The 72,089-nt window shown below is 43.6% G+C and overlaps 2 protein-coding genes across 2 annotated transcripts; both read right to left on the bottom strand.

The window, feature by feature from the left end:
- Window positions 1-32,023: 32,023 nt before the first annotated feature.
- On the bottom strand, window positions 32,024-43,184 carry rnd1b (Rho family GTPase 1b). The gene is made up of 5 exons (XM_034086166.2): window positions 42,951-43,184; window positions 42,369-42,456; window positions 35,716-35,825; window positions 35,420-35,554; window positions 32,024-34,901 (listed from the first exon to the last, which is right to left on the bottom strand). The coding sequence occupies exons 1-5, from the start codon at window positions 43,068-43,070 to the stop codon at window positions 34,656-34,658; spliced, it is 699 nt and encodes a 232-aa protein (XP_033942057.1). The 5' UTR covers window positions 43,071-43,184; the 3' UTR covers window positions 32,024-34,655.
- A 4,593-nt stretch (window positions 43,185-47,777) lies between these two features.
- Window positions 47,778-64,995, bottom strand: cacnb3b (calcium channel, voltage-dependent, beta 3b). Its single transcript, XM_034088209.2, has 14 exons — window positions 64,911-64,995; window positions 57,044-57,163; window positions 56,259-56,381; window positions 56,040-56,161; window positions 55,770-55,822; window positions 55,362-55,381; window positions 55,073-55,153; window positions 52,419-52,477; window positions 52,102-52,202; window positions 51,783-51,934; window positions 51,287-51,382; window positions 50,981-51,151; window positions 50,846-50,893; window positions 47,778-50,738 (listed from the first exon to the last, which is right to left on the bottom strand). The coding sequence occupies exons 1-13, from the start codon at window positions 64,953-64,955 to the stop codon at window positions 50,864-50,866; spliced, it is 1,173 nt and encodes a 390-aa protein (XP_033944100.1). The 5' UTR covers window positions 64,956-64,995; the 3' UTR covers window positions 47,778-50,738; window positions 50,846-50,863.
- Between the last annotated feature and the right edge of the window lie 7,094 nt (window positions 64,996-72,089).

Genomic DNA, 72,089 nt, shown 5'->3' with positions numbered 1-72,089 from the left:
GTAATGCAGAGTGATCAGTCCTCACCGTGAACGCCTGGCCACACAGGTAGTATTTAAAGTGCCTGATGGACAGCACTACTGCCAAGAGTTCCCTGCGAGTGACGCAGTATCGTCGCTCTGCTTTGTTGAACGCCCGGCTGAAGTATGCCACCACCCGCTCCCCCTCTGGTGTAGTCTGGGAGAGCACTCCGCCAACACCCACGCCGCTAGCGTCTGTGTCAAGGGTGAATGACAGACTGGGGTTGGCTGGGGCGTGAACCGGGGCCTCACTCAAGGCACGCCGAAGGCTGTAAAACGCTGCTTGACATTGCTGAGTCCAAAGGAAATCACTGTCCTTCTGCAGCAGCTGGAACAGGGGTGCAGCAGTGCAAGCAAAACCCCGTACAAACTTTCTGTAGTACGAGGCCAGGCCCAGGAAACTCTTCAGCTGCTTCTGGTTGCGAGGATTTGGCCAGCCCGCGACCGCCTGCACTTTCTCTTGCAGGGTGCCGATGCCTTCACCCCCCACTTTGTGGCCCAGGAAAGTGACCTCTCTCTGCATGAAATGGCACTTATCTGGGTGTAGCTTCAAACCAGCGGCTCTGATCCTTTCCAGCACCACTCTTAGAGATCCCAGGGCTGCCTCAAACGAGCTGCCATGCACCAGGATGTCGTCCAGGTAAACCAAGCACTGCTGGCGGGGGATAACAGACAGCACCCTGTCCATCAACCGCACAAAGGTGGCAGGGGCATTACAAAGCCCAAAACTGAGGACCTTGAACTGCCATAGCCCCCGGCCGGTGCAGAAAGCCGTTGTTGGTCTGGCCTCTGGGGCAAGAGGAACTTGGTAATACCCACTGCGGAGGTCCAAGGAAGGGAACCACGACGACCCTGAGACCAGGTCCAGGGACTCATCGTTGCGGGGAAGGGGGTATGAATCCTTCTTGGTGACCCCGTTCACCGGCCTGTAGTCTGAGCACAGCCGCCAGCCACCTGTCTTCTTCGGGACCATGACTACAGGTGCTGGGAGGCGAGAGAGCGCCTGAGAGAGTTCGATGATGTCTGCCTGCAGCATGCTCTGCACTGCCTCGTCGCAAGCCTGCTGACGAGCCAGGGGAAGTCGGCACGGGCGACACTTGATTGGACGCGAGTCCCCTGTATCAATCTTATATTCTACCATGACACTGGTAATTCTACCAGTTTTATTATTATTATTATTCAATTGTAAACAAACACTGCTCGAAAATATGTCATTGGTCAGAGAGCTGTGGGCATAATGCTGCCTTTTGCAACATCCTACTTGTGTGAGATAGGCTTTTCTTGCTGCCATCAAAACGAAATACAGATCAAAGCTGAACATTGAGAATGAACTGAGAGTGGCAGTCTCAAAACAACAGCCCCGGTTTGAGAAGATCTGCGAGGGAAAGCAAGCACACACAAGTCATTGATAGGCTATGTGTGGAATAGGAATGGTAAAGTGATGTGATCGTTTGCAACCTGCAGTAGAAATAATAGTTAATTAATATATTTTCCTTAAAGAAATTTGAATTTAAAAATCTACTACTCAGAAGGCCTGCCAGTTTTAATTAGGCCAAATTAATTCACAGTATCTATTACAAGCACTTTTGTTCATGTGTAATCCATAATCAAATATACAATTATAGTTGGATCTTTGTATCTTCTTATTATTAGCAGAGAAAATGTAATGTTTTTACAACAATATACAATTAATCCTACCAATATAGATGGGAACCGGGTTGGGGGGGTCCCGAAAATATTTCCAATTACCCAAGGGGGGCCCGACTGAAAAAGTTTGGGAACCACTGGCCTATAAAGTTATGGATATTAGAAAGTTATTTTCATCGAAGCAGGCGTCACAAGCTGCAGCAGCATCAGCTGCAGCTGACAACAATGTCATCACCAGCAGTGAAGACACGGATGATGTTTCAGGTTTGTGAATCTAATGGTGATATCCAGAGGCACGGGAAGGCATTTTGAGTGGGGGTGCTGAGGTGCTGGACTCCAGTGAACACTATTACGGGCACTATAGAGCACGCACAAAAGTGTGAGCACCAAGGGCGCTACAGTGGAATGTTCTACTGCAACACTCCCCACACGCAAACACACAGTACACCCGCGACTGTTACAATGAAGGCTCGATAATCAGCTCACGGCACATGGGGAGCGGACCTCACCTCTTCTAGGGGGTCCGGGGGGATGCTCCCCCGGGAAGATTTTTTTTAAATATTGAAGTTATAAGCATCAATCTGGTGCACTTTGAGAGCAACATTAAGAGATCTATGGATACATCTCTCAACATCCATATGAAACACAACTGTAATCAGATGTTCTTTTTCTTTATGGATATTTTACAAATCACTCCCCTTTCAAACTGTATTCTTGTTTTACTGCCATATAGTATTTCATAACTGTTTTTCCTTTATTCTGTTGATTTTTTTATAACGATAATGATCATATGAAGGTGTGCCGCGGAAATAATCTTTTGAATAATTTGTGACCAAACTGTTTGAGACCCACTGAGATAACTTAGACTAAAGTTAACTATCTTAATTCTAAAAACTCAGAGAGTCCTTTAGCTCACCTGAGTCTCTCAGGCTGAGAGGAGAGGACTCTCAAGCACAAGCACACTTTTATTTCCATGCATTTCTATTTCTGATTGGTCTGGTTTCTTGCCTCTGTTGCATTCACTGAACACAGGAAATTACAGTCCTGCCGTCCTCTCTAGTGTCATGATGAGGTTCACGTAAAGCATGGTTAATGTATTATATTATTGAGGTAGAATTGTCCGGGGCTACAGAAAAAACATTCGGGGCAGGCCAGGCGAGCACACACACTACATAGATGTAAAATATAATTTTACGAACAATGTGGAATTTATTGGCTACGTATTACACAGATTATGCACAGCGGGAGCAGCATTAACCGTCAAATAATAATTCAGACAGGGGAGCTCCGCACCGCCTGCCTGCCGCTTGGGGGTGCTGCAGCGCCCTCAGCACCCCCTTTCCCACGCCCATGGTGATATCTGCACTCTGGCTGACTGAGTGAAGTGAAAAAGAGTGATGTAACGTTAATGTTATTCTTTCACACACACATACGGGTATTGGGCCGAGCGCGACACCGTACTTCCGGTATTCACCGTTTTACGCGAGGTGCAAGCAGCCGTACACCGTCTAGGTGTTGCTAAGCTTCCTGTACTGAATATCATAGTCTACTGCCTTAATCAATATCTAGTCAACTCTAAAATACCACATATATGCAATGGCATGACAATATTATTGTGACAAGTGGGGTATTCACCTGGTGTTTCCAGAAATTAGACGTAGATGCAGCCAAAATCGACGAAGGCCACTGTCGTTTTTCCATACATCTGCAGGCAGTCTGTAAGGGCAATCCGACAACCCACACAGCTCTAGTTTACGCTGGTAACGACCTAGAGCACACCCCTCAAGTCCAGAGATGTAATCCGAAGACATGCAGCGATTTCTTCGGTCGTTAATTCAGAAAAAAAATCTAGTGCGCTTTGCCTGGCTACGTTAGCTAGCTGTTTATATTAGCACCTCCAGGATATTTGCACCTCCAGGAAAATGGCGTATTTATATATATATATGGCGCGTGTTGCATTGTGGGTAGCTCGTGACGTCACTGTGTGTGAAAGAATAGCTAGTAAACAAGGAGTAACCACACTAAGTATACCCTATGTTAGTATGTATACAGAACATGACTACAAATTATCCTAAGATGTAACGTTAACCCTTCATACCTCTTAAGACACTAAAATAACGTATTCCAATTTTTATTATGTTTTCACGCATGGAATTATAATAATAATAATAATAATGCATTTTATTTATGGGCGCCTTTCAAAGCTCTCAAGGACACCTTACAGAGCACACAGTAATACAAGACTTAAAAAACAGAGACTTAAAAACAACAATCAGTTTAGCAGAGATTAAGAAATGGAATACGCCAGTTTAAAAAGGTGTGTTTTCAGGCTGGATTTGAAGGTTGGGAGTGAGTCCATATTGCGGATGTCTTGTGGGAGAGGGTTCCAGAGACAGGGGGGCAGAGTGGCTGAAGGCTCGTGACCCCATGGTGATCAGGCGGCCAGAAGGTACAGTGAGTTGGAAGGCAGAGGAGGATCGGAGAGTCCGAGAGGGAGTGTAGATGTGAAGGAGCTCAGAGAGATATGGAGGTGCAAGAGTGTGAAGTGCCTTGAGGGTGAGGAGCAACACTTTGAAGTCTATGCGGTGCTTAACGGGGAGCCAATGGAGTTGTTAGAGAACCGGAGTGATATGATTAATGAAAGGAGTTCTGGTGATGATACGGGCAGCTGAGTTTTGGACCTGTTGGAGCTTACGTAGGGATTTCTGAGGAAGACCAGAGAGGATGGAGTTGCAATAATCGATACGGGACGTAACAAGGGCGTGGACGAGGATGGCGGTGCTGTTGGGTGTGAGTGACGGGCGGAGGCGGTTAATATTGCGGAGGTGGAAGTAGGCAGATCGAGTGATGTTGTTGATGTGAGCTTCAAATGATAAGGTGCTGTCAAGGATGACACCCAGACTCTTAACTTGGGGGGAGGGTGAGACTGTGGAATTGTCAATAGTGAGGAAGAATTTGTCAGTTTTAGCCAGAGTGGACTTGGAGCCAACTAGGAGAAACTCGGTTTTATCACTGTTGAGTTTTAAGAAGTTGGATGAGAACCAGGATTTGATTTCCAGTAAGCAGTCGGAAAGGGCAGTGGGGGGGAGAGTGGAAGTGGGTTTGGTGGGAAAATAGAGCTGGGTGTCATCCGCGTAGCAGTGAAATTGGATTGCGTATTTTCTGAAGATATGGCCGAGAGGTAGGAGGTAGATGATAAATAGGAGGGGGCCCAAGACAGAACCCTGAGGAACACCAGTGAAGACTGGATGGGACTGTGATTTGAAGTGTTTGAGTTGGACAAAGTGAGTACGGCCGGAGAGGAAAGATCTAAACCAGGTGTGGGATGTGCCAGTGATACCAATGGAAGATAATCTGTCAAGGAGGATTTGGTGTGAGATGGTGTCAAAGGCTGCAGTCAGGTCAAGGAGGATGAGTATGGATAAGAGCCCAGAGTCAGCTGCTACTAGGAGATCGTTTGTGATTTTAACCATGGCCGTCTCTGTACTGTGTGAGGAGCGGAAGCCAGACTGAAATTCTTCAAAAAGATTATTGTTGTTCAGATGAGTATGGACTTGGGCTGCAACTGTTTTTTCGAGTATCTTGGAGACAAATGGTAAATTTGAGATTGGGCGGAAATTATTCAAGTTGTTGGGGTCCGCACCAGGTTTCTTGAGAATAGGGGTTATTGCACCTGTTTTGAGGGATGAGGGGACGAGACCAGAGGTAAGGGAGGAGTGAATTATGTCGGTAATTAAAGCGGAGAGAGAAGGTAGACATGCTTTAACTAGGTGGGTAGGAACGGGGTCAAGCTGGCAGGTGGATGATTTTGATTTCCGAATGAGATTTGATATTTCAGCGACAGTGGGAAGTTCGAAGCTGGATAGTGGGGAGGAGGGGGGAGCATACGGAGTTGAGTGAAGTGATGTATAGCTAGAGGAGGTCAGTTGCTGGTGAATATTTTTGATTTTGGCATTGAAAAAGGTCATGAAGGTGTTACATTGAGAGGTTGAGTACAGGTGGGGTGCAAGAGAGGCCGCTGGCTGCAGAATGCTGTTGACTGTAGAGAACAGAGTTCTGGTGTTTCCTTCACCTAACCTAATTAATTTGGCATAGTATGCTGATTTAGCAGAGGAAAGAGCATCCTTGTAGGCGAGTATGTGGCTGTTGTACATGTCCTTATGAACTACAAGGCCAGTTTTGGTGTACAGGTGTTCAAGACGACGAACTTTAGCTTTGAGCTGGCGTAGCTCAGGTGTATACCAGGGGGCAGAGCGGGTGAAAGAGACAGACCGGGTTTTCAGAGGTGCATGTATGTTTTAAAAGCTGTGGGTAATATTAACTTGACATTGAAGGTTACAAACTTGTGGTCAGAAATGGGCAAATCGAATGCAGAGCAGTTCAGAGGAGTTACACCAGAGCAGCAGATCAGATCAAGTATATGTCCTTTGGAGTGTGTGGGAAAGTCAATATATTGCTGTAGTCCAAAACTGTCCAGGCATGATGTAAAGTCCTTTGTGAGACTATTGTTGACATTGTCCATGTGAATATTAAAATCACCTAGCACTATTATATTAGGGGAGAGAGAAGATAGGGAAGTAAAAAAAGCAGAGACTTCATTTAAAAAGTCCTTATTGGCCTTGGGTGGATGATAGACAGTGGCAAGAATTGTTGGAATTGGCCCATTGATTTGCAGAGCAATGGACTCAAAGGAAGTATTCACAGGAACTGTCAGTGCAGATACTTTCCACTTCTCGTTGTAAAGTATCGCGAGACCACAGCCCCTGCCAGGGGGACGGGATTTGCTGGTGTAAACAAAACCAGGTGGGATAGTTTGATTAAGCTGTGTAAAGTCATTGGGCTGTTGCCACGTCTCAGTCAGACATATAAAATCAAACTTACGATCTTCCAGTAGATCATGAAGTAGAAGTCCCTTGTTGTTGAGCGAGCGGATGTTGAATAGCCCGATGGCGAGATTATTTCTGTCAGGTTTGACGCCAGCACTAGCACACCTGGCCAGGTGTGCTAGCGAGCTGTGGTCAATAGACCGTCCGGTGGATCTTCTTGCGGGACGAGGATTTGAGGAACAGAAGGATGGAATTGGTTTTGTGTCATCGAAGTTGAAGCTCCGACGGGATCCGCGGTGGATGTATTTCCGACGAGCATGATGAGCGATGTCCAGGTGATGCAATGTCGGTGGGGGCTCTGACAGGTGGAATCGCAGTTGGAAAAGTTTGACTGCTGAGTATTGAAGTATCGGTGTTACTGGATGGACTATGAAGGATATAATCCATGCGAGGATACTCCATACCAGCAGCCTGTTGATCCACATCGTTACCTGGATGGTGAATATGTATATATACCGGCTCTCGTTTCAGTACACATAACAACGGAACCATAGCAACGGAACTGACAGGCAACCCTCTGAATCAGACTCCGATTGGCTGTGACTGCATCCACTCAGTGTCCCATTCAGAAACGTGACTCTTACACTCTTTACGTCACAAACAATGTGGATGAGAATAGATCCATAAAACGATAAGCAATGCGCCAGAATCAAGGTGAGACGGTCCGCATCCTTTAAAACTCTATGCACATTTGTTTCACCAAAATAAGTAAACGACTGTATTTGAGTGAGTTAAGGCATTAGTTTGCTTCATTAAAGGGTGTTAATGAATAAGTGTCCTCCAGTACCTTTTGTCCGCTTTAAGGTATTATTAAGGTAGGGTTAATTAAGAGGCAACAAACCCCCTAAAGGATGTTCGGTCCTGTTACGACCCTGGTCGTTATGGGTATTGTGTGTAGAGATTTCCTTCGAGTCTTTTAGTCCTTCAGAATTATTAGGTAGGTTTAGTAGTAGGCATGGTTAACAAAACTGTGAGTTTGTGTCTTAAGGGGGGGGGGTGGTGTCACGGCTGCTGCTGTCTGCTCGTTAACCTGTCTGGGATTGTTTTCAGCTGTGTATGTTATATGTATATGAGATGTGCCGTTGCCCGGACGCCATTGGATGCCAGTTTCCTGTCCCTCCTCCAGTAGGCGTGACCGAAGATCTGGATTTGAGCAGGTCGGGCCCGACTCACCAATCCCTGCCCACACCTTCCGGGGACTCTTACAAGAGTGTGTGCATCTCAGTTAGACAGGAGAGGTCTGAATCTGTGTCAGACGGCTCTCGGTGCTCTCCTTATGTTCTGTGTAGCTCTGTGCTAGTTCTGCTACAGTGGTTAGTTAGGGTGTGTGCTTAAGTGTGTATTCTGTGATTTGTGACGGCGTCGAACTTGTGCGAGACGCCTCACTATTTTAGCCTTAAGTGCCCATAGTGCGCTATGACTGTGATAATCTGTGGCCTTCGTTTTGTGTAGCGTTATTTTGAACAGATAGCTGGTTTTAAGAGCCTGTATTTTTGGTTATATCATCTTTATTTTTAGTTTATTATTAGAATCAACCTCTTACCAAGAACACCTAGTTTCGTGTTGCTTCCCTTTTACCCTAAGCGAGCTGGGGACGTAACAGTCCACCCCCCCAACAACTCCTGGGCTAAACCCCGGATCTCCTAAAATCCTCAAATCCGCCACTGTGATGGACCCGACTGTTGTGTCGCCTCGCCTCTCCTGCGTCTCCTGCGTCTTGGCCATGTGTCGCACTGGAACACACCGCAAAGACTTCCGCCGAAGGCCAAGTAGCACGTACGAACTGCGCATGCGTGAGTGGCAGTGGCGTCGCCTGGCCTGGGCTCCGAATGTTTTTTCTGTAGCCCCGGACAATTCTCTCTCAATAATAATACATTGACCGTGCTTTACGTGAACTTCATCATGACACAAGAGAGGACGGTAGGACTGTAATTTCCCGTGTTCAGTGAATGCAACAGAGGCATGACACCAGACCAATCAGAGAGTAGCATGGAAATAAACGTGTGCTTGTGTCATTCAAGCTCGGCTCTGTGTGTGTGTGGCAATAGCGCATTTAGTGTGATCGAGAGAGGGAGAGAGAGGGACTGGTGCCAGCAGGGACCATGTTGTTAGCATCTGGTTATCGCGACTGGACTACTGCAACGCTTTGTATGTGGGCATGGATCAGGCATCCATAAAACGCCTGCAGCTAGTACAGAACGCAGCTGCACGTCTCCTGACTGGCCACAAAAGGCGTGACCACATTACCCCCATTCTGGCCTCACTTCACTGGCTTCCAGTTCGGTTCCGAATAGATTTTAAACTCCTTTTATTTGTTTTTAAGGCCCTAAACGGGCTGGCTCCGGCTTATATAGCTGACTTAATCCAGCGATACTCCCCAGCCAGAGCTCTAAGGTCTGCCGACCAAATGCTGCTGGTAGTGCCGAAAACCAGGCTAAAAACTAGCGGGCACCGAGCCTTCGCAGCAGCTGGTCCCAGGCTCTGGAACACTCTGCCCTTACCTGTGAGGTCGGCCCAGACACTAGGGGCTTTTAAATCCTCTCTAAAAACACACTTTTTCTCTCTGGCCTTTTAAAAGTGAGCAGAGCATGACATTTTTCATTTTGTATTTTAACTGTGTCTGCCTTTATATTTGTTGTTTTTAACTTAAATGCTACAAATTGCAATATGTTCCGTATATTTTTTGTTCATGTACAGCACTTTGGCGCGACCGAAAGTTGTTTTAAAATGTGCTTTATAAATAAACTTGATTTGATTTGATTTAGCTAGCTGCACTAACGGACATAAGGAGCTGTTTGTTCCACAACAAGCTGGAGGAGGGTCCTCTCCTCTCAGACTGAGAGACTCAGGTGAGCTAAAGGACTCTCTGAGTGTTTAGATAGTTCACTTTAGTCTTGCATTCACACCCAATAGTCCGCTTCTCTGGTGCGCACCAGACAACAGTTTGTTACATTGTTTCATTTTTCAGAAGGTTCGGTTTGCGTTCACACGGGCAAAACTCAAACGGACTATAAACTTTAAACACAAGTCATGTGCACGGAAATGCTGTTCAACCATTGGTCAGACATTAAGGGGGTAAAACGCAAATCCCGGCAATTTCTACCGGAGCCTCCGCCATGGAGCATCGGCACTTTCTGCAGGTTATTCTCACGGTACGTCCACACAGCAGCTTTTCAAAAATCTTGAAAATCTTGGAGCTGGGTGTGTCTGAAAGCTTGGGGATTGTTTGCGAGCAATGCGACCAACAACCAATCACATGAATCTCCCGCCCCCGACATACAAAGCAAAAAACCCCGGGGATTTTATGCGAGCAATATATATATATATATATATAAACTCCCCAAACAGGTGAAAACCTACCAGTTTCACCCACTGTCTCTGCCACCTCCCTCCATGCCTGGTTCCTCCGGTTTGTATCCCGTTAATAGTTCTGGTCGTAAAGAACCGGGTGATTTGCTACCGTAATTTCTCGTTTGGAATATGAGGAAATAAACTGCGGTCTGGTTCTCCCTGCTTACACGCGGTTTGATTGGCTAGCGCTTCTACTGTCAGATTTGCATAAACGGGATTTGATTGGCTGACGCTTCCAGCTCAGCTTCAAAAGTAGAACATTGCTCAACTTTTGAATCCTGAAAATCCTGGAAATCCTGGAAATCTTCGCTTCGCTCCCCCACAATGCAGTTCGGCGAAAAGCGAGGCAAAGTGACGTCATCCCCATTCAAAGTCAATAGGCAGAGAAGCGTTGCAAGCGTTGGAAGATTCGTTTAAAGCTGCTGTGTGAACGTACCGTCATGCTGCTGTTAATCTGGAGATCAACAGACACTAGCGGCCCGCGCATATGATTATATAATCAGACAACGTCCGTTAAAAAACATTATTATAACACAATGAGAGACGTTCTGCAGTAAGGAGGGACGTTTCACCGACGACAGGTGTTCTTACTTTTATGTAGTTGACGGAGCATTTTTACTTTACACGACACTGTTCAACACATAATTCTGCTTCACTCTTTAAATTAACAACCGCGGATGTCTTGAAAGACTCTCTCGCTAAAGATTTTTGAAGACATCCGCATGCTTGTGACGCGTAAATACTACGCTTCCTATGTTTTGGTGCGGACTGCGTTCACACCAGCAATGAACCGCTCCAGAGTTCGCAAGCAAGCGTTCCGAGACCACCTATTTTAGAAGGCCAGAGTCCGGTTGTTTAATTCACTTCAGAGGTCTCGGACTGCGTTCACACCGACCCAAATGAACCGCACCAAGCGGCTAAATGCACCAGGGTTAGATTCAACCGGACTATAAAAGGCTGGTGTGAATGCGCCGTTATCTCAGTGGGTCTCAAACGGTTTGGTCACAAATTATTCAAAAGATTATTTCCGCGGCACACCTTCATATGATCATTATAGTCTATATGGCAGTAAATCAAAAGGGGAGTGATTTGTAAAATATCCATAAAGAAAAAGAATATCTGTTTACAGTTCTGTTTCATATGGGTGTTGAGAGATGTATCCATAGATCTCTTAATGTTGCTCTCAAAGTGCACCACATTGATGCTTTTAACTTCAATATTTAAAACAAATCTTCCCAGGGGAGCATGCCCCCGGACCCCCCTAGAGGAGGTGAGGTCCGCCCCCACTCAGTACTTTACCCCTGCCTATATGCTGTGAGCTAATTATCGAGCCTTCATTGTAACAGTCGCGGGTGTGCTGTGTGTGCGTGTGGGGAGTGTTGCAGTAGAAAATTCCACTGTAGTGCCGCGGCCGCCACCACTGTGGGCTAAGCCCCGAATGTTTTCAGGTCCAGGCGACGCCCCTGGTGAGTGGCAATAACTCTCCTTACCAGCAGGCGGTGGTAGTGTGTATTCGTCATTCAAAAGAGGCAACAACCTGAAGACAGACTCTGTGATAACCGAGAGAAGAAGAACAGACTGCGTGATATAAACAAACAACAAATAGCGTGTGCGTTCCATTTTCACTCTCCTCCATCGAAAACTATTTAAAGTGGTCATATCATGCTATATTTGAAATATATATTGTAGGGCCATACCTATATAAACCATGTCTGTGAAGTTTTTTTTTCAAAATACCAAGCAGATCACCCATTGTAGCCATGCCTCGCTCAAACCCCTCTTTTGCAGCCCTGTTAGAGAAACGCGGATCTTGGGTCCTTAGCTTGAAAAAAAATAAAGAAGAGGAGGCTGAGCTAATGCCTGATCAGAATTCTACCGGAGATAAAGTTAAGGCGAGACACGGCAGGCAAAAACATAGTTTTTCAAGTACTGGTCAATTTTGAGATTTTGTGCTATTTTGATTCTATAACATGTTTTCTTTCAGGCTTTTGGAAGGAAAACGTACAAAATACACATTTAAGTGTTTATTTTTACTATAGTTTGTCTATTTGCGTCTGTAGATTTCTCCTAAATTCACCAAAAGTTAGCATTCTAACGTAACATAAAGTACCGCGACCGCTGTGTGCACCATGTCATCTGAGATATCGTTGGAAAGCTGTGTCTCTCCTGCACAATCTCATCGGATCCAAATATGGTCATTTCCTTTGTATCAGCCAGGGGCGTCGCCTGGACCTGGAAACATCCGGGGCTTAGCCCACAGTGGCGGCGCTACAGACAAATGTTCTACTGCAAGACTCCCCACACGCACATACACAATTGCGCCATCTGGTGTTACAAACGTGTGCCTGCATTAGCTTTGTTACGGCAATGGATTGTGGGAGATTCTCATAGCACGTGAGGATCTCTTGAGGGTAAGGTGCCTGTATTATCTCGGTGGACAAAATGTATGTTTTTATTTTATAAGGACAATAACGTACTGTTGTGTTTGTTTAGTTTAATGTTAATTGTATAATGCTCACAGTCACAGCAACATGTTTTTGTGTGATTGGTTTTATATGATTTATCAACGTGATCATCAATAGCTAATCTGAGCACCAGAACCCTTTTATGCTGTCCATTGAAATGCAGGAAAGTAATCACCAGCTCTGAGTGATCTGTTGCCGAGGGGACCCTACACCGGAATTACATAAGCAGAGAAAAAGTGCTATTTTGAGGGAACTCACCTCCTCTAGGGTCCCCCAAGGAAGATTTTTTTAAATGATGAAGTTAAAAGCATCAATCTTGTGCACGTTGAGAGCAACATCAAGAGATATTGATACATCTCTCAACACCCATATGTCAACAAAAATCAAAGAATCCGAATCAGAAATGGGTTTATTATTTAAAAACACTTTATTTTCCAATTAAATCATAAACTATGTCAAATTATTAGAAGTTGTTAGTAATCAGATTAAACAGAAAAAAGGGATGGAAGGAGGAAATAATAATCCCTCATCTCTTGTTGAAATTATCTCTTTTGCTGGCCAAACATGCTGGATGGAAAGCAGTGGTGTCTCACTTGCCTTGGCCCTGTATCTGCAGTCCCTAAATCAGTCATGTTACCCATTGACTCTTGTCTGTTCTGGTGCTCCTGTTCATTGTTGTCTCCATTGTCGTTCTTGTCTGTTGTATCTCCTTCTTGTGTGTCCCTTTCTCCTGTTCTCCTTTCTTCATCCTCTACTCTGTTTGGCTCATCTGTGATGACTGTGGGTAAACACAAACAAGTATGTAAGTCAATCAGTTTCCAGCTCTGTGAAATAAATGAATTTCAAGATACACACATGTGTCTTCATTAAAATGAGTTTCACCACACAGTCACAAAATGTAATACTAATCAATTGAAAATAGTTAAATGTACATCTCTTGTAGATATCACTGTTAGAGTAGTTATCTGCCAATAGGACATAATCATTCCTACAAATGCAGTTTGAGTAATTCACTTAATATATTCACATCACACTTTAATATAGTCATTTTCACTTAATACTCTAATATAGTCATCTTTCTGCATTCAACACTAAGGAAAGCTGTATAATTTGACATGATAATGAGGAAAAAAGGCCTCCGACAATGCAGATCATTTTTTGATCATATCAATTTTAAGATGGGGGTCATTGGGTCAAGGCTTAATATTTGGGAGCATAGTGTCCCTTCCCCCTTTCAGGAGCCCCACTGGATTAGCTTTGATTGAAATATTTGTATAAAAAGCTTGTTGGCTGACTCTCCATCTCATAATGTTCACATAGAAACTAGCTGTCAATAGGAAATATCAATCAGAAGAATTATAATTGAATGCAAAAATCTGTCAAAAAAAAAAAAGGTTGCACATTTAAATGCAGGTGTTGTTATGGCAACGTCAGTGGCCAAACAGCCACATTTACGTTCAAACATGCTGTCGACACGTAAAGCAGTGGCAACTATGCCACCATTTCAGCTGACTCTTTCTCAGAAATACTGTCACATAACATCCAGGAATCATATATTTCAGTGCTAGTTTGATGCTAAGCTAAGCTAACTATGAAACACTTTAACTGACAGGACTCCGGATCAACTGTGTACTGTAAGGTAGCTTCTAGCTTCATGTCGAACAGTAAGTCAACCTTTCCCAGAGAGCTTTCTTTGAAATCACCAGGTAACGCTAAAAAATACAACATTTAGATTGTATGACAAAGTGTGTATATAATATATCTTTCTAGCTAAAGCTACTTGCTAACGGTTTAGCTTACCCCCGCGATTCAAAGTAACGTCAACGTAGCTATAATTTATGCTTTGCTTACATGTTCGCATAACTTGTAAGTTTACTGACATTTACATACCTTGTTCACCTGGCTCAGGTGGTGGCTCTGGGGTTGTTGTTTGAGCCACCACTTGAGAGTTGCCATCTTTTTTATTAAAAAAATGTCTCATGTCCATCTTCAGAAACTCCGCGTCCGCGGCTGAAAGTCTAAACACTGTCACAGAGGAGAGGTACGTACCTGTCAGCCAATAAAACACGTTTATTTCCATGCAACTCTCTGATTGTTCTGGTGGTTGCCTCTGTTGCATTCACTGAACACGGGAAATTACAATTCTACCATCCTCTAGGTAAAGTAGGGTTAATGTATTATATTATTGAGGGAGAATTTGTCCGGGGCTAAAGAAAAAACCCAGGCGACGCCCACCAATCGTGGAAGTACAAAGGGGTCTTAAACCAAGAAACGAAATCTCATTGCCTGGTGTCAATTTCTGACAACGTGATTCGTTCAGATGCGTCACGTGGTGTGCTAAAACACTTTCCGCTAGAAATTGAAATCTCAAAATGGCAAAAGAACTGCGAAAAAAAACGTTCACAGAGAAGACGACAACAATTGTCACTTGCACGAAGCAAGCTTATACAAAAAACAAATGACCCCGAACATGAAATACCTTCACGGAGTGTGTCGATGCGCAAGCTGTCATTCAAAGAACAGGAGGGTTTAGCTAGCGCCTCACTGCAATCTGTAAAGGTCGTTTTCTCAAAATGAGTTTTTTCTCCTACTCTGAGTTCGAAATGTCAACTTCAGTAGCACGTAGATACACCAAACCTTCCAGTTATATTCCTATCTGTGAGGAATTGCAGTATCTCCTTCTCCTTTTTTCTGTTTGTTTTGTCTATCTGTTTGTCTGTCTTCCTGGCTGGGCGTGGTTGACCTACTTTCCGTTTTCCGCCAACTCACCTCCGCTCCTGTTTCTCATCATCACTGATTACCACCACTCACCTGCTGCTGCTTAAAACTCCGGTTCGATCATCAGACTTCGCCAGTTCTTCGTATACTCACAGTGGTAAACTCCAGTTCCGGCTGACTAGTATTGCTAGTCTTTTTGTTCACTCTTCCAGTTGGAATTTTTCCTATACTAATCCTGTTCTGTTTTGTGCCTGTTCCAGATACTCCATATTCCATTCCGTCCTGCCTGCCACGTCCAGCCCAACCTCCGTCTCATCCCTGCTCCACGTTCTTCCCACTCTGTTGAGAGTCTACTTTGTCTCCTGCCTGTTTTTTGAGGAACGTAAATAAATATAGTTTTTTTTGACACTACACCTAAGTCTCCGTCCCAAGTGTTCTGCATAGCGGGTTCAAGTTTTGAGTCTCTTTACGAGGAGCGTAACAGAAGAACTGGCCAAGAATGAACCCCGCAGGATCCGGAGCGGATTCTACCCCAATCCTTCATGCCCTGTCTAGTCAGGGCTCCCTCCTGGGTGAACACGAAAAGCTCATCCGAGCGTTGGTGAAGAGTAACCGGTCCATGGCTCATCATGTCTCCGAGTTGGCGTGCCAGATCTCCGCTCTCACTACCTCGACGGTAGCATTTCAGGCTACTCCCAGTCCAGCCCCTTTGCTACCTCCTCGCCAGGATTTTCCTATCACCGATCCTGAGCCATTTCACGGAGATGTGGAGAAATGCAGAGGTTTTTTGTTCCAATGTAACAAGGTTTTTCGCCAGCGTCCTGTTGCATTTGCTGCTGAAGCAACGAGGATTAATTTTGTTTTGGGGTTGCTCCGCGGGAGAGCTTTAACCTGGGCAGAGGCTTTAAACTCTTCGGTGGATTTTGACACTCTACGTTTTGAGGGCTTCTCTGATCGGTTCTCAGCTGTTTTTGATCATCCCAACTCCTCTGGCTCCGCCGAGAATAAGCTGCTTAGCCTGCAACAAGGAAGCCGGACAGTGGCTGATTACTCCATCGAGTTTCACACACTCGCTGCAGAGGCTCGATGGGACGAGGCGGCTCTCAAGGCGGTGTTTTTAAGAGGATTAAGGGACCAGCTTCGGGACGAATTGGCAGCACGAGACGTGCCAGCGGATCTCTCAGAGCTGATCTCCTTAGTGTCTCGTTTGGACGGTCGTCTGCGGGAGCGCCGAGCTGAGCGAACACGGAGGGATTCACCAGCCTCACTCAGTAAGCCCAGTTTTTCTTCCTACTCTGCCTCACTCGGTGTCTAGACCTCCCTCTCTTTCCCCCGTCGTCCAGTGTGCGCACCTCTTCTCAGGAGCAGCCCATGCAACTGGGTCGTGCTAGACTTTCTCTTTAGGAGCGTCAGCGCCGGATAGGTGCAGGCCAATGCCTGTATTGTGGAAAGACTGGGCATAGCATTCCCAACTGCCCAGTACGGCCAAACTGGGAGGCTCGTCAGTAAGATTGGGGGTCCTGACGAGTCCACAGCAAATCATCTCTAACCCCATCCTTGACTCGTTTTCTTATTTCCGCCAAGCTCTGTGTTAGTTCTATGACATTGCCTCTCCAGGCTCTCATTGATTCTGGTGCGGAGGATAGCTTTTTGGACCAGGAGCTAGCTGAACAGCTGGGACTCTGCTTGGAGCCGCTAGAGGAACCGTTAACTGCCTATGCTCTAAATGGACAAATCATCTCCTCAGTCACAGCACAGTCACCCCTTGTGACTTTAATCACCTCCGGAAACCACCGTGAAACTTATCCAGTTTAAGGTAATATCCTCTCCTTCTACTCCTCTGGTTTTGGGTTACCCGTGGCTACGTACTCACAACCCACACATTGATTGGGCAAAGGGAAGGATTATTGAATGGGATCAGCACTGTCTCGCTAACTGCCTGTGTTCTGCCCTACCTTCAACTTCTGTTCCCCAAATCCTGTTGTCTGCCCTGATGCATCTGTAGATTTGACTGGTGTTCCTACTACTTACCACGACCTGCGTTGGGTCTTCAGCAAAGAGAGGGCTCTCTCTCTTCCTCCCCACCGACCCTACGACTGCCCTATTGATCTGCTCTCTGGAGCTCCTCTACCCTCCAGCCGCCTCTACAATCTGTCCCGTCCTGAGAGGGAGGCTATGGAGCTTTATATCACGGACTCTGTGGCTGCTGGTATTATTCGTCCCTCCTCTTCTCCTGTGGGTGCCGGGTTCTTCTTTGTAGGCAAGAAGGATAAGTCGCTACGACCTTGCATAGACTTTCGGGGGTTAATCAATATCACGGTCAAGAACAAGTACCCATTACCCCTTCTCACCTCAGCTTTTGAACCTCTCCAAGAGGCAACCCTGTTCACCAAGCTTGACCTTCGAAATGCCTATCATCTGATCCGCATCCGCCAGGGGGATGAATGGAAGACAGCGTTTAACACTCCATTGGGCCATTTTGAATATCTGGTCATGCCTTTTGGTCTCACTAACGCCCCAGCAGTTTTCCAGTCTATGATCAATGATGTCTTGCGTGACTTCCTTAACCGCTTTGTCTTTGTCTACTTAGACGACATCCTGATTTTCTCCAGGAATCAGGAGGAACACGAGAACCATGTCCGCACGGTCCTACAGAGACTGCTGGAGAACAAGCTCTATGTTAAGGCGGAGAAGTGCGAGTTCCACCAGAACCGGATCAGCTTCCTGGGCTACATCATCAGTCAGGGCAAGGTGGAGGCAGACCCTGGAAAGATCAAGGCAGTGGTGGAGTCGCCAGTCCCAACTACAAGGAGGGAGCTCCAGAGGTTTCTGGGATTTGCAAACTTTTACCGTCGCTTCATCCGGAACTTCAGTAAGGTAGCTGCACCTCTCTCCAGACTCACCTCCATCAACATCACGTTCTGTTGGACTCCAGAGGCTAACAGAGCTTTCATTAAACTCAAGTCCTTGTTCACCTCAGCTCCCATCCTTATTCAGCCAGACACAGAGAAGCAGTTTGTTGTGGAGGTGGACGCGTCTGATACTGGAGTAGGAGCAGTTTTGTCTCAGATGGCTGGTCCTGATAACATCCTCCATCCCTGTGCTTTTTTTTTCACGTCGCCTCTCTCCTGCGGAGCGCAATTATGATCCTCCAGATGCTTCAATCCTTCCCAAGAGTTGTGTAGTAGGCGCCCTCTCTTGGGAGATTAATAACACCATCCTGGAGGCATTGAGAGAGCAACCAGATCCAGGCAATGGTCCTCCGAACCGTCGGTTTGTTCCTGATGCTGCCCGCTCCAAGGTTCTACAGTGGGTCCACAATTCCCGGTTCTCAATCCATCCCGGAGTAAACCGCACTCTTTCTTTCCTGAAGAGACATTTCTGGTGGCCAACGATCAACAGGGACACTCTGGAGTACGTTCTGCCTGTCCCACGTGTGTGCTAGGAGTAAGTCCTCCCACCAGTCTCCTGCAGGGTTGCTCCAGCCCCTTCCTATCCCTAGTCGTCCCTGGTCACACATCCGCACTGGATTTTGTTACCGGTTGCTGCCCCCCTCCCAGGGCAACACCACAATCCTCACTGCTAGTAGACCGGTTTTCCAAGTCAGCTCACTTCGTTGCTCTTCCAAAACTCCCGTCAGCCCTGGAGACCTCCCAACTCCTCACAGAACATGTTTTCCGGTTACATGGTATCCCTGCCGACATTGTCTCAGACCCGCGGTCCCCAGTTCACCTCTCGAGTTTGGAGGGAGTTTTGTCAATCCCTGGGAGCCTCAGTCAGCCTGACTTCTGGATATCACCCCCAATCAAACGGCCAAACAGAACGAACTAATCAGGACCTGGAGTCAGCTCTCCGCTGCATCACCGACCGAAACCCCTCTACTTGGAGCTCTCATCTCTCCTGGGTTGAGTACTCCCACAACGCTCTTACCTGCTCCGCTACTGGTCTCTCCCCCTTTGAGGCTTCATTAGGGTACCAGCCGCCCCTGTTCCCCGAAGAGGAGCGAGACTTGGCAGTTCCCTCAGTCCAGCAGCATGTGCGTCGCTGTCAGAAAATCTGGAGAGATACACGATCTGCCCTTCTCCAGACTTCGGCACAGAACCAGCGATCAGCCAACCGTCACAGAAAGGCAGCTCCTCTATACGTCCCAGGCCAGTCAGTCTGGTTGTCCTCCCGCAACATTCCTCTCATCTCTGAGTCCAAGAAGCTTTCCCCACGCTTCATTGGTCCTTTTCCCATCCTAAGGATCATTAACCCTTCCGCAGTTCGGTTGAAGCTTCCCAGAGCTCTGAGAATTCACCCCACTTTCCACATGTCTCAGATTAAGCCGGTTCACACCAGTGAATTGAGCCCTCCGGCCTTACCCCCTCCTCCCGCCCGTATCATCGACAATCACCCTGCTTATACGGTGCACCGTCTTTTGGATGTCAGACGTCGGGGCAGGGGTTTCCAGTATCTGGTGGACTGGGAGGGTTATGGCCTCGAGGAGCGATGCTGGGTTCCTCGTTCCCATATCCTGGACCCAATCATGGTAAGGGCCTTTCACAGGGCTCATCCAAACAAGCCTGGTGGTCGCCAGGTGGCTCCCATTGAGGGGGGGGGTACTGTGAGGAATTGCAGTATCTCCTTCTCCTTTTTTCTGTTTGTTTGTCTATCTGTTTGTCTGTCTTCCTGGCTGGGCGTGGTTGACCTACTTTCCGTTTTCCGCCAACTCACCTCCGCTCCTGTTTCTCATCATCACTGATTACCACCACTCACCTGCTGCTGCTTAAAACTCCGGTTCGATCATCAGACTTCGCCAGTTCTTCGTATACTCACAGTGGTAAACTCCAGTTCCGGCTGACTAGTATTGCTAGTCTTTTTGTTCACTCTTCCAGTTGGAATTTTTCCTATACTAATCCTGTTCTGTTTTGTGCCTGTTCCAGATACTCCATATTCCATTCCGTCCTGCCTGCCACGTCCAGCCCAACCTCCGTCTCATCCCTGCTCCACGTTCTTCCCACTCTGTTGAGAGTCTACTTTGTCTCCTGCCTGTTTTTTGAGGAACGTAAATAAATATAGTTTTTTTGACACTACACCTAAGTCTCCGTCCCAAGTGTTCTGCATAGCGGGTTCAAGTTTTGAGTCTCTTTACGAGGAGCGTAACACCTATCAATATTATGAAGGCTTTTACAGAAGGGTTTGTTCATATATCATTCATAGCCTGAATTATACAACATTGTATACCTAAAAACATGGCGAAAATTGATATTTTAGGGCTGTTGACAGTATTTTTTGACTTATGGAGTGATAAAAAGAGATATCCAATATCCCTTCTGTAAAAGCCTTAGATACTAATATGACTACAAAATGAAACAAGAATTTTGAACCTGGCTTTATCCAAAGTTCAGATTTCGATTCCTGAAATGTGTTAAAATGCGCATACAGTATTTAATGAGATAATGGATAATTTGCATATTTAAACATACTATTTCAGAAAACTTGTAATACAAAAAACAATTGCCTTATTGTAAGTAATTAACTGGAGAAATTTCTAGCTGATACCTTTAAGTTAAAAAAATTACCCTATTCACCTGGGGTGTCTCGCCTTAAATTCGGTTGTGATAAAACGCTATCCTGTTTAAACCACGTCAAGGAATATTTCTGAAATAGTATGGAGGGAGTTGCAGTAGTCTAGGCGTGACAATCGAGTCAAATGTAATTAAAGTCAGATCCACTCGTCTTATGGTGCTTTTCCACTGCAGGGCCTAGCTCGGCTTAGTATACGGTATGGCTAGGCCTCGTTAGGGCCTTTGAGTGATCAGGTGAACTTGATCAGGTAAACGAGGAGTGACAAGGGTGAAAACAAGATCAAATCCGTGAAGTAGGAAAGGGAAGAAAATGGAAAACAAATAAACACATCATACACTCAAGTGAATGGAAAGTATGATTATGTTAAATGGTATGGAGTGACAATTGCACATCAAATATATAAGATATTTAATGCACCTCCCGTATTTGAATTTCATACAAATTCATTTACACTCGAAGACAACAGAAGTAGGCTATAATTGAATTAGTTGTTTTCCAGATGTCAAATAAATCACAAAGAAACCGTTGTTTTATTTTAAGAATTAGGCTAAGGCACGATCCTGAGAACATGGAAACTTTTTTACTTCGGAAAATAAAATGTAAATATAAATATAGACTGAGAATAAAATGTGCTTGCACTGCTGTAGATTGTTTATTGCTGTGCCAAGATGTGGGCTGAAAAAGCTCCTCTGCTGCATCTGAGTGCACCTGCTAACAGATATTTTGGGTCACAGAAAGATTATATTCTACCCTTGTGTGATGTAACTATTTCTTGCGATTCGGGTCGAGCATCTACGCAGAGACCTGATACTGATCCAAAGAAAATTGGGCTAAACCTACAGATATTAGACAAGCAATACCCGTGGTTTTTAAATTTCTTAAGGTTAAATGTTTGAAGGCGGGTGAATCCTTGCGGTTATAAAGTAGGCACCTTGCTTCACCTGTGGTTTGTTGATGTGCAGTGACGTTACACTTCCAGAGGGCCGAGCAGGAGATCTTACAATTAGCAAATGGAGCAGCTGCACCTTATGGCAACAAACACCTCACTCAGCAGTTTAGCAGATGAATCATAAGAGTAAACAGAAAGCTTCATCATGTCAGTTAATTATAGCATGAGCTGAGAATGTTGCATGAGTAACCCTTTCTATTTGTCCTACATAAATCAATGTGATCCATACAAGAAGTTTTGATATGCTAATAACCTGCTGTAGTACAGTGACACACTTTAGTCTTAACAGTAATTATGGCAATACACCCCAAACAATTAAAAAGATCCTGAGAGCTGTCGTTATATTTGGGGTAAAATCATTTTCCAATTCATTAGGGTTCTGGCATATATACTGTACATCTTAAATTGATAAGAAAAACTGATTTAAAGTCCCAGATTGCCCATTTAGATTCTTGATTTGTAAGATAAAAAATATTGCTTTCACATTTGACCAAACAATTGTAAAATAACTGTAGTATAATAACTCAAACACAATGTATACATATTTTGTCTCCATTGAAGAGTTTGAACATCGAAAGCATTCTCAGTAATTAGAGAGAGATGGAGAAGAGGCAGAGTGAGCATTTAAATATAGCCAGTGTGGCATCCTGCTTCCTGTCACAAAGGTGCCTCTAAGCCTTACCCTACTACAGTCAGTATCAAAGCAGGAAGGATAGCAACTGGGGGGGGAAAAATGCATATTTACTTATCAAAGGCGCCTCCCAAGCAGCTGTGAATCAGAAACCGTGGAATATGTGAGTCAAAGAGAAGAGAAAGAAGAAACAGAGGAAAGAGAAGAAACAGCTTTGGGAGGGAGGACACAGACAGAGGGCGGATGAAAATCCTCCACGGGAATATCTTCGGAGCTGATGTGTTGCATAGTAACAGACTGCATTCCAGAATTTCTAGACCATGCATTTGTTACGAGTGGGTGAAGCAGGTAGGACTCAAATGCAGAATAACGAAAAGCGAGCTTTATTAAATAAATTAAAGCTGTGGCAAAACAAGGCAGAATCCAAAATATCCAACACCAACGAGCAGCACAAGGAACACCGACCGTGGAATGACATGGAGGGGAAACAATGAACCGACATGGAACACAGGGGAAGACTAGACTAAATACACAGAAGGGTAATCACAGAACAAGACACAGCTGGGCAGGGGAGGAGAAACACAAGGACAACAGGTGAACACAATCGGGTAATCAGGGAGGGAAACAGACAGAAAGCAGACGGGCAGGAAACGGGGGTGAACACTTTACACAATAAAACCCAAAGACAAGAAAAACACCAACACAGACAAAACTACAAATGTGACATAACATGAGAATCGTGATAGAATCGTGACAGAACCCCCCCCTCAAGGGACGGATCCCAGACGTCCCAAAAAAAAAAAAAGGTCCAGCAGGGTGGGTGGAGGGGGACCGGAGGGAGGACACATAACTAGGGCCAAGAAAGGGTGGGTGGAGGGGGTCTGGAGGACGGGTCTCGGGCGGACGGCCCGGGGGAAAGGCAGAGACCAAGGAGGGGGTCTCGGGCGGAAGGCCCAGGGGCAAGGCAGAGACCAAGGACGGGGTCTCGGGCGGAAGGCCCGGGGGGCAAGGCAGAGACCAAGGAGGGGGTCTCGGGTGGACGGCCTGGGGGCAAGGCAAAGTTCAAAAATGGGCGAAGGCCACAGAGGGCAAACTCAGGGGGCCGTGCATGAGGGCAAAAGCAGCGGCAGGAAGAGTCAGGGGGCCGGGCCCGAGGACGAAGACCGCGGCACTCAGGGGGCCGGGCCCGAGGGAGAAGACCGCGGCTCTCAGGGGGCCGGGCTCGAGGGCGAAGACCAGACAGCTCCGGAGGCCGGGCAGGACCCGGTGTCGGCCGAACAGGAACCGGAGCCAGTGGGACAGGCTTCGGCAGGATCCCCCACAGAAGAGGACCAGTAGTTGGCAGGACCCCCGGTGAGACAGGTGATGGTGGGGCCTCCAACGGAACAGGACAAGGGGTTGGCAGGACCCCCGGCAGAAGAGTTGTCGGCGGGACCCCCAGAGGAACAGGACATAGGATTGGCAGGACCCCCGGCAGGAGAGCAGTCGGCGGGACCTCCAACGGCACAGGACATAGGGTTGGCAGGACCCCCGGCAGAAGAGTAGTTGGCAGGACCCCCGGCAGGAGAGTAGTCGGCGGGACCTCCAACGGGACAGGACAAGGAGCTGGTAGGACCCCCGGCAGGAGAGTAGACGGCGGGACCTCCAACGGGACAGACATACGATTGGTAGGACCCCCGGCAGAGGAGTAGTCGACGGGGCCTCCAACGGGACAGGACATGGAGTTGGCAGGACCCCCAGCGGAACCTCCAACGGACCAGGACATTGGGTAGGGACTTGAGACGTGACTCGAGAGGGGAACTAGAGACGGAACTCCAGAGGGGACTAGAGGAGAGACTAGAGGAGGAACAAGAGGAGGGACTAGAGGAGGAACTAGAGGAGGGAACTCGAGAGGGGACTTGAGAGGGGAACTAGAGAGGGGACTCGAGGAGGGACTAGAGAGGGGACTAGAGGAGGGACTAAAGGAGGGACTAGAGCAGGGACTAAAGGAGGGACTAGAGGAGGGACCTCGAGAGGGAACTCGAGAGGGGACTGGAGAAGGTTCAGGTTCAGGTTCAGGTTATTTATTTGTACCCGTAGGTAGATTCTGTTTGCAGAGAAAAATACAAGGGTTCCATCCTGACACTAAAAACAAACACAAACAACAGACACATCTCTAATAAAGGACTAGTAAAAGTATAAGTATACCCTGCTCAACCAAATCTCAAAAATATTTAAAAAACATTTTAAGAAGGAAAACACTAGTACAAACATGGACATTCAAAATTCACAATTCAAAATTAAATAAATAAATAAAAATAGGCATCTGTGTGACGCTCCTATGATGTGTTAATGTGTGCAATAGCTGCTGGGATAAAACTGTTTTTATACCGCTTCGTTCTACTCCTTGGGACAAGTAACCTCCGGCCCGAAGGAAGAAGCTTGAATTCTGAGTGCAGAGGGTGGGAGTCATCGTCTAATATGGAGCTGGATAACCGCTGTAACTGCCTGAGGTACAGGGTCTCCAGGTTTAGCTGTGGCTCACCAATCAGTCTGCTGGACCACTTTACGATCTGAGTCAGAGAGTTTCTGCTCTTCAAAGTCAGGTTACCAAACCATGACATTAGTGAAAAAGACAGAATTGACTCGAGACAGAATTGACTAGAGGAGGGACTAGAGATGGGACTAGGGAATTGACTAGAGGCGGGACTTGAGTAGGAACTAGAGATGGAACTCGAGAGTGACTGGAGAGGGGACTTGAGAGGGAACTGGAGATGGGACTAGAGAAGGGACTTTGGCAGCTGGGACCAGGACTGGGGCCGGAACCATGGCTGCTGGGGCCGGAACCATGGCTGCTGGGGCCGGAACCATGGCTGCTGGGACCGGCACTGGAGCCGGAGCCGCTGGAGTACGGGCTGGAATCCTGGCCTTGCATCTTCCAGAGACCTTTTGGAGGCTCCGTGGACCTCCAAACGCCAGACGGGTTCCTGAGAAAAGGTCTGAGGTTGGAACTGAAGCCGCTGGAACCGGAACAGAGGCCTGGACCATGGCTGTGTGGGCCAGGTAATCGAGCAAGGAAACATAGCTCTGCGGGCCGGTACTGGTGCATGGATTCATGGCTGTGGAAACCGGAACTGAAGCCGGGATCATGGCTGTTGGAGCACGGGCTGGAATCCTGGCCCTGCGTCTCCTAGAGGCTTTATTGGAGATTCTGTGGACCTTCAACAGGACAGTAGTCGGATCCCAGGAAAGGGTTAGAAGCTTGTGCCAATTCCTCAGGGCTACTTGAAAAGGTTTGTAGCCACTCCGGCAACAAGCTCCTGAGCCAGGGCTTGCGAGCAACCTCCCGGCGTGCCTCCTTCAAAGCAGCCTCTTTACCCCGTCTAGATGAGGCGTTCTTCCAGGTGTAAAAAATGTACTCCAGAGAATACCCAAAACATTCCGCCTGTGGGGCCAAAACATTGAAATCTGCTGAGTCCAAATTTGGTCGGTTCATTCTGTTACGAGTGGGTGAAGCAGGTAGGACTCAAATGCAGAATAACGAAAAGCGAGCTTTATTAAATAAATTAAAGCTGTGGCAAAACAAGGCAGAATCCAAAATATCCAACACCAACGAGCTGCACAAGGAACACCGACCGTGGAATGACATGGAGGGGAAACAATGAACCGACATGGAACACAGGGGAAGACTAGACTAAATACACAGAAGGGTAATCACAGAACAAGACACAGCTGGGCAGGGGAGGAGAAACACAAGGACAACAGGTGAACACAATCGGGTAATCAGGGAGGGAAACAGACAGAAAGCAGACAGGCAGGAAACGGGGGTGAACACTTTACACAATAAAACCCAAAGACAAGAAAAACACCAACACAGACAAAACTACAAATGTGACATAACATGAGAATCGTGATAGAATCGTGACAGCATTGAATTAAAAACTTCTGTTTTATCTCATAGTAGTTTATTTCCCACCTTTTTAAAGGTGCATTATAATGATGCATTATCGAAAAGAGATATGAGGTAAATAAGCAAATAGGATTCAGAACTAAAACATTTGTAGTTAAATTCCCAATATGAAACTATGCACCATTGCTCTCTTAATCCATGTTCATTGGTAACGATGCTCCACCTTGTTTTGGACACATTTGAACTCTGACCAATGAATCACCCCAGGAGGTCAATGCAACGTTTTATTGTGTTGTGACGCTTTGTCTGATTTGTAATTTGCATAATTTTAGGGTCAATATATGAGAGGCAAAGTAAATATTTTGTGAAGTTAGAGCAACTGTGACAGATCCGCAGATAGTAAGAAATGCCATGACCTTTTTAACTTTGGCCTGAAAATTACCAAAAATGTCTCCTTATTAGGATTTGCTCCGTTGTACACGGTAGGATTGGCTGCTCAGGTTGGCAATCATTTCCACCCAGACTCTAGCATGCAGGACATGTGTACCTAGTTCATCAATTAGCTTTAAGTTGCTTTAATGTGCTGCTGTAAAATACTGCTGCATGTCAGTGACTGAGGCTTATACTGTAAATCTACACCACGCCCTCTTATATTGTAAGGCACACAGTGAAACAGGACTGATACATTTTCTGTGAAAGGCATCAACCCAACTCTACTGTTTCCTTGAAAATAAAATCCATACATAATACAGCTGCCTCCTCCTTTAGTCTATCATATAAAAAAGCCAACATGCTTTCATCGCAGATAAAACTGCTACCTGTTGTTGTCATGACAACATACCCCTGCCAGTTAAATAATTACACTGATAACAAGGCCGGGTTAGAAGAGTGACCATGTGAGCCTCTCGTATGTTCCCTCTGTTTGATCTGCACATCTTCTCTGCATCTTGGCTCATTTCAGTTTCCTGTGGATGCTACCTGACAGCTAAGACCTCTTCCCAATGCAGTGCTTATGTAATCCGCATTGGCTCTATGCTTCAATTCCCCCTTTTGAGTATGTACATGCAAGAACATCCCTGTAGTGTGTGTATTCTCGGTGCTTTAACAGCTCCCTTGTCACTGAGGATCAATGTCATTGCTGTACTGTAGCGTTTCTCTGTATCCGACCCTCTCTAACACTCCAGTGTCCATATTAGCTGCAGCAGGGCATACATGAAGCATTCCTCTCTACAAAGTCATTTTAGTAGTAAAATAGAGATGAAGTTTAGACATCGAGCTATAGGACATGTCCTCCCATCTCCTTGTTCACCCTCCCCCTCGGCCTTTCCACACTCCTTATTTATTTCTGCCCAACCCCCCCAGGAAGGAGCAGGAGAGTTATTGCTCACTGGGAGGGCCCTCTGGTCCTGCGTCCACCCCAGACTTAGCCGAACACACACCTCACACTCCCTCGAACCATTAAAGGCACATGCTCCCGCCTGTAGCCATGGTTCCCTAAAGAGGAGTGGCGTAGACAAAAATGAGCAGAGTGCTGTCTGCAGTAGCCTCTGCCTCCCTTTTGTCTCTCTGCCATCCTCCCCCCCCCCCACTGCTAATACTTCTCTCATACTGTAGCTGCAGGGACCTTAGGGATAACAGTTGCACACATGCACGCACATGCATGCACACTGATCACTCACTGATGGAGATGTGCCCTGTTTGGAGGAATGCACTGGTCCTTTTAATGGATGCTGAGTTATAGAGCAGGTCCATCCATCTACTTATGCTGCCCGATTTTAATTCAGGACTTTGATGTAGTGCTGTTGCACATGACCACTGAGTAAAAAGGCTAAATGATGGCGGTGAAACACAGCAGAGACACAATATTGTGTAATTATGGAGTAATTATCACTGCTGTGCTCTCAGTCTGCTGCATCTGACCTAATCTAGCATTTTAATCAGCATGAAGGACAAAGCATCGGACCCTGCACTGCTGCAGCTGAGGGGATCCCGCTCATGAGCGTACTGGATGTCTCTATGTTGGTTGTGCAGACACACGCAGGATGTGGCCAATTGCCAAATCCTCTGTGTTTGTTTTTTCTTTTCGGTCAGCGGTACAGCCCAGTGCTCCTCCTCATCCTCTCGTGCTCAGAGACTTTCACATTGTGCACAGCAGAGCACGGCTTTGTGTGCGGTTGCCCAGTGATCACAAAGATGGGCATAGAGCATGTGCATATTGTGTGTGCATGATTGTTCACTTTGTTTATATTTTGGATTGGTGCCCTCACTGTATAAAATGCTGAGAATAGAGTCCCCAACATAACCTAAGAAACTAACATACTTATAAATATACGTGGATGTTCTTTTTAATGAATAAGCACTTTTAACGTACAAATTGCCATTATATATCTGTTTCTTTTAGTTCAAAAACCTAATGTAATATAAGTACATAAAGCACTTAAAATACCTCAAGTCATGCGCAACATACCCTTCTCTTGCATGATGAACAAGATTTATTGTACACATTTTCTTTTTCTACTAACAAATACCTGCCATTTCATGTTGACAAGATTGGGGAAATTTGGTCCACTGGCAAATAGCGAGTGCACATAAAAAAGAGGAAACGCTCACACACACGATATATGTATAAGGATTAGAATAAACCGGTGATTACTCATCCAGCACATCTGCTCAAATTACACAAGTTATGGCACAAACACGTTTGGGGCCCAAAAAAACAACAACGCGATTTCTCGATTCCTTTAAAAAACAGCATTCAGTTTCAGAGGCGCAACTTTTGCTTTCCCACTGTGGCCACGGGGAACATTAAACAATTGCTCACATTTGACTGAGCTCATTGGTGGTGCTGCCAAGGAAACACAAGGTCAAGAGAAAGCTCTAAGGGAGCTGTAGGTTTAACCACAGGAGGGAGTTTAGGGTCAGGGGTCGCAGAGAGAGGTGGGGGTGGTGGAGTCAGTGAGTGAGCCTGAATGACCAGAGGGAGGATCTGTTCTGATGGACAGCTTCGAATGCTGTGTGTGTAAAATGACGATGCAGAGGGCGTAGGATGAGGATTGATTGATTTATAAAAATGTTCATCAGAAGTAATAGTGTAAAGAAACTTTTAGAATGTATAATAAATCCATACACTGACCTTTAAAACATCAGTCCATGTCCTACAAGAGCTGTAAAGAATAGCATTTTAAATATAACTGTTACTGGCAGCCTTTGCAGCCTTCAATCCTGTGAACCTTTGCATATTCCTAGTACAATAAAATTAATTACGCAAAAACGAAATTCATTATTATGAAAAATCTAACAAATAAAAATGAAAAGTATTATATCAAAAATATTTTTGCCTTTGTACTTTGTTATTTCTGAAATGTTATTTTAACACAACGAAGCACATTCGAAAAACCTTATTGGAAATAAGTGGATTCTGTTTTTTTATCTGATCCTTTAATAGTCGATCTAAAAGGCATATTAGCAACGTTATGATCACGTCCGCTTAAATTCTGTTAAACCCACCCCCCCCCCCCTTTTCCAAGGCAAACTGGCTGAAATGGAAATGTATGGTTTGGATATTCTGGCCCTGCCCTGCACTGCGGCAGAGGCAGAGAATCTGGTGTCTCAGAGAGGGGGAGAGAGAGCTAACTGCAGGACTCGACACCTCATCACACCTCATCAGTAATCAAAGATTAGCATGTCTGCACAGATGTGTGTGGATGGGTTCATGCTATATTCAACAGGGCATACATGAGCACAGTTTAAAAATGTCAATGATATATATACATTTTAGGATGACGAAGTGTAAGATTAGACTCTGCCTGCACACAAACAGGAAAGAGACTGCTTTGTGTTCAGAGAGTTATGTGAGGACCCTGAACGTGATGTAAACAGTACACAACAGCACAGAGGGCTTTCCAATCAGTGCTGCTTGACTCCCTTCAGATGACTCTTTTCACACCACTGTCCAGCCCAGCTTGGTTGTAAATATATTTGAACTACAATAACCATAACTAAAATGAACAGTAAAAGCATATTGGTGTATTGTTCATTATCAATATAGATTTTAATATATTGCTTTAAATATCAGTAGGGAGATAACGACGTTAGCACTTTTATAAATTACATTTTTCTAATGAGGATTGATATTCTTATAAATCAAACATGTGTGAATCAAAATTAATCCGCTGTGTTTTACAGCCCATTAAATTGTCTTTGTGTGGGTAAAGTGCCCTCCCTTGCCAGCTTTTGTCCATGGCAACGCATTAATCCTCGGTCAAAGTGACCCACTGTTTGTGTAGGAGACAAAGAACTTTTCTAAGGTGGCTGTGTATGGCAAAGTCTTAACAAAATGGCAGGGTGGAGCGTGAAAGCTCACTGGACTGTGCCATGAAGCCAATTCTCCTTAACCGAGCCCTCGAGGTACAAGCCACAGCTGAGTGGGCAATTGAACTCTCTGTGCCTGTCCAGATGTTGGCCTAATTTACTACGACTAGCAGCGTATGTGCCCCATTTACATGTCCTCACACCCAGTGTACAGTATGTGGAGGCATGTGTACAATGTCAGCCTCTACCTCAGGTGCTCCAGCATCCGCCCCACTGACATCGCATGATTCATTTTGTATTTTCTTGTGTTTCTATAGCAAAACACGGGGGGAGAATTCAGGTCAGGTCAGGCTTAATGCAAGTTTCTTCATATTTCAGTGCAATTTTATGAGAATATATTGAAATCTAGGGTGATATTTTGAGTGTCAAACACCAACACAACTACGCCCTATCACATATCAACACCATCATCACACAGACAGTGTCACCAGAGCCTATTAGCACTAGTCTGAGCACCGGAAAAAGAGGCAATGCGAGGGCACATGTGCTGGTTGGCACCTCCGCCACACTTGGTGGCACCAGGCCAGTTTTAGACACTTCTGCAGCTGGCAGCCACCAGATGTGGCGTGTTTGAAGACAGATGAGAGCAGCGGACATGTGCATCTTCAGAAGAGACGGAGAACCTGTGAAGATTTCAAACAACCTGTAAGGGTGAATCTGTGCCAAGTGCAATCACTCTATAGATTCCTATCTAATGTCCTTCTTTTTCTTAGTGTGTAGGGTTTAAACTGTAATCATTTGTCAGTAACAAACCTGACTGCCTCTTCTTAATCTATGATAACTCCCTGATAATCAGCGATTGTGATCTTAGTTAAGGGTTGAAGTAATCAACAATGACAGTTATCCCCCATCCTTTGTGATTTAAATTTGCTCTACCCTTAATGAGACAGGCTCTGCATGCATGCGGTGACACAGAGCCTGTTAGAAGAAATTATTAGCACTGAGAGTGGAAAAGATAAGCACCTTATTTCCTTAAGAGATGATTGAGTTGGGTTACACCTCTGGAGACATGTTCACTTTCCTAAGTATGTGTTGAGACAATTGAGAATGGTTTAATCTACTCGAGTATTATTTTGAATTTATTTAAACGAGTGGCGCTTTTTTATCAGTTCCATGAACATGTTCAATTAATGTAGGAATACAATTCACAAAAGATTAAGAGAACCAGAAGAAAAGATAATGCTTTGTTATTGTGGGAAAACAAATGTAAAATGCAGTATTTTCTTGACTTTCCATGGAATAATACTTGGACAATCTGTCTTAATAAAAAGGGTGTACTTACATTTATTTTTGTTAAATGTTTTCATAACATTTACTTGATAAGATAAGAATGACTTTTATTAAACAACCAATAACTAATGTCACACCAGCTGTTTTATTAAGACTCTTGTTTAAATATTCAAATGACTATTTTCATTTATTTATGACAACACTGAAACTGGGTATATATTGAAATGATCATAGAATGGATGTTTATAGTGAATCGTGAACAGAAATGACTGGAAAACCACAATTTAAGGGTGCCGGACAGGGCAAGCTTTATTTAACACAGCATAAACAAAATAAAAAGGAAAAGTCAAATTTTCAAAATAAATGTCAACAAATGTACATGTCAATAAAAAAATTAGCAACCAAATAAATATTCACATCAACAACATCATTTTCATATGACATCCTTGGAGAGGTCTTACAATGATTATAAAACAAGAGACGTGTGTACAATCAGACAACTTTAATAGGACATGCTTAGGAGTTTGACTGCACCATTGTACCACACACACCGACTACAACACAAAGGCTGCATATTGACTGAAATGGTACGCTCATCTATCCCATCATCACAAGGCCTGGCATCAGCTCCCTTACCCAAAGAAAAATACCAAGACACTTTTTTTTTTTAACAAGCCAGGCAAAATGCATAACTGATGCTGTAAAAATGGATGTGGGTATATCTGCGTGTGAACCAACCCTCTCCCGTCGACACAACTAACCCAGCAGCCAGTCTCTGTTTCTTGCACTGGATTGTTGCTAGGCAATACTCTGGAATTTGGTGTGTGAACATGAACTGGAAGCCTTTTTGTAAATCACCATGTTAAGTTCCTCCGACCAGGGGCAGTCCACAGCTCCATAAAGACGCTACAACCATCTCAAAGAGTTTTTTTTTTATTTTATTTTTTATAAACAACATTGGGACTAACATCATGCTTTGAAATATCAAAAAAGAAAATACACATCGACTAAATAAACAAATAATGGAAAAATAGCTTTCTTTGGACAGGGCCAGCCTGTGCATTTTGTTTACTTGTTCTTCTCACATTATTTCCACACACTAGCCCTTTTTACAAGATGATTGCTGGACTTTTGAAGTAGATTTTCAATTTTAAAAAGCAAATACTGCACTTGTGATTACTCAGGCAGTTTATCTAAGTCCTATGCTGCTTCAATCCTTTTATATGATTATGTAAAATTGGCAGCAGAGGCTAGCCTTCCCAACCCAAAGAGTTTTGTTCTCTGGGATTCAGATAATCTGATCATAGCAGGACATCGCCATTGGTTATTCTTTATCCCAGTGGCTTACACGGAGGAGTAGGGGCAAACACAGATCAGCAGCCGCTTTGTACAGCAGGGATGGTTTCAGTCTATAACATGGATGTCCATGGAGCGCTTTAGCATGACAGTAATCACAAAGCTGCATCTTTATTGCCGCACAGGTTACCTTGCACTGAAATCTTTATTGCTTTATGGTAAGAAGCACAAAGATTAAAGCTGCACACACAAATAACCATAAAGCCAAAGATTTAAGATCAGCAAAGGGTCAAATGTGTTGCTTTGTAGTCATTGTAACCTACAATAAGTGCTGCTTATTGGAGGTCAATGGATTAACAAAACTACAGTCGTCTTGGAAGAGTAGAGTCACGCTGGGAGTGCTACATTGGATTGTTGCAAACGAAGGAATCCACAAGGCATATTAACAGTAGTCAAAAACATTTCAATGATTTCTGGGAACATGAAATGAAAGGCATTTTTCAAAACTGCATACCATTTGAGAATTGTTGAAAAACTGTCAACACAATGCTACAAATCTTTTATGAAGAATATTTGAAACTGCAAACCAGATTTTCCCATTAGCAGTCGGCCTGACTAAGGTAGGCTTTATTCTCTGCCTCCATATTATTGACTGGCATGAATAACCAGCCACAGCTTCATAAATAACACTCGAGAGCACGGCATTGAACTGCTTTAAGTATAAAAGCCTTTTTTAAAATCATCCCTTAAAATGTGATTGCCCCATCATAAAAATAGACAGCAGAGACACTGGAAGCCCGACTAAACTTCTTTTGTTTGCGTTTTTTCACATTTCGGAAGTTGTGCCGTATACACAGAGCCTATTTCACCTCCACTGAAACCTGTGGAGTACCGCTGTCCAGAGCTACACAACCATGCATCAACAATCCATGCTGGTTGAGATAGTTAGACTGCCGTCTGTACAGCAGCCTGAGTTCACAGCTCTTATCCCTGCTCTCCTCACCACTGAGACAATGAGAACTACTCTGTGTAGGAGCTCTGACTGTGGTTTGTCCCACTACTCGCTCTATACTCTGCACGTTTACAGGCCTAAATGAGGACACCAGCAACAAGCTATTTCAATCCTGACAGACCTAAAGAGAGATGTGCAGAAATGCTAATTCCTGACAGTTTCATGCTAGATTTATTTTGTATTTAGAAAAATATCCATTGAGTTGTCTGAGAGGCGTTTACATCACAAGATTTTACGTCACACGTTGCACATTTCCAATTTTGGACAAAATCAACATGTGCCTAGATATATTAAAATCGGACCGATGTAACACCATTTTAGTTGCATACTGTTTACAGGTGAACAATTATAGCTCTATGAGCAAACCTTGACTGATATTGTTTGTTTGAAAGCAAGACAAACAGTAGTGGAAAAAGATGGATGTGCGCTGAAAGGTTCAGGAGCAAGTGGACAGCGAAGTGTCCACCTCTTCTGAGGGGTGTTTGGTTTGCGGGGGGGGGTGAGGGAAGGATTCAGCAGGAAGCCCTGATAAAACCATCGTGCCCACCCCCCCTTCCCCGAGACCAAAGAGGCGGGGGGCTGGGGGTTGCATGTGAAGACTGTAACCCGAAAGGTCTCCACTCACATGACCGAGCAGCTCTTGGCCTTCTCCTTCTTGAAGGTGGAGGAGATCAAATCCGACTTGCTGGGCAGGTGGAGGAGTCTTTTGGAGAGGCGACGGGTGGGGCTGGACTTTGGGAGGGGCTGCAGCTTGTTGATGCAGGCCATGGCCGCGGTGCGAAACACGCTGTGGATGCTTTTCTCCGAGGTGAACGCTGAGCATTCCAGGTACGCCTCTGCACCGAGCTGCTTGGCCATAGCAGAACCCTGCAATACGAGTGATACACGTCCTTTAATACTTTCTGTATTCTTACCAGGGTCACCATGTCACTGTGACAATAGATCATTAATTCATTATATGCGTGACCCTTAAATTATTGTTGAAAAAACCAACATAGGAATCATTTTATCTATGGTTTACCAATTTAAACAATAATGCAGGTTCTTTAAGTAATACATCATAATACTTGAGAATGCCAGCTATAACAAAGTGCTCCAGATAAAGTGTAATGATATGCAAGGTGTGATGTATATATATATATATATATATATATATATATATATATATATATATATATATATATCGATATAAATCTTGTCTGCAGAAAATAATGTGAAATATATTTGTTTTCCAGACCAGCCAGACATGAAAAAAAAGCCACATAATGAAAATGTAGCAACTGTACTATTTGATTCTGGTTGTCACGTATGCTTTGTTAATAGTTTGAATTCAGCATTGACTATATTCCAGTGACAATCTCTATGCGTAATGTTTTTGTTCTCACCTGCTCATAGGTGATGGGAGTCTGTTTCTGATTGGACAGCTCCATCAGCGTGCAGACATCTGTGCGCAGGTCGGTCTTACAACCGATGAGCAGGATCCGTGTGCTCGGACAGAAGTCCAGGATCTCAGTTTTCCACTGTGGACAGGAAAGTTCAGTGTGTTCATTTTAGGTACAGTAATTATATTTTACACAGTCCTAGTATAGTTTCATGAAAACAGGCTTTATTTATAGGAATCGCTGATTAAGTATGTGACTAAAGATAATTATAATGTAAGGTGCAGAACTGAAGCCTTTACCTTCTTCAGACTGCCGTCCACAGTATCAGGACGGCTGATGTCGAAGCACAGCAGAACTGCATCTGAGTCACTGTAGCACAGGGGCCTCACATTATCATAGTATGGAGAACCTTAGGGGCAAAACAACAGAGAATCATTAATGTGGATAAAAGATAGGACCAACTTTAAAAATGACACACGCAGGCAGTCTGAAGTAGTTCCATTCACCTTCAATGCGTATTGCTAAATTGTTAGACACGATTGAGAGGGATCTTGCACAGCTGCCATTTTGAACTCAACGATCCTTAATAGTTTCCTCGTCTTCGTGGTGAAATCGCAAGTACAAGTAAAGTCATACCGTTTTGTTTCTAGTCTTTTTTGAATAAAAACAAGTCTAATGGACCTTTGGATCTTTTTTATTTTATTTGTACAAATATGTGGTCAGACATGCAGGGGACGCAGATATGTTTCATGTGCCACATTAGGACGTTTTTTATATTAAAAAAGGAAGTTGTGCAAAGCTACATTTGCTTTGTAAAATGTTTTGTGATAAATAACTTAAGCCAATGATTTATTTGTATTAAGTGGAGATTGTTTCAGGAATCAATTGCTGTAACAACGGGTCAGGGCAAAAAGGGTGATAGCGCAGCAGAGTGTCCGAGGCAGAACGAGAAACTACAGCAGCAGGGATTATGTGAAATCGGCATCACCCTTGCTGAGCCTCACTTTGCCGTCCCTGAAACTGCTCTTTTCCCTGCTCCTATATCCTCTGCTGGCATTTCAAAAAGGAGAGAAGATGACAATCGAGCACTAAATCCTCATTGATCTTCTCTTGCAGTAGATTACGCAAGTGGAACGATGGGGCTCGGGGCAGGCAGACGCTCCCACTCATGCTCAGAATCCTTAAGTAAACCACCCACCCCCCAAAAAATCCTCTGCTCGCCGCGCAATACCTCAGTCCCTCTGTTACCACAGCAACAGCCTTGGAATCCACCATCTACATCAGGCATTCCTCCCACCTCTCTATAAAGCTCGCTTTAACTGCCAATCAATCATTTTACACCACTAACTGCCCACCCACCCACTGCTGGGGACATTCCTCTGCGACAGGGTTGGGGACCACAGACAAACATCTCTCACGCACAAAGAGACACACACAGCAACACCACACCTTATGACACGGACTCACTATTTAAATCTGGCAGCAGCCAGAGGTGTGATCAGATGAAACAGAAGGAGCAGCTCAATGGGATTAACATGTTTACTTTAGGCTCCATGTGAATCCCAAAAGGGATTAAGTGTTCCTCTTATAGCTACAGATAACAAAAGCAGTCTGTGTAATCACTCATTTGATATTACACAACCATCCTAATTGATTTACAGCGTAAAAAACAATGGAAGAAAACATATGAAAAAGTGCACGCAACATGCATGTGTGCATACAGATCGGTTTCATGAATACTTAATGGTTTTCCACATTATCAAAGGGTAAAACTGAATTTGCCAGCTGCCGGGCGCTGTGAGTGGAATAATGACAAGCTGCGATGAAATTCCTTAGGGCTCGGTGTCCTGGAGAAGGTAAACATTGCAGCATCGGAACAAAGGGACATGCTGGTTGTATTTAAAAACAGTTTCTATGCCTTTGGATAGAGAAAATGAATTTGTTTTACTCTTAAGAAGCAAATGAACTAAACATTCAGATTGATGTTTTACTATGACTGAATTTTGACAATGAGGACAGACTTTCCCAATTTAATGCAAATTACATTATCGCACCAACAACGTTTACACCTTGGGCTAGAGTAGAAAGAGCCACAATCATCTGTGAGACAACTTTGTGTCTGCTGACTGTGAAAATTGACACACATTCGAATCAGAACAATTAGCACCATTGGGGTAATGTGTGTGTGTGTGTGTGTGTGTGTGTGTGTGTGTGTGTGTGTGTGTGTGTGTGTGTGTGTGTGTGTGTGTGTGTGTGTGTGTGTGTGTGTGTGTGTGTGTGTGTGTGTGTGTGTGTGTGTGTGTGTGTGTGTGTGTGTGTGTGTGTGTGTGTGTGTGTGTGTGTGTGTGTGTGTGTGTGTGTGTGTGTGTGTGTGTGTGTGTGTGTGTGTGTGTGTGTGTGTCTCAACTCTGAGGCGTCTCATCATAGGAGAATCAAAGACAGGGAGCTCTATAAATCTTCTCAATCTCCCTCAAGGGGTTATCACACATCTGGGAACCGGGGTGTGATTCTGCATTAAATGACCACTGATCTAAATGCAGTAATCAATGGAAAGGTGCACAGGGAGTCCAAGAGCCTTTGCAATTAAAGCTGACAAATGAGTTACCCTGTCAAGAGGGAGGGGACGTCTAGGACATTTATTTTCCTTCACAAAAATCGATTTTATCTTTTATTTTGGACAAAGGAATGCATGATTCAGTAGGCGTATTTATTCTATCTACAAAGGAACTGAATCCAAAAATAATACATTTATGTGTAAATATTAGTATTTGAAGCACCACGGCATGCTGTTTGGGTGCAGCAGCAGCAGCAGCCCGACACTCCAGGATCCAGTTTCTAATCCTAGCAGAAATGGCTGTTTCTATTGTGGCAAGAAAAGCCAGTAGGACGATAAGGGAGGGAAAGCAGGAGTGTAGGCTACTGAGAGAGATCACAAAAAACCCTCCTCCCCATTAATCCTTCACCCCCTGCAGTCTGATACCAGTCCCTGTCTCTTTCCTTCTGTTCCCTCCTTCTCTCCATTGCAACAACCCAAAAAATAGCTTGCATAGATCAGTACACACGCAGAGCCTAAGCATGCTCCGAATATTCCCTTTCTTCCTTTTTCTCAACAGCATGCCTCAAAAACAGATGGAGAGTTTGTGAGGCATGAAATACGGAGAGTGGCAGACTAACGAGAGAATGGAGGGGTAAGAAACAAAATTCCTGCGGCTGAACGCTACTCCATCCGCCTCGATGGTGCGGTGCCCAGAGCTAAGTGTCGAGGAGGAAATTGGGCCAGAGCAGACGTAGGCTTCCCAGGCCGAGACGACGGGCCTTGTGATGGAGCATACAGGTGGGGGAGGGGAGGATCTGCTTCTTCTGTGTGTTCATAAGTGAAACTATGTGTGTATTTTGTGTGTGTAAATCAGCTGAGCAACATAGCCCATATTCATCATTAGCACACTCCTCTCCTACAGTGAGAATGCAGGGGTCAGACAGATTAATGATCCAGAAATGGGATGACTCACAGATTTGGGGGTGAGAGTAGCCCCCCGCCCACGCTCGGCCGACTGGGAGCTGTGGTGCTGCAGCAGCAGTCTGATAACTACGGTCTTTACAGCCAGGCCAAAAGACACTCTACATTGCGTCAGGCAGTTGTTCCTCGGTTTCACATGCCAGAGGCGGTCAGAATCACTGCTGAAGACCCCTGCCGAGAGGAAAGGGCCGCTCTTTGTTCCTGAGCATCACCACATTTGAGCTGTTAACAAGCTTTACTTTGTAACTTGACACTGTCAAAGCTCATCTCACTCATTTTGAAGTACACTGAAACAGATGGTTTAAAAAAAAGGGGGAAAAAAGTGCATTGAATAAAAAGTGCATTCTGCTCGCAATCTATCACAAACTCATAGCCAGAGAGTTAGTTAAAAAGTGGTTTCTCTAGTTAAGGTGGAAAGTTATCTCAATCAATTGACCCAGACTGTTAAAACAAGTCTGAATAGTTCTCTGAAATGAAGCATATTTATGCCAGATCCTTCATTCTAATTTAAAATTAAACTAGTGCTAAAACTATGTGTCAATTAGATAATGTGATGCATTGTTTAATCACTCAACAAAATTAAATAGATGCAGCCTTATAACAGTCCGAACCCCAAGACCCATTCAGAGGCCATTATAAATGACTGATATAGATACACTTACATATCAGTCATTTCTAATTTATTGTCTAACATGGCTTAAGCCATTAACAGGAGTTTTGTCGGTTAACAATGCCTCTCTTTATAATTATATAGATTGCTTCATTAACTTTAATGGATATTGGGTCCATAACAAATGCCAATCTGTAATCCTTGATAACCAATCAATTATTTTATATACAGTATCTTTCCAAAACACAAAGGCTTTATCAGCAAGAACATTCAACCTGAAATAAATTACCTACCAACACCATAACGAGATTCATTACTCACTATTCATGACTTACAACCACTGGACGTTGTTTGCTTTCCCTTCTTTCTTCTCTTCCCCCCCCCCGCCACACACACATGCCCGATTGGACCAGGCTGATTAAAACCGGTGGATTGATTTTAGTCTGTAAATCCATGGCGGGGCTGGGAGAAGGAGCTGCCTGCCATGTGGAGCTGGGGATGAGGTCAGTCCGATCAATGAAGGAGAGTCGAGATAATGAGGAGACCCTCTCAATGTGGTGCGGCCACAGCAACACAACGCACGCAATTATAGGAAATTACAGCAAGATGAAGAAACTGTACGGTGTGACCAACAAAAAGCCATTCTGCCTATCGTCCATCACCCAGAGCCTGACACAATATACATGGAAGTCATCTGTAACACATAATGGGTAGGAGGTTCTCCTCTCAGTGACAGGAGAGTGAAGTTTCCCCCCCCCAAAAAACAAAAAAAAACACGTTGCTTTGAATAACACTTTGTGAACTGTCTGTCAGGCATGTGAACTATATTACTGATCACTGGTTATGTTCATTGTTCCTTGTGATGCAAATTAGCACATTTAACTGGTGCAATTTGGGATTGTGTATGAATAACAAGGAACAACAAAGACAGGGGGGCAACAAAGAAGAAAAGAGTTGAAACAATAAAAGACGTGTAAATAGGAGCTGACAAGCTGCATAAACAAGGGGAAAGTATTCAGAGAAAAAAATGAAAAGACAGAAAGAGAAAGCGTGCCAACCTCATTGGGTCATTTAGACGAGGTGGCAGTGGACCTATTCAGATCTTTAATCCCCTGCATCATGCTGCTCTAGAGAGTGACCCGGAGCAGCATATGGAGGCGAATGCAGGTCACAAGAGTTTCTGAGCTGCCTCCTGTCTGTCTGCTCCAGAAAACCTTCCTGCCCAACAGGATGTCTCCCTGTGTGCCCATCATCCCCCGGCACCAGGCCCACTCATGCTGGCCAGACCAAAGGTCCACAGTCTGGGATTAAAAATCAGGATTTGGTCTGGGGAGGGAATTACACTCACTTTTCTCCTGATGCAGCTTTTGGATAATATGGGGGGAGTGGCGACACAGTAAATGCTGAATCATCTCAAAAACAAGTGGGTCTGTTACATAAAGGATTTGTTGTACATAAACACAAACTATCTAGCTCCACCACAGTGACCTTGTGAGGCTGGGGATACATCTGGCAAAAGTGTGGATGGAGAGCGATGTGGGGTAGGGCTGAACGATTAATCGATTTTAAATCGAAATCGCGATTTGAAATGATGCGATTATCTTGCACTTTTTTTTTTACATTTTTGTTTTTCTTCTTCTTGTGTGTCAGTCATCCACACCAATCAGAAGTGCTGTGCTCCACATGTACCAGCCATTGTTAACCAATCAGAAGTGGCCCATGATAGAAGGTGATAGACAGATTGATCCAATCACCTGCCAAGTATTTTTGAAAGTGCCAAATGGCTTCAAATGGAGCTTTCCTAGATGGTTTGGTGAAACAAACCATCTGGGTCAGGTTAGTAATGCTCCATCACATGTTTTACATCTATTACAGGATGAATCTTAAACTGAAGCTTGACTTTAAAGCAACCCAACGGAAGTTTCATGTAAGTTTAGTTCTTTCACTCGTAGCTCGGGCTGCGGGGGTGCTAGAGACGGGAGCATGTTGATGCGACCTTCCTAGCCGGAGATATGGCCGCATTTTACAATAAACTTCCGTTGGGTCGCTTAAAAACCAATATCGCAAATCGAAATCGCAATATTTGTCAGAAAAATCGCAATTAGATTTTTTTCCCAAAATTGTGCAGCCCTAATGTGGGGTGGTGAGAGAAACCATTGTGCCGTGAGCATGAAAGGGAATCCAACAGGTGCTGCAGTCATACCCGTGTTCACAGTATCCAGGTCAACACACTAAGCAGCAGATCCTCGGGGAGATCCACACTGACATATTGACCCTCTTTTTCACGCTTAGTGTAAATTAACATATGATGCACAAAGTCAGCAAGAACAAGTGAAGCGCAATAATCCCTGTCTCTCTGCCTAGTTTTCAGTGAACATTATTAGGCACATAAATGCACATGTAGAGCCGTCAATATTTGATCCTGCCTTCAGAATCAGAATTCCTTTATCAGAATTCCTTTATTCGTCCCACAGAGGGGAAATAAGATAATCATTTTGAAATCAGCTGTGATCTGAAATAGTAACAGGACTGCAGTTCAACAAGTGTACATGTATTGTGCTTTGAATAATAACAAAAGTAACAATAGTATGAGGTATGCCCATTATCCTTGATGTTATTAACAATTTTCATGATATCTCTCTTCTTTTTTTTTTAGATGCTTCCAAAAGAAGAATATTTAGGAATACATTATAAGACGCAGCTCTTGCAGCACAGACTGACTCTCATTACATTCACTGCACATTTCCTAATATTAACTCTCAGTGCTGCAGGAAGAATGGCTGGCCATGATAGGCCGGATAGACAGAACAAATGGAATCAATTACCTGAAGTGTCCCACAGACTGAGTTCCACTCGCTGCTCCTCCAGTTCCAGACAGGCTGTATAGTTTTCAAATACCGTGGGCACGTAGGTCTGGGGAGCAATTAGCAAGATGATGCCATTAGTGGGGAGGTGTCAGTCAGTCAGCTACAGGTAATGAAATTGATCTGGATAATTAGTGTAACATGGAAACACGCACCGAAGACTAATAATAAGCCTAATAAGATAGCTTTCTCTCAATTTTAAAGAATTGTCGATCAAGCAATCACACGAATCACTGCAGCTGCACAGGTTATTCAACACAGGCTAATAAAACATCATAAATGCGCAGGGAATAAATATTCATTGATCATCCTATAAAACAAATCGAATCAATGTATAGGTATTACGGTCAACATACCAAATAAACCAACAGGACAACAGTTTATGAAAATGCGCATGAAAACTGACTGTCTGCAACATGCGTACCTCTTTTTTCTCGCTACAATTAATCATTTTGAAATAACTATCACTCATGTTGTACATGAATACAGAAGAGTTTAAAATAACATGGAGGTTTAGTTAATTTTTTCCACATTTGAGCATACCTCTGGGTAACAATCCTTCGCCAGGACTTGCAACATCGCCGTTTTTCCGCATTGAACGTCTCCCACAAGAACCAGTTTACATCTCACCACCAGCGGCTGTGTATTTCTCCTTTCCTTCATGGTGTTGATGTGGATCCAGTCTTTGTTGCAGAAAATGTGAAAAACAACAAGCAGAACAAAGCAGAAATCGTCCCAGTTTGATCGAGCTTCCTGATGTCTGGCTCTCGGAGTATGCTCGCAGTTGATCTGATTGAATTTGCCACTGCGGCGCTTTATACAGGCCAGCAGCAGCCAATCGGAGCTCTCCATTCCACAGGCTGCCCTGTGCTGCGCGCATGATCTCAGAGCAAAGACAAATTATTTTCTCAAGGATGAAAGAACAACAAAGGTATTTTTGCAATATTTTAATAGTTAGACATTCATTTTATTTCCCTGAAAACTAAATTCATTTTTTAAAGTAATCCTCCCTTGTAATGTAAACATATTTGTTGCATTACATTTGTAAATCTTACACAGCAGCAGTCAGTCACTGCATGCAGACTTGTGTTTTGTCACCTGTGGGGACCTGTCCCTTGGCCTGCTGTAAATTGATTGATTAGATTGCCTTGACTGTCCGGATCAATAGCCCCGTCTGAGGACAATGGGACCAATCCACAGTGGACTAATTAGTTTGAACTGCACCACAGAGTCAAGTCAATTCTATCTAAACAACTTACATTTTCCTTTATGAAAACGATTCTTGATCTCCCAAAACTGGTCTGAAATTCCCTGTCTAGCACCCATTTGTAAAAGCTAATGTGATTAGTATGGGTATGAGGTATTATGGTATTAGTATGAGGCAAATGAGCAATTTATCTGTTGACATTGATGTTTGATTTCCCCCAAGTGGTCCACTTCCTACTAAGTTTATCATATTGTTGTGGTTTCATTCTATCAAACAGCCTTCTAAAAGAAATAGATGACATTTAAAGAATGCTAATGTTAATGTTTGCTGATCAAAAGGTAGTGAGACATGTATCAGTGTGGTGCTCAGTATAATAATACCACCATGTCTACATGCAGTGGGATGGTGTGAGGCCCCCTGATAGGTGACCAGCTATCGGGTCAAGTCAAAGATCTTCCTATACTCACTCGGGCTGGTCAAACCCCTGGAGACACTGACTTTCACACCCTGAAGGTTATCACTGTATGCAAACAGCATCTCATTGTTGGGAAAGGGAGTATTAAAGATAAAAGTCAATTAGCCTCTTTCTCCTATGTCTGGCAGCCTACTAGTTAATTTATTTACCGTTGCAAATCAGAGCCCAGCTGCCCCAGTGGGTCAAAGCAATTTGCCTTTGTTAAAAAACAGCCTGCATCATTCACCCCCCATGCTGGGATCGGTGTGTGATTTACAGCCTAATATGTCTTGTTGTCATCATACACGGCTCTGATTTGTGGAGGGTGTGTCTGCATCCCGAGGATTGCGTTTTATTTACATCACCAACAGCATTTGACCAATTTCTCTTTATTCACAGTACTGCTCCATAAGAGAATTGTATGATTTTACACGTATATTTTAAGTGAATGTTGTATAATAATACTGCCTATAATCCTTAGAAAATAAATTAACTTTGAAATACAATTTTATGTTTGACCATTTTTATTGCAGCAAGATAGACAGAATTACTTTCTCTCCAAACCTGATTGGAGTGTTGTTCTTGGTTAGAAATGTATTCTCCTAAATTCAGCAAATAAAACATGATTCAACAGAAATCTTATGTAATATAGTAATGCAATTATCCTCTTTCAGTGTAAAGGCCAGAGTTAGATGGTGTTACACCCCCAGATAATGGATACAGAAAATGATTATACACATCTCTAAAACCTCACAGTGCAAGCTTCTGTGAAGAAAAGAGGGCTCAATTATGCTGAGAGTTCCAAATGCGCAGCCATTCCTAATGCATTAATGTTTTATAAACAATAAGACTTCTGGGCTCAGATAGTTGTGCTTTTCCGCTGATTGATAGTGAATACAACTTCAAAACGAGAAGACAAAAACATTTAAAAGAAAATTTGCAAATGATGAACTCTCTCTAACCCTTCTTAACTAACTGCAATGCTTACATGGACGCTTGTGTAACCTCCACACAGATCCTCAGATGGGACAGGGAGAGACAGGTGGCTCTGAATAATCATCAGGCATAAAGTGACACCTTCCAATATGGCTGGTATCGGATGTGAAGGAGGAGAGGTGGGGGGGGACTACTGGCAGGAGAAAGCAATGACTTAAACCATCACACTTCCATACGTATAGTGACAGTGTCGGTAATTATCATCAACACAATGATAAAGTGACAGCAGCAGTCTTCACATAGCACTCAGGAAAACTGACAAAAAGCTGAATCATTATCTTTCTCTACTGTCAATGGGACCACATTCTTAATTTCCTGCAACAAACTCATCAGCAGATGGTGTTGTAACCCAGGATTTATTGCATGTCTTCCACAAGGGCTATTTTTAGAGTTAGACATGTAGCAGCAGACACAACCCATGTTATCTTGCCTCAAAACGATGCAGAGAAACTAGTCCATGCATTTGTTACTTCTAGGCTGGATTATTGTAACTCTTTATTATCAGGGAGTACTAAGAAGTCAATCAAGTCGCTTCAGCTGATTCAAAATGCTGCGGCTCGTGTACTAACCAGAGTTAGGAAAAGGGACCACATTACTCCTGTTCTGGCTGCCTTACACTGGCTCCCTATCGAACACAGGATAGAATTTAAAATTCTTCTTCTCGCCTACAAAGCCCTTAATGGGCAGGCGCCATCTTACCTTAAAGAACTCATTATACCCTACTGTCCTACTAGGGCATTGCGTTCCAAGAATGCAGGGTTGTTGGTTGTTCCTAGAATCTTTAAAAGTACAATGGGAGCCAGAGCCTTTTCTTATCAAGCTCCACATTTGTGGAATCAGCTTCCAGTTTGTGTTCGGGCGGCAGACACCCTATCCGTTTTTAAGAGTGCGCTTAAGACCTTCCTTTTTGATAAAGCTTATAGTTAGGGCTGATTAGATTCAGCCCCTAGTTTTGCTGATATAGGCTTAGTTTGTCGGGGGACATCTTACTTCTTCCTTCTCTCTGTCTATACCCGTGTACTCTCATGTTCCGATTAACCCAGCTTCCCCAAATGTCTTTCTTTTTGGTGTCTATATACGCTGGGATCCGGAGTCATGGATGATCCTGCGGTCCTGTGTCCTGGATCGCGAGCGCTGGATCTTGAGTCGTGGCTGTGGTCCTCGATGGATATCCTCGTGGATTCATCTTCCTATTATACACACATGCATTTCCAAACATTTGGACTACCTATGTTGCAAATGTATTATCTTTTCAATTTACACACGGCATCTATTGCACGTCTGTCCGTCCTGGGAGAGGGATCCCTCCTCTGTTGCTCTCCCTGAGGTTTCTCCCATTTTTCCCTTTAAACTGGGTTTTCTTTGGAAGTTTTTCCTTGTACGATGTGAGGGTCTAAGGACAGAGGGTGTCGTATTGTCATACTGATATTCTGTACACACTGTGAAGACCACTGAGACAAATGTAACATTTGTGATATTGGGCTATATAAATAAACATTGATTGATTGATTGATTGATTGTTATATCAACCAAAGTGAGATAATGCTTCCATTCAATTAAATGTGCTTTTACAAGTGCTACACAGATGGAAAAATATGATCACATGAAGATAGAGGTGGTAATACCACAGCCTTTCTGTCTGAATCTGAATGTGACACATGGGTTCAATGTACGATGCATGTGATGTAGCACGTGTGGTCTGAGACTTGAAACATGTCACAGGAGCACATCTCAATTGTATCTGTGATGTTTTTAACCGGGCTGCTGGGATTTGGTTCCATCAGCCACAAGAGCATGAGGTCGAGCACTGTTACTAAACAAAAAGGCCGGTCTGTGATCCAGATCATCCCAAAGGGTTTGGATGGGGTTAGGGACACTGTGCAGACATGTCAAGTTCTTCAACATCAAACTAGTCTTGCCATAAAGCTGGAAGCACACTTATTTCTAAAATAACATTGTAAGCTGTTGCGATTTATCATTATTGAAACTAAAGACCCAAATTGTGAAATAGAGCAACAGATCCTAAGTACTTTTGGCAAGAAAGTAAGTGTAAAACCATTTCCCAGGACACACTTAAAGAGTAAATTAATCCAAATCCCAATTTAAATGTAATTTATTCTTCTTACTTTTGATTTTCTTTAACTGTGTTTCTGTATGCACCATGTACACCAAGACAAATTCCTCAAATGTGTTAACCTACTTGGCAATTAAACAGTTTCTGATTTGGCTTTCTCTCAAATGTTTGACACACATCACTGTAAATGAGCACTGCTCCTTTGCCAAGATAATCCATCCAACTTGCAGGTGTGGCATATAAAAGGCTGAGTAGCATGATTATTACACAGGTAAGCATTGAACTGGTCACAATGACAGTCTACTCTAAAATGTGTTTGTTTGTGTTCAGTGTAACAGCAAAACCTTGCTACATAAATAAAGAACGTGGTGCATTACACTCGAGATAACTGAGAAATGTGTTTTTGTTTGGATGAACTGACCCTTTGAATAGCAGATTTAAAAGACAATTTATCACAGTTTAGTATTTCTGGTTTAGTTGATTATTCCACAGCATCACACGACCTGCAGGTACAGATGTGCCACATCTGCCCCCTGTTGGTCAGTTTCTCAAAAGAAAAAGCCTTACTTTAATTTAGCACTTTAAACGTATCCCATTCTTCTCCTTCCAAGGAGAAATAAAAACACCACACCCAGAAAATGTTACTTAAATGTTGTGTTTTATTCACCCCCTCTTTCAAATGTGCTAGACAAAAGACGCACCCTGTACACATCATCATCATACATTGTTGGATATCATTTATGTTGTCAGAAACCACGAGAAATGTTGACATCATCATCAGACAACTTGTTCACTATTGGTGGAGGGTACAGCATAACGTTCAGTGCATTTATTGCATTGTAAAGCAGACATATAAATAATAATAGTGCAATTATACCCCATCATAACTGAGGAGATACATTGATAGTCTCAGCTAGTGTCTCGTTAATGCTAGACTTTGTATTGCATACCGAATTTAGGCAGGTGAAACACAGGAAATGATAGTTGTAAAAAATTGTGCTTTGGACATCCAAAGAATAAATCACCTTTGATAGAAATATCCTGCAATAGAAATCAAACAAATATAAGAAGTTGATTTATGTTCTTATACATCAGTGTGCTCTCTGTGTTTTAACAAGTAGACGTTATGTATCTCAAACCTGGTCCTTCAGAAATGAATATGGGTGCTAGTGGAAGCAGACTTCACTGTGGTCCAAAATAACTGCAGTGTATCATTCTTAAAAGAGAGGGAAATACATAAAAACACATGCTTTCTGAGGCGTTGAGTGTACCCTGTGACTAAAACCTTTACTTCCTGTCAGCATCTGTTGTTTCTGTGCAATTTGATAATATCAATAAGAATATATGCATATTGAATGTACAGTATGTACAATTAAGCCTGGATACATGTGACTGGTTATGTAGATCATGTTGGTTTACTCTGAAGACTGAATGGCTTGTGTAACGATGGTCCTAAAAAGCCCTTCAGATGAAACAAGAATACAATTTGCCATGCACATACATTAGATTATTCACATATGTGGTATGTTAGCTGAAACTATAGTTGTATATGGAAAAGCAGATGTACTTGGGTAGAGAATAGTTGTGATTAATGTGGAGATGCAGTACTTTTTGGGAGTATAAGATATGAAATTAAGTGCAATAGCGTGAAGAAAAACAAATTATATTTTGCATTACGCTGTTGGTGTTTACAGCAAAGACAATTAACTCGTTTTTGTAAATATTCTTAATTAATGTGGAAGCATAATTTATATCTCAGTTTTCAAAAGGCTAGAGAAATAAGAAGTGGTTGATGTAAGAAATAACATATCTACCACTAGAGGTCACCCTCCATAAACGTATCGGCCAGCTGCAGACATGTCGAGCTGTAATAAAATATAATGAGTTAATAATTCTGATGCTTCATTGATATAATCCATCCACTCCTTCACTACACCACTGAGTAACAGTGGAGTGTGAAATGTTAATGACACCACTGATGTGGTAAAATGTGGAGATATGGAGAGGATATGTTTCTGACTGTAGTGATGTTTAATTTAGTGCTAGAATCACCAAGAATGTAATTCAGCACACATGCTGAAGTAACATTTGCTATTAATATATACATCTATTGTCTTTGGAAATCATACAGTTACGTGACTCAATGTGTTTTTAAGTGTGCAAGAGAAATATGAATTTTAAAAACAGCCAATGGCAATTTCTGTTCCCAAAACACAATTGAAGTCATCTGGAGTTAGGAGTATGGTTTCCCCAAAACAAGGACAGAATCATTGTTTTGCTTTGGTAATAGATATCAGGTGTGCTAGAACTGAAAGTCTGTGACTGTTGCAATGCCTCTGTCCTTCTTTTCTGGAGGAAACCTACACATGTTTAACATCAGTAAATATTTAAATTTAGCTAAGAATTACATGACTGGGTTGGTTAAATTCTTCATAAAGAAGAATTTAAATTTCTAAGGGTTAAAATATATTCATGACAATAACCACAGTTTATCATGGTTAATTTCCTTTCTATTTAGAAACAAACATCTGCAAACAAACCACAGTTATTGTAAATAATCCTTTTTTAGACAATGGACCAGCATTTATACATTCACAGCTGTGACAAAAGATGCATATATATTCTGTTGATGTGCAAGTATGTGCTTATCATGCATGAGTTTTGCATCACTGTTGCATACTGTACAGATATGTGATCAGCTACACCGAGTTACAGATAGAAGTAAAGATTGTTACTGTAAAAACTAAAATCATTTTAAAAGGCTACATAATAAAAAGGAAGAAGAACACTTTCATTTCCTTGGTGTCCCAACACAGGTGAGTCCATCATCACTCAAGTTTGCCTTTGAGGAATTATTTGGTTAAACTGGAATGACAGCTCACAGCGAGCTGTAGAAATAGAGGACATACAAACTTGATTTTCTGTCACTCTCTGCACTCTGGCCAGAGAGGAAACCTTGGGAACGGGAAGCTACTCTTGTTTGTATTTTGTGTTATACTGATAGCGTTGCTATGCTACGGTTCTGTATGCTAACATACTCTGCCTTCACTGAGGTGTTATTTGTCTACATTGAGAGCTGAATTAGCCTATGTGTGTCCGGTGCAGCCCTGATCACACATGGGCTGGCTCAGCTCTGTCAGGTGGGGGTTTGTGACCTCCAGAGTGAAAGCATGGAGTTAAGAACAAGGTCAGGGTAGGAGGAAGGGTGAGGGGAGGATGTGTGCAGTGGCTGCACTTCTGTACTGGTTTGTGTTGCCAGCACTTGTGCAGCTGTAGGAAGCAGCCCTGAGTTGTTGCGTGGCGGTTGGAGCAGGGAGTTCTTCGCGAGGGGGCAGCAGTGAGGTGGAGGCTCCTCTCTTGAAGCTTCCTCCTCCTCCTTCTCCTCTTCATTTTGTTGTGTCTCCTCTTCCTGCAGCTCAGCAGCCTCCTGCTCTTTCTCTCCAGAGGGACTCTCCTCTTGGTCTCTTCTTCTCTCCAGGTGTGGCCAGAGAAGGTGGTGGCTTGTTTTGGAGAGATGAGGGCTGCTGCTGCCCCCTGGTGGCGCCCGGTCCCTGTGCTCTATGACCTTCTAGTCTGACCCCAGCCGACAGCACAGGCTTCCTGCAGTGAAGCAGAGGAAGCATTTCACCAGAGAGAAAACGGTACCACAAACCAGTAGCAAAAGATTCAAGCTCACCAAAATAAGAAAGAAAATCGGGTTTTCTCACCTATATCTGTGGTAGTGATCATTCTATCAACTCTTGAGTCTCAGAAAACTAGTGAAAGGACACAGGAGGCAGACATGTTGGGGTTAATAATGCAGTTAAAATGATTATAAAGCATCAGTTGTGTGTTTGTGTTACCTGTTGGCTGGAGTTAGCTGAGGGGGGGGTGACCACACTTTGGTCCAGTAAAGGGTTAACAGGGGCAGCACTGGGGAGATGCGTAGCACGCCAGTAAATGTCCAGGTACTCTGCCAGATGTTCACATGCATCATCCAGCTGATTCTCATCCAGGATGACATCAAACATCTCCTAATGAGTGAAAGAAAGATGTGAGAGATGAGTCACACCCCTCTGTGTCTATTAGAGATCGCTGTTTGAAGCATGTATGAAAAAGCCTGTCTGAGCATTGGAAGTACATCATGACTTTAAGGCAGAGTGACATACAGGTGGACACTGTGCGAGCTTGTCTCCTGCCATCATCTGGACGTTGAGGTGTTTGCTTTGTGACTTCCCTCGAGATTTGATCAGCCTCTGAAGGACCTGTGAGATGAGCAAGAGACAAAGACAGTCAAGCAGTATGAAAAAAGAGAAACCCGAGTAATAAAGCTTTTCAAATGCACATTGTGATTCAATTTCCCTCATTTCCGTCTTCAATGTTGTCATCCCAGGGAGAGCATCATGGCATTCCTTATGAAATCTGAACGTAATCTTCTTTCTACACTACCCCATCATAAGCCAATACACAATGTCATTGTTAATTGTATTGTCATTTGTGTAAACCCAAATACATTCAGTTTAGAGTCAAATCAATCATCAAATCGTTTGTAGTGTTAATGAGGTTATCTATAATCACACTGTTTCAGCTCTAACTTTAATAATAAATAAAAAAACCTGCAAAGGAAAAACACGATTTTTGAAGTTCAAGTGGGTGGTGCTTTACTTTAGGGGAGGAGACTTTGACATAGACGATGATGGGAGCGAGAGAGGTTTTGAGGAGTTGTGCGGGGTGATTGATAGTGTCAGCATCCAGGACGACCAGCTGAAGAGACTTGGCCAGCTCGAAGATCCTCTCGATCTCACTCTGCACCTCAGCTGTCAACAAACCAAAGGAAGACGAGGAGTTATGTGAGACATGCTTAGCAGAGCAACATCAGTTCAGTGTCGACTTGGCATTAAAGTCAGAGGATGCATCTATTCTTAGCAGGTATTAATCTTTATTTAGCAGAAAGAAGATCTAAGACAACTGCCTTGTCACTCACCTAGACTGGAGCGTGTGTTGGATCTCTCCATTATGGCCTTCTTGTTCAGCACTGAGCGCTTCGCCAGCGACAGATCAGCAGTCACCCGTGTAATAGAGATCCTGCAGAAGAACCGTCTTATCACATCACATCCACAACTGTTCAGTTTCAAAGGATGAGATGAACTTGTGCTCTCTTACAGCTAAAAATAAATCGTCATCACCATGTGTCCTATTGACCATGAAACGTGATCCCACGGACAACGCTGTAGCTCGGTCACAGTGTTACTGTACACTGAGCTGCAGCTGAAGAAGAGCAACACAGACAGCCGTACCCACCTGCCATCAAATCTGTGCTTTAGGAAGTCAAACAAGGCTTTCTGCATCATGTCTGTTACCTAGGGGACAGATGGGAGAGAAAAAGGGAAGAGGAGGTAAAAGACTTGAGATATAAGACAAAATACAAACACACATTCATATCACTCACTCCCTTTTAATCTTGGTAAAACGTTTGTTTAAGTCCCCTTATTGATCTCAATTATAAGTTTCTCATTATGAGCGCCCAAAACAGTAAGTAAGTAAAGGTTCTGTCTCTCCTCCAATGTTTCCAGATGTTACCTATTTTTTCCTGTAATGTTTTTATATTCAACTTTGACTCTTGTTTGAAATACTTGTGTTTCCCGCAGATGTGATTGTCTGCCCTGCCATGATTATTTTCACCTGTCCCAAATGAGTCCTGTTGTCACCTGACTCATTGTCTCCCTCCTCTCATTGGTCTGTGTGCCCCCTTTATCTGTATTAGTCAGCTGTCCAGCCACAGCTCATTCCTTTTTTTTTTTAGACCACTCCTCAGTACTTTGATACAGATACTTGAGTCCATTGTCTGTTTTTACCAACAGTGGTCGTAGTCTTTTTTCTCATTACTCATATCTGCTTTTAACCAACATTTTAGTGTCAAAAGTAATATTTTTATTTGGCGAAATATGGTGACTTATAGAAACATGTAGCTTTGATTAAATGTCAGACTGAATTTATCTGTGTGAGATTAAAGCTAGGTTAGGCAAGGTGCTAGTGTTCTGTCAATGGATCCAGGAAAAGACAGACAGACAGACAGACAGACAGACAGACAGACAGACAGACAGACAGACAGACAGATACTTTATTTATCCCAATTGGGAAATTATTTTTGTCAAAGCAGCAGTGTTGTCAAGCATTACACGAGTTACACATATTAAAACATATATTGATTTCAGGATTCCGGCTGTTTGTGAATTTGTGAATTAATGAATTTGTATCCTGTTGGATGATTGCATTATTGTAAGTCACTTTGGATAAGATTTTCCGTTATATAAAATGTCATGTTCTGGCCTGCCACCCTCATAGATACCAGATATTTTCCCTTTTTTGTCAGAGCATTTCATTTATTGATGTAGTTCATATGTCTTCAAACGTGTGAGGAGAGGATCGTTACAGATGACATGGAGAGAAATAGTTAGGTGTGTGTGTGTGTGTGTGTGTGTGTGTGTGTGTGTGTGTGTGTGTGTGTGTGTGTGTGTGCGTGCGTGCGTGCGTGCGTGCGTGCGTGCGTGCAGATGATGTTAAGCAGTCTATTTTCAAAGAGTTCTGAAAAATGTATGGCCTTCAGAATAGGGGATGAAGCTCACAGCGGTGTCTCCCTTCACAATGTAACAGAGAGTTGGAGGAAAGGCAATGAGAGGGGGAAATTAGTGCAAGAGAGAGAAAGCAATGGTGAGCAACTAAAAATAATACCATGCACAAGAGACAAAGCAGAGAAAAAAGAGAATGAGAGGGGAAGAGAGAGGGAGGAAGGCTGGCGTTCACCACTGGAGCATCCCCAAAGCACATCACCAGAGCAATGCATAAATATTTCACACACACAAAACAAACGGCTTGGCACACAGCCTGCGCATTCACAGAGGAGAGAGCGAGGCAGAAGGAAAATGTTATAGCGCAGAGACATTCTGTTCAATTACACGCCTCACATTTCAGCATTCATCCACAGAGTCATTGGAAATTGACATATTCTCAAATTAATCGAGTTGAAACGCAATGTGTTTTCATCTTATCTCGCATGTGTGCAGCATAGCAGAATACAACACACAGTATACTAGAATAAAAGGACATGCATGCAGCTCCGTATGAATCAAAATGAGTCTTAGATTCCTGGTGTGTGTGCTATAATTTCATCAGGATGTGACTGCGGGGTTTAGTATCAGTGTTAATGGGATAATGGAGGCGAGAGTGATTCCCTTAAGATCAAACCAGGCAAGACCATACTGGACCAGACAATGCAGTTCAGATTAAACTGGAGCAAACATTGGCAGGCCAAACAAGACCGAGTCTAAACACTGACATATCACATCTATGGCTTAAACAATAATCAAAGTGTACACAACAAAAAAAGGGAACCTTAAATTACCACAGCAGAAAGTGATAGATTAGCATCTGTGAGGATGTACTAAGGCGAATGCTATTAGTGAAATGCTAACATGCCTGTTAAACATAATATTTAACATGTTTACCATGTTAGTGTAGTGTGCTAGCATGAAAATAGACTGGGTATAGTTTAGTAGGTTTTTGGTCGTAACCCAACTTTCGGAAAAATGTAAATGATGACTTGACGATGGTTCTAGTGCAAACATCAGGGGATCACCAAAATTATAGGAATTCATCCTCAGGGGAATATAATGTGCGAGCCAAATTTAATAGAAATTAAAGCCTTAAAGCTGTCATAGAGAATGACAGGCAATGTAATGGTGAAGAAAAGTGAGAGTAGGATTCATTGTTCATTGAAAGCATTACGTGTACAATTTTTTTAATTATACTTTAATACCCTCAGTATGAAGAGAGACACAGTGACTGACAGAAATATGGTCCAGTGTTAGCTGATCCATCAAGGTTTTTACTCCAATCACCAAGACAAGACTTGAATAAGCCAACCAAACTACAAAGCATTTTGATGTTTGTCTCACCTCATAGCCTTTCAGCGAAGGACCCACCAGCACCACAGGCCGCATAGAAGGGACCACATCATATGGAGGAACATGTTCAGTCTGCACAGGCCACAAGCACAGACAGGGTTTGGAGGCACATTGTTAAAGTGAATTTACTATTATAACACACACATTTAGTTAGCACATAGTAGCCACTCTGCATGTAGATAGCCATAGAAATGCACTGATATGCATGAAGTGTAGCAATATCATTAAGGTTGTTCTTAAATAATAAAGAGAAAAGGAAGAGGCCCAATGAAGAACATACCTGCTTCTGCTTCTGTTTGGCTTTCAGAATAAACAAAACGAACATTAAACAAGATTGACAAAAGCTAATAAGTGGAAATAAATAATTATTTGAGTAGGACATATATGAGTATTTAGGTTATTTAAGAGAAAACATGCATGCCATGCTGCACTGAAGCAATGTGTGCGCTTTTTAAGTGTCATTTTGCAGGGTTGATCACAATTCCGTGGTCATCTCACATAATTATTGTAAGCTTATTTTGTATGTAAAAAGGCAAACAATGTTTCCAAACACACACATTTCTACTAAAAGGGAACATCGTAGCATTGGAAAAGCCCTGTATGTACTGTAGATCTAACCCCGTAAGAGCATGCAGTCCCAGGAGAGAAGGAGCAGACACAGCAACAGGACTCCTCCGGCCGCACGTACCTGCAGACGGCGGGGTTGACCTCCAGCCTCCAGATGAAGCGTTCCCTCCTTTCCTGCGGAGCAACATAATGCAAAGCTTCATTATGCGAGAATCCCCTCAGGAGGCAATTTAGACTTCCAAAACAGAGTAACACATGAGCAAGAACAAGTTACGTCAACAAACAAAAAAAGTTTTCAAAGAGTGTGTGAGACAGGAAGCTGGTGGGAATAGGAAAACACAGAGAGGCAGAGACACGTAGAGAGATAACAGAGAGCGGAGAGACTCCTGACCTCGCTGCTGCTTTCTGCTCCTGCTTTATCCTCATGGCTTCTAGTTTCACTGGGCTGGGGATGAAGGTGATGTCTGCCCCTTCCTTCACCAGCCGACCAATCCACCAATCATTGTTGTATTTCTGCATGATGGTCAACAACATATTTTCTAAATCAAGTGTCATGCTGCAAAATGATTCATAATAAAGGTCTTTATTTGCATGCAAGAAGGCCTCTCACCTCTTTTATGTGCAGGAAGTCTTTGGTTTCAAAGTTAATAGCAGCCCCTTGGACTGGACAGTCTTCATCAAGGGCTCCGCAGTAACTCACATTGGTTTTCACTGCAAATGCTACTGGTTTGGCCTGTTTACAGAAGAAAAGACGGTTACAAAACGAGCATCTACAGTATCATTGCGCTTTCATCATTCTTGCACGTGCTGCACTAAACTGTCATACTGTATACATTTGTTATAGCATTTTGTACAGTATCTTCTTGATATATTTGTTGCACCTTTTCTAATCTATATTTATGTTATCAAACTTGTACCTTCTCTGTATTTGTATTTCCTCTTGAGATTTATTGCAGACACACAACATAAAGGGCACCAACATCTTTCGTTTGAAGATACATTTGACCTCTATAGATAACTGAAGTGAAGTCATCTTTTTATGTTGCCCAGTATCACAAATTAGGGTCTATAGATATTTATAAATATACAACCAGATTAAATCAGTGTGTTGAAAAGTCAAAGTCTGTACAGTACGTACTTTATTTGAAATGAAAATGTTTGGTACTCATTTTCATTGAGTACCAAACTTTCTTTTGAATGTTATATTAGGCTGTGATATGTTATAGATGGTTGTTGATGTTTTTGGTACTATTTTGTGCTGTCTGTGCAAAGCAAAATCCCCTTGGGGCAATAAAGGTTTTCATTTTAACATGACGCAGCTGTTTACAGACTGCTTCTCAGGAATTGAAGGTGAATTTAAAGTAGAGCATTGACCTTTGTCCCTCAAGCTCTCACCTTGGCTCTCTCCAGCTGCAGCTGAGCCTGGCGCTCGGCTTCACGCCGAGACGCCTCCTGGTCCTCCTCCAGGGACAGGTCGGAATCCGAGGGTCGACTAGTGTAGGAATCGGCTGAACCCTGAGAGAAAGGAGGGGAGAATAACTGTTACAGCCCGGGCAGAGAGGAGATACATCCAACAGGATACCATACCCAACACCTCGTAGCAGCTGTTGCTACTTTCTCTTGGTTTAACCTGTCTCTGAACCTGCCTGTCGTCCTGAAGCCATGTGACCCGGCCTGCCAGGACCAGCGAGTCCGTGCAGCTTTCCAAAGCAGATGTCTCAGGGGAACCTGTGCCTGAGTTCTGCAACAACACCAACAACCCGCACAGTGCATGGAGTCTATTTATCCACTCAGCCAGGTGCACCAGATGTTGGCAAACTCCCAGTGTCCTCAACAAGAGAAAAAAACACTGACACAACTCTGACAAGGAAAACTGGGTAAAACAACTATTTAAATCTATTGTTTATCAATTGACTCCAGAGCGTGCCATTTTAACAAATTGTCTGGTGGGGTTGAGTCACTACACAAGTTTGTGTTCTGAATATGTTTGTGTGTTAATGAATTAGCAGGCTACAATTGATGTCAGAATGAATGAAAAAGTGTATTTTGAAAGTCAACACATTTTAAATTCAATAAAAAACACCTTCCGATGTGTATCCAATCCAATCCAATCCACTTTATTTATATAGCACAGTTTAAAAACAGAGGGCTTGCCAAAGTGCTTTACAATGAACATAACAAATATATAATAAAATATAATATTACACGAATAGATAAAAAGCACACATAAGAAAAGATAAAAAAGCACACATAAGAATAAATACAAGGCACATAAAGGCTATGGACAGACAGTAAAAGCATACAAATAGGTATGACACAGGTCAGACTGACTGGTAAGCGAGGGAAAAGAGGTGGGTTTTTAGGCGGGACTTAAAAGCTTCAAGAGTGGGCGACAATTTAACATGAGGGGGCAGGTCGTTCCAGAGCCTGGGGGCTACCGATGAGAACGCTCGGTCTCCCCTGGTCTTTTTCTTTGTTTTTGGGACTACAAGCAGCAGCTGATCAGCCGACCTCAAAGCCCTTGAGGGGGTGTACACCTGTAAGAGGTCGGAGATGTACTCTGGGGCCAGCCCATTAAGAGATTTAAAAACAAACAATAAAATCTTAAAATGGACTCTAAAATGCACAGGAAGCCAGTGGAGCGAAGCCAGAACTGGTGTGATGTGGTCAAACTTACGGGTTCCTGTAAGCAGCCGCGCCGCAGCGTTTTGTACAAGCTGCAGGCGGGCCAGCGAAGTCTTATTTAGGCCGGCATAAAGTGCATTACAATAATCTAAACGAGTTGAAACCAAGGCATGAATTACACGCTCAAAGTTTAAAAAGGATAAAACCGGTTTGATTTTGGACAGGAGCCTCAAGTGATAAAAACTGGATTTAACCACAGAGTTTATCTGTTTATCTAATTTAAAAGCACTGTCGATTTTGACACCCAGATTTGTGACCATGGGTTTTGCATACTGTTGCAGGGAACCCAGGTCAATGGAAGGGACATCACCATTTGGTCCAAACACAATTACCTCCGTTTTGCTCTCATTTATATTTAAAAAGTTTAGCGCCATCCAGGCCTTTATGTCATTAAGACAGTCAACCAGGGGCTAGTGAGAGCTAGTGTTTTTTCTTAGGGGTAGATATAATTGGGAGTTGTGAAGGTGGTAGGAGACGCCATATTTTCTAAAAATCAGTCCAAGGGGGAGAAGGTATAAGTAAAATAAAATAGGCCCCAAAATAGAACCTTGGGGAACTCCACAGGATAAGGGGGCAGAAGAGGATGTAAAGTCACCAAGCGTAACAGAGAAAGATCTCTTGGACAAATAGGACCTGAACCACTCTGAGGCAGCGCCCCTGATACCCACACAGTGCTCTAGACGAGAGATAAGGATGGAGTGGTCAATCGTATCAAAAGCAGCTGTGAGGTCTAAGAGCATAAGGATGGCAGAGTCATCAGAGTCTGTAGTGACCAGGAGGTCATTGAACACTCTTAGAAGGGCAGACTCAGTACTGTGAAGCACTTTAAAACCGGATTGAAAAATATAGAAAATATTGTGTGCATGTATAATACGGTTTTCTCCAATATCTTTGAAATAAAAGGAAGCTTCGAGATGGGTCTGTAATTAGAGAAGACAGAAGTGTCCAGATTAGTTTTCTTTATCAGGGGTGCCACAACCGCTTGTTTGAAATAAACTGGCACAGAACCGGACTCTAGGCTGCTATTTATAATGTTATGGACATTAGGTCCAATAGTGTCCCATACCTCTTTAAAAAGTCGAGGAGGGACTGGGTCTGTGGGACAAGATGAGGGTTTTAATTTAGCAACAATGTCACTGAGAGATGACAATGACACAGGTCCAAACTGCTGGAAGACAGCAGTGCATGTGAAGTCAATGGAGGGGTCAAAAGAGGGTGGTGAGATACTGGCTCTAATAGTGGAGATCTTGTCTATAAAATAGCAGAGGAATTTTTCACACATCTCAGTTGAACCATCTATTAGGGTTGCCAGAAACTGACCATGATCAAAATCGATTATTCGGCAATAATGGGGGGCGGGGTTGGTGTGTAGTGTGCTGCAGCAGCAGTCTGCTCTGTGCAGGCTTCCTCCAAGTTTACAGTAAAACAAACTGGTGGTGTGACCAATGGCCATTTACAATTATTAATACTATTACTATTATTAGCATATATATATATATATTTTGGTTGAAACTAAGCCAGAAAAAAAAAAAAAACATAAATAATTAAAAAAAATATATATAAATAATAAAAAATATATATATAAATAAAATCGATTTTTAAAAATAATATTCGATTATGGAGACTGTAACGAATATTCGAATAATCGAATAATCGCTGGCATCCCTACCATCAATACAAGTGGATAAAGGAGAGTTTAACATAGCATCGATTATTTTAAAGAGAACACGAGGTTTGTTTAAATTACTAGAAATAATATCAGAAAAGTAACTCATCTTTTCAGCTTTTACAGTGCTCTGATACTTTCTCCAACTCTCTTTCAAAATGTCACGAGTTACATGAAGCTTGTCCTTCTTCCACCTGCATTCAGCCTGCCGGCACTCACGCCTGGCAGCACGAGTGACGTCATTGAGCCAGGGTTCAGATTTAACTTTGGGGCGCATGAGTTTCAGGGGAGCAACAATGTCAAGAGCTCCAGTGCAGGAAGAGAGAAAGGCTGAGGTTAATAGCTCAGTGTCCATGGAGTCAGCGGACATAGTATCAGACTGTGTTAATTGAACAAAGGCAGGGGAGAAACTAGCAGCAGTGGAAGGTTTCATCATACGACCGTGACGGACAGGAGCGCATGATTTAAGACTATGACAGGGCAGAATAAAATCAAATAGCACAGGCAGGTGATCCGATAAAGCTGCCTCACACACATTGACATTTGAAATGGGCAGACCATGGGATAAGACTAGGTCTAATGTGTGCCCATGCTCTTGCGTGGGGCCAGAGACATGTTGTATGAAGTCAAAAGCATATAAAACATCAAGAAAGTCTTTAGCTAGTGGTTTAGAGATACAACAGATATGCACATTAAAATCCCCGACAATTAAAACGCTGTCATAGTTTGTCACGATACCGGCCAATAGTTCAGAGAACTCCTTTATAAAGTATTTATTGTACTTGGGTGGTCGGTAGACCACCGCACACAGTACAGGATTAATCCGTCCCAGCTCAAACAGGCTCAGTTCAAAGGAGGAGAATGAGATAGACGGCGTGGGTTTGCAGTATAAACTGCTCCTAAAGACAGTCGCTGTACCTCCTCCACGACCCGTGGTCCGTGGAGAATTAATGAAACTGCACTCCGGAGGCAATAGCTCTGTAAAAGCAGCAGACTCACCCGCAGACATCCAGGTTTCCGTTATAAAAAGCACATCCACAGCATGTGACGTGAAGAAGTCCTGGATGATGAAAGTTTTGTTTGCGATCGATCTCGCATTTATCAGCGAGCCTTTAGTTGGAACCGGGAAAACAGTCGCGTGAGTTTCACGACCCAGCGACCGAAGGTTGCGGTGGTTCACTCCATCAGGGGGGGGAGAGGCGAGACCACTGGGGGCGCAGGATATGCAGATCTTGAGTCGGGTCAGCGACAGGTACCAGCCAGGTGCCGACCATGGCAAGGGGGCGTCGGGAGGCCAGGCGGCGAAAACAAGGTCCATATTCCGGGGGGAAAGGGTGCTGAGCCAGCTCAGGAGACCACGCTAGCCACTCTTTCACCCTAACCAGCCGGCCACTGCGTGTGCCTCGGTGTCTGCGTCTTCGGGGGAACGAGGGCCCGGCCCGCAGTAGGTGTGCAGGTACATCCGATAGAAGGGGGGGAGGGGGGGGTGTATCCACCCTGGCCAAACCTCGCAAAAAAAACCACATTTTCATCGATCTTAAGCAGCTCGTGTCGGTTGTATACTAACAGAGAGTCTATGGTCCTTGTCACTGAGCAAAACAGACACAGAACAAACACTAGTACTAAAACAGAGATGCTTGGACGGCCTGCCAGACAACCCGGCGCCATCTTGCTCTCCCCATGTTATATGTAAGTAGACATTCGTAATGTAAAGGATATATTAATTGTAAGGGAAACTTCTGCAGCAATGGAGAGTCAGGACTCAGAGAGACACAAGGAGAGTTGGAGCTTTGATGTCAAACACTGGTAGTTTATTACAAGTCAATGGCCGGAGAATTCATATCACAAGTCACAGCAGCAAAAGGTTCTGACTGCACGGGTGGGTTGTCATGTCAATTCTGACCAGCCTATCTCTCGATAGACCTTTTAACTAGTTTACAGAGAGTTAATCAGCATATTGGGGGAGGCGTAAACATCTGTGGAGCGACAGGAGATATCCCCCAACTGGAAATACTCAATCACTTGTCAGTGGTGTTTAGAAGCCAGCATTCTCACAGTCGTAAACCCCCCTATCAGGCCATAAAACTGACACTTAAGTGCTGGAGCACATTCCTTAAAGGAGATAACAAAATATTGGTTGGTTATTAACGTCAACAGGCAATAAGGTTAAATATCTAGGAGTAAAGACAAAATTATTCCCTCACATTAATTATCCAAGTAATTAAAAGTTTTAACTTGTGGCAACAAACTTGCATATGAGAGCGATAATCGATAGCAGATGTAATTCAACTGCCTTTTCGATCAGTGGACGTACTATAGTACAACACTATCAGAACATTTTGCATGGACATTTTAGTTTGGAGAGAATACATAAAAAGAAACACAAATCTAAATTTTCAATAACATTCCCAAAAAATCATTAGAGCATGTGGCTCGTAGCTCTACTCTCATTTCTAATATTTCAAGTCAAATCACCAATTAACAGAAAAAACATCTGTCTCTTATGTTATACTTTAAAAGAGAGTAAAGTAAATAGTCAGCACATTCACAGTACTGACAGATACAGAACCTTCTACCCTCTAAACTTCCAGACTGATGAAACTCTCACAAAGCTCACCTCACTACATTTGTCCTCTCACACCATCAGCACCCTTCACTTCCCCCCCGCAGGGTGCTGTCCCAGCAGGGTGCAGGGCTGGATCCCTCCTTACATACCAGACAGGAGCACCAACATGAGATAAATATAGCTCAAAAACGACATCATTCTTCTTCGACCTTGTTTCCCCCTACCTGTCTCATCCTCCCTCTTCTACAAAACTCCCCTCCCTTGTTGGCTTTTTTTCCTATAAAGGCCGCTACACACCAACCTGAGACCAAAGAACGCGTACCGAAGGCGTCCCGACTTTTACGTCCGCTACGTCGCCTGCGTCGGCTACGCCGCCCGCCTACGAACACGAACGCAAAGACTTCAGTTGACGAGTGGCAATAACTGTACTTACCAGGAGGAAGCGGTAGTGTGTATTCGTCATTCAAAAGAGGCAACAGCTGGAAGACAGACTATACACCGAGAGAAGAAGAACAGGCTGCGTGATATTAACTTATTCTTATTATATATCCATGGATATAAACAAACAACTAATAGCGTCTGGGTTCCATTTTCACTCTCTCTCGTCGATCGAAAACATGTAAACATAAAAATAAACTCTTGCGTCCAGGTGAGATGAAAATGAAAAAGATTAACCGTCTGTGTGTGCCTTCTTAATCGTTTGTTTTGGTCCCTCACTTCCGCTTCGCTTCTCGCTAAGCTGAACAGCCAATCAGAGTGATTTCTTTGTCCCGACTTTCTCTGACCTCCCCGCGGCCGATTCAACATGTTGAATCGGCCGCGGAAGGTGTGAACATGTGCCGTAAAGCAACGACGGTGCGGGACCATGTGCGGGACACACCAACCTGAGTAGGGCGCCGCGAATGCCTGACGGCCACTGACTCCCAAAATCGGGTAGGTGTGTCAGGCCCTTAAAGCTATCGAGGTGGAGCAGAACCTAAAGAGTGTCCAGGAGAAACAAGGGATGCAGACAGATAAGGAGTGTGTCTCTTTAGCACAACACATATCTATAAATTGTCCTCGCCACTAAATGTTTACATGGTGTGTTCAATAAAAACATGAAAACATATAACTGTTTGTGTGGTATTAGTTTAAGCAGACTGTGTTTGTCTATTGTTGTGACTTAAATGAAGATCAGAACACATTTTATGACCACCTTATGCAGAAATCCAGGTCATTCCAAAGGGTTCACATACTTTTTCTTGCAACTGTATTCCCATATTACAGCTCTTCACTAAGTAGAAAGTCACGTCCCTTAGTGCTTTCAAAGCCATTTCCAGTCAGAGATTTCAGACTCTTTGTTATTTTGTATTTCTCTAGATGTGCACCTTGGTGTTTCAACTCACCAGCCAACAGAACAGAGACTAAAACTAATGTGGAAAAGAAGACCCTCTCAACAGTATAATAAACCAAAAAGTCATGGTTAATTCATGCTTTTACCTTTTCAGAGATAAGCTCACGTTTCATCAATTGTATTTTAAAAGTTTCCACCCATTCCTGTATGGTCATTGTTGAAATTGTTACCATACTCTCTAAGGTGCTTCCAATGTTAATATTTACGACAAACTCCACAGTTTTGTCCTGTGCTGTATAACCTTAGTTAATATGAGTCGTCAGTAACAGCTCAATAAGTGGGTTCCTTCTCAGGTCACAGTCATTTTAGTACACGTGTTTCCCCACGTGTTCTTGCTGAGCTGCTAGATGGCACACAAATAGGGAATTTCATAAAAAAAATAGACTTCATTATTTGCACTTGACTGTGGATATTGTGCCTTATCCATTTGCTTAATGATCTCTTTAAATGTTGTTTAAACTTGTGGTCTCCAAGACACTGTTGCACACCCAATGTGTCATCCTGAAACTGACAAAGCAAACTTACTCACAGAAGTCTGGGCTCAACCTCAATATTGAGAGGTAGGAAAGACTTCATACAAAGACATGAGATAAGACTAATAAAAAACCGAGACAAACTCAATGACATTCAACAGATGGTCCTCTTAGTCAGGAACAAGTGCAATGCAAAGCTGTAAAGTAGTCTATACAGAGTTGAGATGGGTAGACTAACGGTTTGTTTTCAGTAAAGTGAGCCAAGAGAAGAAGATAATCAGACAGAGGGAAAAGTGGGAAGATGCTGGCAAAGTGAGTGAACAGGAATAGACTTCTGCTGAGACAAGTGTGAGAGGGGAGGGGAGATGAGAAGAACAGAGAGAAGAGAGGAGACGTCTCAGAGCAGAAAGACAGGGGAATGGAGAGACTGAGTTTGCATGCAGAGTGATCAAACAAAGAGGGGAGCATCAACAGCGTACCTTGTTACAGATGAGTCCTGTGGCGCTGGAGTCAGAGGCAGACATGATAATGCTGCCAGCGCTCGCTTCTCCCCCATTGCACGGAAAAGGCGGAACCCTCCTCCCCTCAGCCCACGGTTACAGGGGGGAGAGAGAGGGAGGCTTGCTTAGCCTAAGTGCTGCACAGCTGACGTTGCTGCTGCGCTGCCTCAAACAGCCATTTCCTATACAAAATTGATGCCCTGACTGCAGCACTGGTGTGCATACGCCCGTGCACTGGTACAGTACAGTGGGTTTCTTCAGCTGCAAGCCAGCACTCGTGTAAGAAAAGGAGTTTTTTTGCTGGTGTCATGCACCTCAACATCTCATCTCCCCCCCTCTCCTCTCCCTATCACATTCCTACATTCCTGTTATGTCTCTTCTGCCCATTTCAAGAGATCCTGAAAGAGTGACATGAAATCAACCTACATCTGGGTCTACTCTTACACTAGTATCTTTATTTGTACACAGATATAACTTCAATGTTAACATAGAATAAAGATTGAAAAGTCATGTCAAGTTAAATATCTCAGATAAAAAATCTGCCTGTTCACAATCTGTCGAGCTCCTCTGTGCTTTTTGATTCACGCTTCAGGTAAAAGGAAAACTTCCCAAACGTATTCCTTAACGCTGAGAGACACCTCAGTCTATTAACATCAATCTCCTGCCAATTAGCTCTCTTTGCTAAACAGGTGACTGCTTCAACAACACAGAGGGCTGTGAGACAGAATGACATGGAGGACATGAATGGAGAAATGAAAGAGGGAGAAGAGAGGACAAGAGAAGAGCAGGGTTGTGCCCGTCTGCCTGCCCTGCACCATCCTCCTGACAGGAAGGTGATGCATGAGCCCACAGAACAGAAATGCAGCGGTGAGTCAGCAAATAGCCATCTAGAGTCCATCAGATGTCTTAATAAGCCATCAGAGAGGTTTCTATTGTAGGAGACAAGCCTTGTTGTTCCTACGCCAGGCCTGGATGCCTTCTCTCCAGGTTGCCCCAGGCACTGAGGACCCTACTTTAGCACCCATTATGCTGGCAGCATGCGCTCTCTCACCCTCATTCAACTTTGGCTGCTTAAGAAATAAGTGCACTCCACCAGGGCTCTTAGCGGAACATGTCTCAGGGCTATATTTCGACATGGCTTTATCAAATGAAAGGGAAGCGAGCACACAAACACACGTATAAATGCAGAGATGTGTTATTGTTGTAAGAGCATGCTAGCTCCCTGTGGATGCCTCTGGTGTCGAGAAGATAGGGTGACTATTTTCATCATTAATGTTGTGCACCATCGAGTAACAGCTTTTCGAACAGCAGGAGAGGAAGGCAAAGATGGAAAGAGAGCTTAAACACAAGGAAAAAAGAGCCAGGAAGAAGGGAGGGAACATGCCTGAATAGCAAATTAGATTGATGGAGCAAGACAGAGAGAACTTCCAATTCAAGTTATTTTTATAAATGTGCATCATTGCATGCTTTTTAACTGTTGAAGCTACTTAAATTGAATCCAAAAGATGGGGAAAGAATGGTAAAGATACGGTGATAAGGTGAGTTAGTAAAACGGAAACAGAGGCAAAGAAGGGGAGAGAGAAAAGGAACAGATATTAGAGCCTCATTTTTACAGGTTTTATTTGCTGCTCTGTTGGTCTAAAAATAGCTCCTTCCACTCCTCCCATCACAGACTGGGTTTGGCAGTGGGGAGAGGATTGAGGAGGATTGTCAAAGTTCACTGAGTTTTGATGAATTCCCTCAAGAAAGCAGATTTGAGACTGGCTCAGCTATATTCACTGACGTCCATCTGAATGTGAACTATATGGAGAAGACAGAGCGCACTGAGGCTTGTCTCTGCTCGGTCTCTGCAGCAATAATGTGCTATGTGTTTCTCTCCTACAGAACATTATTACATCTAGTGTTCTTCAATCCTCCTGGTGATGTAGTGCAGGTGTACTTCATATTGTTTCTTTTTTGAGCGCTTCCCTTCAAAGTTCACACAGGCGTTCACAATCAAGGGAAAAGAGAATCAAGGTTAGGCATCATCACGACATGGCGATTTCTTTCAAACGAGTGACGACAGCCTAGGTTTGATACAATACCATTTGATCAATTACCATCTTTGAGGGACAAACACAATTTGTTTTCAATATGTATCAATATTATGTTTTCAAAATATGGTTAAAGATTTATCAAAGTTCAGTTAGTATAAAGGCTGCTGAGCCTTTTTTCATTCTAGCTGAGCACTGCAGAGCCACCCAGTTTAACCACACTCTTGTACTGTAAGCAACTGAGAAGCTCTGCACCAACTGGGATCTCGAGGCTTGCGAAAGGGCACATCAGAGCAGACAAAGTACCAATTTTAACATATCTTCTGCAGATTTAAGCACAGAAGCTTTGTAATGACCTGCCCAACCTCTATCTTTGTGTGCATTAAAGAGCTGAGGCAGCATTACGGGCAGAGGTGGAGAGGAGGTCTCCTAACAGTGCAACCAGAGTAGGGCAGAGCGGATCAATAGGAGAGCCACCCAGATTGATACTCCATCCTGTCCCGAGCAGCTGCACCCTCCTCCTGCTCTGATGTTGCCTTAGGATACTTTTCTCCCTGCCTGTAATGAGCCCTTGGCAGTCTATAAATAATCACTTCCAAGACATTTCAACACACGCTACACAACTGCGTTCTCACCACCCAGTCCTCACAGTAACAGCACTCTGCATGCATGGAAACATTTTGTATTAGCCATCTGAAAGGAGAAATGCTACTGAAGCAATGAGGACAATGCAATGACGTGAATCATCAGGGATGGGTCGACACTGAAGCTGGCATACAGTTGAGGAGGAAGAGCGGAACGCAGTGAGCCCAGCCAGGAATCTCCATCTTTCATCCTCGCGTTGACTTGGCCTTGCCGGCTTTGCTGTGCATACTTAGGCTTTCATCCCCCCCAGGGATCCCTCAACCTGACTACACCAAACTGCATCAAAGTGCAGAGAGGCTGGAGCTAACCCACATAAAGCTGTGTACCCACAGTGCTGCTGCATCCTTCATTAAATCAGATGTGTTTGTTACACGCTGACCTGATTTAAGTTTCAGTTGGGCCTAATTGGTATGTCTTCTTGGCTGGTGGGCTGAGCCAACTCAGGGAAAGTCAGACTTATCAATATGTAATGATGCCCTACATATGCATGCATTCCAGCTTTACATATAAAAACCGTGTGTATTCTTTCAAGTTTGGGTCTTCAACATTTTTACGCAGAGTTGATTTCTCTAAATGAAAGTTGTGTGTATACATAAAGCAGATGATACAGCCGAGAAAGACAGTATCAACTGAAGGTGTTTCAAATAGAAGAATAGAGAAATGTTGTAGAAAATACCAGCCAAACCTATAGATAGAAAATGGTAGAGCAAATGGTCTATATATTCTGACTTTATTCTTGTCTTTAACAAGTCAAATATAATAAAAAGGCATTGTTTCTAAACAGGAACTCAAATAGAAGCTGAACTGGAATCTTTGGCCCTCTCAACATTGCTGGTTCATCAAATTTAATCAAGGCATTGCACACTGATGCGCCAACACACACACATATGCATGCACGCACACACACAAACACACAAAGCACTTCGCTCCTCACGGGACAGGCTTTTAGTGCTCTGTCTCATGCAGTATTTAATTGACCCCACACAGGAAGCCTAGCGGTCCCAAATGCACTCCTTCCCCCAACCAACAGAGAAAGCATGAACGCCTGCAAGAAAGCCCACAGCTTCCCACTACCGCTCCTCTGTCACACAACTGCAATAAATGCCATTTTCAGCTTCAGTGCAACTCCACAGAAATGTCAGCGCTGAGGGTGAGGAGTTTGGACGATTACATTTGTTACAAACAAAAATTCCTTCCACTTTGATAGCCGCATACATCAACTCACATTTCTGAAACTTTCAATCAAAATGACGAGCTGAGTCTACAAAGTAAACCTGCATCTAATCTAATCAGGCATTATTCAAAAAAGCAGGAATAGATATTTTCTATAGTGGCTTTCAATGCAATTTCCGGCAGAGATTAGACGCAGAAGAGATAGCAGCGTACTTACTCAGTTGGAGGTAGGAGAGCTCTCTCCCGGACTCTCTCGCTCGCTCTCTGCTATTCAGTCATGGTGTGCACTCTCTCCTGGGTAACACTGAAGTGTACTGTAGCGTGCTTGTTAGCAGTCTATCCCTTTCTCCTTCTCCACAGCCCCCTCCTCTCTTATTCTCCACCACTCTCAGTACACAACCTTTTGCTACGTCAGTGAGGCTCTCTCCGCTCTGCATATCCTCCTTCCCACCCTCTCTGCTACTCCCCTCTCTTACCTTCATCTCTATACCTCGCCTGTCCAATGGGACTCTGTATCGCAACCACACGTGAAGTCCATTCAGGACTCTATCACGACATCACTGTGACGAACAAGATTACCTGGTGTTGTTATGTTTGATGGGACTGAATCTTACAGCAGTAGCCGGGCTAATAGAATCCATTCTCACTGCTATCACGATGCACAAATCAATCCACACTGTGAGATCCAGAGGAAATTAAAAAGCATCAAATGATCATTTGTCTTGGGAATGTATGAGGACAGCTGAATTTAACGCCCATATGTGGTTGGTTGATCTATTTAAAAAATCAACGGCATTTATTTGCAGCCTCCGCTCTTCTGGAAAGGCTTTTCACAGGTTTTTTGGCACCTGGTATCTGCAGGGATTTGCTCATATTCAGCCACCTGAGCATACGTGAGGTCATTCACTGTTGGTGGGTGAAGGTCATGATGCACAGTTTCAGTCCAAAAGTGTTTAATGATGTTGAAGTCAGGTTTAGTCAAGGACAAATTCAGGAGACTGTTTCATTATGCAAACTGCTTTATGCACAGGGTCAATGACAGGTTAAAGTTATTTCCACTTTGTTGGAAGCACTTTATTGTCTCAAATGTAATTGTATGTTGTATCATTAAAGGCACAATGAGTAGGATTGGTTGATTACGGTTTGAAATTCAATTCAAAGTTGGACCCTCCTCACTGGCTCAAATTAAGGTGCTTACCAACGGGTGAAAGCCAACTCTAGATTCACTGTCATTATGTGACCAGCTGTCTGCCTCCTGTTTCGCCCTCGATGTATTCAAGTTTTTTCTCGCTGTGTCCGCTATTTTCATTGCTTCCTCTTGGATGCGTGCTGACAGCACCTGATTGCTATGTTTTGATTGTGTCGCACAGAAACGTCAATAACGCAGAAAAACAAGAAGATACAGGCAGATAGCAGGGTATCTGATATACCACATCACATTTGGGTCATACGTAAAGAATGAGAGGGATTCATTTCTATGATATAAATTATTATTTTCTATGAGATATCTCTTGTTTAAGAACTGCTGTATCAAGGCCATATCATGAGCACCAGAAGAGAAGTATATATAACCATGCTTTGTAACTTACAAAGACAAAATCTCAAAGGCGACGTGAGCCATTTCTACAGTCTGATCACAGTGTTATTTCAACCACTGTGGATTTCAACATGTCAAAAGCCAAAAGTTTAGAGACAGGAGAAAGTAGTGCTGTGATGAAGGCTTATGGGAGCCATGTAACTAGTGTCTCCGTTCAACACGTGGAGACGTCTCTAGTGAGACCCTCTGTTCGCTGTCATGGCTCGCTGTACTCTGACACCTGCCCAGCTGCTGAGTGTATGTACAGCAGAGACAGGTATAGATGTGGATGAGAGAGATTTTGTACCTAAAAAACAGCCCAAGAAAAAATGTAATTGCTTCATGCTTCAAATAGCACGTAGAACGTTGTGCGCAAGATACAGTGAGATCCACAACATGTATGTAAAGACAAACCAGTCTGACTAGCATAAAACCGTGACTACGGGCGATGTGGAAATCTCCAGCAAAGATTTATAATTCATAGGATAGGTTGCAGGAAACAGTGAGGCGGAGGAGGGGGGAAAAGGGAGTGAGAGAGAAGGAGCAGGCATTCATTCGAATTCTGCATGAGCATTAGATGTGAATAAAACATGAATGAATGAAGGTTTGAAAGTTAAACTCCACAGTTCTGAGCACAAGACAGGCAGGAGAAGGAGAGGGAGCAGCTTTACGAGCTGCACCCAAGCATTGAGTGCAGATGTCTGTCAGTCCGTCCCATCAGAAGCGCCTGTGTGGGCAGAGCTGTGCTGGTGCATTATGGATGAGGGGCTATTTTAAAGCACCGGGGATGCTGCGTTTTGATTTTTGAGTGGAGGGAGATGACACCTGGCTCCTGCAAAATCCTTTCATGAGGTTTGTACGGCACTTGATAGGTTCAGACATGCAGGTACAGCATGTGTTCCCAACACAGACTTGATCCCTGTTTGAAGTACGCACACTGAGAGGAGGGAGGGGGTAAACAGACTGCTGGGATGCCAGTGAAGGGAGTGATGGTGTCACCAAGCAGCTCTTCACACAGACAGTGTACTTTATGTTCTGATAAAGCACACACTGCACAAGCACAGCACAAGTACAGTCAGTCAGCCTGGTTAGATGACTGAGCCGGACACGGCACAAGGTTTTTTTAAGATGCCAAAGTAAATATTTCCAGAAATTAGTGTGCAGTCAAGAATAAAACGCTATTTTTAAAATGATGAAACATTTAGTACAGATTTTTTTATATGCATCTCCATGCTGCGAGCTTAAGGTGAGGACTTCAATGTTGTTAACATTTTACTTCATTTAAAAAGTGCAGTTTACTATCAATAAGTAGCACAAACGTACTGTCCCGCCATAGCAGTAGACATGCACTTAACTCCCCTCCTGTTCTCTGCCTCATGCTAGAATGTATAACTCTGTTAAATTAAACATAACATTTGTGTTTTTCTTTTTTGCACTTTTCTTTTCTTAATATTGTGAAGCCAGTCTCATCACCCCCAAAATGTTATGTTATCTAATTAAAATGGCACAAGCTACCCAAGCCATTTGCAACTTGTTCTCAAAGAAGAGATTCAAAAACCTTCAACGAGACGCAGGAGAGACTTCAGCACTCGAGCACAGCGGATGAATCTGACAGACGGACTTGACCCCTGCAGTTTGCCTATACCAGACACAGACTGTAGCAAATGTTGCAATCATCTATCTCATCATCTAGGACCTTTTCCCAGCGGGATAAGTCTGGCAGCACGATCA

This window comes from Pseudochaenichthys georgianus, chromosome 7 (assembly GCF_902827115.2).
Source record: "Pseudochaenichthys georgianus chromosome 7, fPseGeo1.2, whole genome shotgun sequence".
In the NCBI taxonomy this organism is placed as follows: domain Eukaryota; kingdom Metazoa; phylum Chordata; class Actinopteri; order Perciformes; family Channichthyidae; genus Pseudochaenichthys; species Pseudochaenichthys georgianus.
This window is presented reverse-complemented; position numbering and strand designations above follow the sequence as displayed.

Coding starts and splice junctions, on each gene's coding strand:
- rnd1b (XM_034086166.2), bottom strand. CDS start 43,070: ATGAAGGAAAGGAGAAATACACAGCCGCTGGTGGTGAGATGTAAACTG. Junction 35,826..42,368: donor CAGTCTGTGGGACACTTCAG/GTAATTGATTCC, acceptor TTTGCCCCTAAG/GTTCTCCATACTATGATAAT. Junction 34,902..35,419: donor CTCCCATCACCTATGAGCAG/GTGAGAACAAAA, acceptor CTCGTATTGCAG/GGTTCTGCTATGGCCAAGCA.
- cacnb3b (XM_034088209.2), bottom strand. CDS start 64,955: ATGTCTGCCTCTGACTCCAGCGCCACAGGACTCATCTGTAACAAG. Junction 55,823..56,039: donor GAGCAGAAAGCAGCAGCGAG/GTCAGGAGTCTC, acceptor GTTGCTCCGCAG/GAAAGGAGGGAACGCTTCAT. Junction 55,382..55,769: donor GTCAACCCCGCCGTCTGCAG/GTACGTGCGGCC, acceptor TTATTCTGAAAG/CCAAACAGAAGCAGAAGCAG.